Source organism: Chenopodium quinoa, unplaced genomic scaffold, assembly GCF_001683475.1.
Source record: "Chenopodium quinoa cultivar QQ74 unplaced genomic scaffold, ASM168347v1, whole genome shotgun sequence".
Lineage (NCBI taxonomy): Eukaryota > Viridiplantae > Streptophyta > Magnoliopsida > Caryophyllales > Amaranthaceae > Chenopodium > Chenopodium quinoa.
Window position 1 is genome coordinate 4,032,716 of NW_018742914.1, and position 57,333 is coordinate 4,090,048.

The 57,333-nt window shown below is 37.4% G+C and overlaps 4 protein-coding genes across 4 annotated transcripts in view; 3 read left to right on the top strand and 1 right to left on the bottom strand.

Moving 5' to 3' along the window:
- Positions 1-54, top strand: part of LOC110727640 (F-box protein CPR30-like) — a 1,270-nt gene extending 1,216 nt beyond the window's left edge. Inside the window, exon 2 of the mRNA XM_021907218.1 lies at positions 1-54. This exon is cut by the window's left edge and continues 145 nt beyond it. Within this exon, the coding sequence (XP_021762910.1) occupies positions 1-54 (54 nt within the window).
- Positions 55-5,107: 5,053 nt separating this feature from the next.
- On the top strand, positions 5,108-5,855 carry LOC110727759 (pectinesterase 1-like). Its single transcript, XM_021907336.1, has one exon. The coding sequence runs from the start codon at positions 5,198-5,200 to the stop codon at positions 5,720-5,722; it is 525 nt and encodes a 174-aa protein (XP_021763028.1). The 5' UTR covers positions 5,108-5,197; the 3' UTR covers positions 5,723-5,855.
- An 8,941-nt stretch (positions 5,856-14,796) lies between these two features.
- LOC110727924 (probable pectinesterase/pectinesterase inhibitor 41) lies at positions 14,797-18,703 on the bottom strand. Its single transcript, XM_021907518.1, has 2 exons — positions 17,420-18,703; positions 14,797-15,530 (listed from the first exon to the last, which is right to left on the bottom strand). Exons 1-2 carry the CDS (start codon positions 18,510-18,512, stop codon positions 14,839-14,841), a joined length of 1,785 nt encoding a protein of 594 aa, XP_021763210.1. The 5' UTR covers positions 18,513-18,703; the 3' UTR covers positions 14,797-14,838.
- Positions 18,704-41,505: 22,802 nt separating this feature from the next.
- Positions 41,506-53,297, top strand: LOC110727925 (pectinesterase-like). Its single transcript, XM_021907519.1, has 2 exons — positions 41,506-42,750; positions 52,340-53,297. Exons 1-2 carry the CDS (start codon positions 41,727-41,729, stop codon positions 53,038-53,040), a joined length of 1,725 nt encoding a protein of 574 aa, XP_021763211.1. The 5' UTR covers positions 41,506-41,726; the 3' UTR covers positions 53,041-53,297.
- Positions 53,298-57,333: the final 4,036 nt, after the last annotated feature.

A 57,333-nucleotide genomic window follows, 5' to 3' on the forward strand; every position in this document is an offset into this window, starting at 1 on the left:
AGTATCAGCATTGTCTTGTATCGCCAGTTTCACCACCACAGCCAGAGTTACTAGAGTAGTAAAAAGAGCTAGTTGAGTATGATCATGAGGAAAGTCTTGTGTCACCATCACAGCCAGAGATGCAAGATATAGAACAAAAGAGCTAGTTTGGTATGATTGCGAGCCTAGACTTTTATAACCACCACAGCTAGATAGAGAATCAAGATGTAAAGACAGAGGAGCTAGTTTGGTATGATCACGAGCCTAGTCTTGGTATGATCGTGAGCTTAGTCTTGGATAACCACCATGGCGAGAGATGCAAGATATACTGACAAAAGAGCTAGTTGAGTATGATCGCGAGCCTAATCACCACCACGGCAAGAGGTTCAGAATGTAAAGACAGAGGAGCTAGTTGAATACGGGTTTAGTGATGTTGCTTCACCACCACAACTAGAAAAAGAAGAGAGCAAGGTGAAGACAATGGAGCTAGTTGATTGTCCCAAACCAACCTATCGTATGACATTTTAATGGGTACCTTAACAAAGTAAAGTCATTGTTTCATATGGATTTAAATGTATCTCAAATAAGTTGGAAAAAGAAGAGAGCAAGGTGAAGACAGTGGAGCTAGTACTAAGCTTTTGTGAAATACATGCATGTTTGGCTTTTGATTTATGTTGAATGTTGGATCATGATAGTTGTGTCATTAATGATAATTTCATGATTTTGTAACTTAAAAATTTTCCTATTACTACTTGTAAAGCAACTCTGTTTACTTTTACTAGTTTTCATTTAATTGGTACAGAAATCCAGTTTATGAATACAATATATTTCAAAATTTTCATTAATGACCCAGGAGTGTTGTTTGGTTATGTTAATCTAAGGGCCCAAATGGGTTTCCTTCAAAAAAATAAAAATAAAAAAGGGCCCAAATGGGTTTGTTCTATTTTCTCATTTAAAATTTTGTTTTAATTGAAACTTGATTATACATAGAATTAGAAAGTTGTTTTTAGTTTGATTAAACTTACTAATAATTGGTTTATACATATCCCTAATAATAAGGTGAAATTATAAGCTTCAAACCAATGTTAGATTCAATAATTTTCTGACAAAATAGACTATTTTTCTCACCAATTGCATTAACATCCATTTTAAAAACTAACATCCTAATTATGGAAAATCATTGATGGCAAGCCTTGGACTTCTCTCTAAATTTCTCAAGTTAGCATACTTCATATATTACATATCCAATAATAATTAGATAGGCAACCTTCAAATTTGAAAAACTCATTCAATAAATTCTCAACAAAAAGAACCAAATTATTCCTTAGGAAAACATATCCATATAACATAACATGAAGCTTCAAGCTCTTTCATTCTTTCTTCTAACCCTCTTCACCATTTGCATAGCTAAGCATGTAAAACTTAATTATAACGTCGACGAAACCCAAACGAACGTCCCAAAGCTCACCCCACCTAGCGCCGCAGATGGCAAGGACGAGGTATTTAACATTGATGAAGCTTGCAAGGCTAGTACCGTGAGTGATAAGTGCACTTCCGTCCTTAAGTCCCTAGGAGGTGACAAAAAAGATGTGAAGCCTAGCAAATTCTCGGACAAAGTAGTAAAGCATGCCCAAAGCGAGTTTGGACACGCCTCTATAAAGGCACGCAAAGAAATGCGTGAAGATGATGCTAAAATCGAAGTTAAAAAGGCGTTGTCACATTGCGTGAAATTGTACCTAGACATGAACGATGAGTTAAGAGGGTTGTACGCCGTAGGGCTTAAATCTAGCAACTATGGCACGACCGCTGAGAAGTTTACTCACATGGCTCAATTTTACCCTAAGCATTGTGAAGATGAATTGACTAAGGCAGGGACTAGTGGCGAAAAGCTTGGTTTATACGAAAATTACAAGGATATTGAAGAACTTGGCAACATTGTTGATGTTGTTACTCGTTACGTTTCAGCCAATTCTAAGCAGAAGGCAGTTGGTGGTGGTAAAAAAAATTGAAGTAATGGTTAATGATATATTGGTTATTGATATAACAAATTGGATGAATAGTTATTTGTTTAGCTTAACTATCTTGTGAAATTAAATACCAAAGTCTTGTTTTCTTCGTATTCTCTTTCATTTGAGAGGGGGAAGGAGGGGATTGTAGTTTGCAATGTTTAAGAAATTAAGACTTGAACCGTTTATATACATATTTTTAAGAGAATTAGGTAGGTTTTGTACACATTGAAGGTATAATAATTATTTGTGAGCATTTACACTTTATAATTCGAAATCACGTACATTCATCATTTTTTTTTTGTGTCTAGATATTAAGATATAATCAACTAAATAATAGCTAGTTTGTATTTTACAACTAAATATCTTTTTTCCACATTGGTGTGATAAATATGTTTTCCTTTTTCTAAATATGTAGGTTTTATAAAATGACGTTTGAAAGATTTTGCTAGCGTGGTTAATCGGGCTAGAAGTAGGTATCCTACAATTAAGTTTCTCCAGAGTTAACTTCCTTAACACATCTATTTATTTTAAAACCATGCAAATAAATTGATTTGTTTCCAATAAAATCAAATGAAAAACCCCACATTATTGGCAACATTTTAATCCGCACAAACCCTTCTCGTTTAATTACGTCGGTCATTATCACAATCAAATTAATTCATCACAACATTAACAACGTACAAATTCTACCAAAGGTTTTAATTCAATTCTCTTCACGCCTTCACCCAAATCAACTATTTCAATAAGATCTAATTTGGTTTGGTTTTCATTTTCTAATCTACTTTATTCTGATTTGATGTATTGGTGTTAGAGAACTTTAATTCTAAAAAATATTATAAATCAATCAAATAACAATCAATAAATCACTATCAATAAATTGTTTATGTATTAGGGTTCAAATAACAATATGAAAACAACCATCATTAAAATAATTTGCAAAATTATTATTTCAAATTCTAATAAATAATATAACTAATATATAGGATCACTTTATCTCCTGGTTACTTATTGCCTCAAAATTTGAGTTGAGATATTACTTTTTATATTTTTAAAGTGAGTATTTGGATTAGTCATTTAGTGGCTTTGACTCATATAATTATTATCATGCAATAATTTGTTAGGTTAGTTACAAGTTTCACAATGTTATCCTTAAAATTTAGAAGAAAGATTAAGGCAAGATAAGTAGGAGAGTACAAGAACTATTAAAAGGGTTAATATTAAAGTAGGAAGACTTGTGTATGGTATGGCTAATTATGTGTGTATATTGAATGATTGAATGCCCATGACCTATATTTATAGGTGTGGATGGAGCTTGGATGAAATGACCGGAATTTCTATGGCCGGAATATTCCAGAAATTCCTCCATCATACTTGTATCCACGATGTTCTAGAAAATTCACGAACCTTGTATTATATTCTAATAGCATCCAATGTATAATGCTCTACAACATTCAAGTATGTAATATTGTTCTAGAGAAATCATGAACAACTGATCAAGTAAAGACTTTGCTTGATAATTCCGTAAGCTTCTAGAATATGCACAATACTCCGATCCACAAAAATAATGGGCCCATAAAATTTGGGCCATACCCAACAAAAGTTATTGACAAACATGTCTGATCAAACAAAGAGAGTAGTATCACAAGGAAGCGATGCAAATAGTAGCATGCAGTTCCTTGCAACATTACAAAGTGTAGTTCATCACAAAGTCATCTCTATCTAACATCAACCAACAACATGTAGGCTAACTTGGTAATTTAAAATTCCTACCTTAAATCCTTGAAGATCAGGTTCAAATCCTGCCAAGTTTAGGTACTTGGGGGAGGGAACTCGCTTACCTTCCACACAACTCCCAAGTGCCTAGCTAGCCCAAAAACTATAATGGTTAAGGTCTGATTGGTCAATAACTCAAGATCCTCTATATAATAATAATAATAATAATAATAATAATAATAATAATAATAATAATAATAATAATAATAATTAAATAAAAATTAAATAAAGTTACATAACAAATATTAGTATTGCACAAAATTTCATGAATTAATTAAGTAGTTGATCTTTAATACTTATCGTTTCAATTTAGTACTCCATATAATAATTTAATTAGTGAAAAAGAAGGGGCATGAGAAAGGCATTGTAAGTTAAAAAAAAAAATTACATTAATAAGGGTTATGTTTAGTTAAACTTTTCTTAAATACTTCGTATCTTATTATATTATTACTTGTTTCACTTCATATAAAAAATTGTTCAGATTAGAAATGAATAAGTTCAAACATACCATATTGTTTTTTGTGCGATTTTTCATTGCCAAATATCTATAATTTCATAGTAAAAAATTATGAAAATTACATATTTGAAAAACACACATTAATACAAATCTAATAATACACCATTTGATGTACTTCGTACGTTTTTCTTATGAACTGAAATAGCGTACATATAAGGTTAAAGTTCAATCAAATTAGGCATTCAGATTAGATCAAAAGAAATCAAAATAAATTATGATTAGAAAAAAATAAGTATGATTAGATCAAATAAGTCAAACTAAGGTGAACTGCTCTATAAAACAAGCGATGGCCAAGTCAAATAGAAATCGGTCTCCACTTGTATCGCACGAATATATAGGTCATTATATTAAAAAAAAATTAAAAAAAAAAACATCATTTACCAAAAAAAAAAAAAAAAATAAAATAAAAAATTGAAGTGTCTACTACGCCATGCTCAATTTAGGAAAATGATGCTACTAATTAGAAATGGATGAAATTATTGACCGATTGTATAAGCTTTATGCATTTTTAGTTTAAAGGACACAAACATACAAGTTTACAATCATAGTCCAAAGACTTAAAACACAAATTGTGTCCCTAAGGTGGTATTGGTGCAAGACAAGCAAACAACCTAAAATAAACCCATTCTTATAATAGCAAATTTCATAGCGATGACCCTTATATTTCTCCTCACCATTCCTTTTAAATACAATTTTACAAGATACACCAAATTTCTTCTCTTCAATCAAAATAACCAGCTAATAAACAACTTGCCTAAACTAAATTATTACCCTTAAATTATACCTAAGGCATAAACATACAACATCTTTGAAAACATTTAAACCAAATCATAACACCAAACAAAAAGAACTCGTACTAACACATAATGAAGCGCGTTTTCTTAATACAATTGGTTTGATCCTACAACAAAATGTAGCCATGGCCTTAAAAGTAAGAGGCGGTGTTCCTACCGCTAGCCCAACCAACAAAGGCAGCACACCGAATCCCCTCATCGAAAAGGCGTGTGCTAACGCACAATACAAAGATTCATGCACCCAAACCCTAAAGTCACAACCAGAGAGTGAAACGGCTGACATGAAGAAATTGGCATTTTTGTCCCTAAACAAGACTAAGTCTCTAGGGTCAGAAATTGCTACATGGGTTGGTGACAAGCTTGAGGACCAAGAGTCGATGGGGCCTGGGATCGAGCAAGCCTTGACCGATTGCAACGATCAGTACACCGATGCAATGGCTCAACTCGAGGACTCGTTGGTGGCCTTCTTCTCTAATGCTTATAAAGATGTTAACACTTGGATGACAACCGTGATGAATAACGCAAATAGTTGTGAAGATAGCCTTCAAAAGGGAAATGCAGTTGATATTATGGGTGACAAGAATAAGGTGTTTGCGCAACATTGTTCTAATGCTTTGGCTGTTGTTAATGCTTTGGCTCAGAAACAGTAAAAACGTACATGAATATTTTATGGTTAGAACTTTTTTTATTTTATTTTCATCTTTGTTGTGTTGTACTGTTGTGTCGTGTCGTGTTGAGTGTGTATGTTTTGGCAATGTGGTAAATATGTTACCGAATAACATTAGTTTGTAATAGATTTATGAATTTCTTAGTGAAACGCTAAACATCGCCCACAAATTACCACATAAAGCCCACAAATATGTTATGATTTGACCATTATGCCCTTTTGCTAAAATTGAGATAATCTCGGTGTAAAAAATGTGGAGCCGTATTGGCTCGTCGGGGGAGACCGGATGGCAGGCCGGAGATGCGGGGGACGCCGGAGGTACGTCGTCGTCGACGGAAAAACGAGGTAAGTGACCGCTAAAATTCACGGTTTACCGTCGTAGTGGCTACGGCGCCTAGGGTGGACGCCCAAACCGTAGCCTGGACGTCCAAGCCGGACGCCAGAACCACCAGAGTGGCGTCCAGGCTAGACGCCCAGACCACCAGAGTGGCGTCCAGCCCAGACGCCCGGACCACCAGACTGGCGTCCTGGGTAGGCGCCACTCCACTAGGTGAGGCGGCCCTGCCAGGCGCCAGTCCAGTGGGTGTGGCAGCCCTGGCAGACGCCACCTTTAATAATTAAATTTTATTTTTTCCTTTTTGATTTTGTTGTTGTTTTTTATTTAATTTTTTTGTGAAAATAAAAAATCGAAAATGATTTTTTAAAAAAATTCGAAATGGGTTTTTTGTAAATTAAATTTGAAAATTCGAAATAGGTTTTTTTAAAATTAAATTTGAAAATTCGAAATGGTATATTTTTAAATTTAGTTTGAAAATTCGAATTGGGTTTTTATAAAAATTAAGTTTGATTATATATAATTATGTTTTTTTTTTGTGTTAATTATGTGGAAATATAGAAATTAAATGTATTATCCGTTAAATGTATTTATTGTAATATATAATTGATGCAGGAATATGGTGGAGACGGAAATGATTACAGTGAGATATTTGGACATGATGGTCCATTCGAAGAAGCTCAACAGGCGATTGATTGGGCAAAACAGGTTGCAATTGCAGCTGGATTTTGCTTGGTAGTAGCAACTCATAAATCTCAACGGGATGGTAGAATGGATCGCATTTTGAGATGTGACCGTTATCGCAAACGAGAAGAAAGAGATTTTCGTACAACCACTCGGTTTGACACAAAGCGGAAAGGTTGTGGGTGTGAGTTCAGAGTAAAGGTTCGACAACTACGGAGTCGTGACGGTTGGGAAGTGATAGGTTACTCTAAATGGGGGTATCACAACCATGAGATGATAGTATATGAAGAGGGTCATCGACAACTGAGCGGCTTAAGTCCTGCTGCGAAACTAGTTGTGAAAGAAATGAGTGATGCTCAAGTGAAGCCTGCTAAAATATTAGCATCTGTGTTAGAGAAATTTCCAGAAGACCATCCAAACCGAAGACACATCTACAACGTCAGACAGCAACTCAGGTTTGAACGGTCAGAGGGAAGGAACCCTATACAGCAGCTGCTACACCAGGCACAATCACGTGGTTACCTGTTCTGGTTTGATTCTGATGAAGATACAGCGGAGGTGACTCATCTTTTCCTTGTGCATCCTGATTGTGCTGATATGATCAAGTCTTGGCCATTTGTGATTTTGATCGACTCAACGTACAAGACAAACAAGTACAAGTTCCCTCTGGTTGAGATGGTTGGGATGGCTCCAACGAACCAGAACTTTCTGATTGGTCATGCAATCATCAGGGATGAGACGGCTCCAAGTTATTATTGGGTTTTGGAGAAGCTGAGAAACTACATCGGGCCTAATGTTCATCCAGCAGCCATCGTCAGCGACTGTGAGGGAGGTCTCTTTGCCCCCATAGCAGAGCTGTTTCCCGAATCGAACCACTTATTGTGCACATGGCACATCAACAACTGCGTGAAAGTGAAAGCCTACAACCTTTTCAAGAAGAATTTGGAAATGGCAGAGAGATTGGTGAATGGTAAGTGGCGGAAGATCCTACAGGCTACCACAGAGGAAGCGTATGAGCGAGCATTGGCTAACTTCAGGGATTCGTACCAGTGGTGTCCGGCACTGGTGGACTATGTGATGCAGCAATGGGTCCCTCACAGGGAAAAGTTTGTCAAATATTGGACAAACCAGGTACTTCATTTTGGGAACACTACAACATGTAGAGTTGAGAGCGCTCATAGAGCTACCAAGGACTGGATTGATTCATCGACCGCTGCTTTGGATACACTGTTCGCTAGACTGAACAAGTCAATTGAAACTCAGAAGAACGACATCAGGAACTCTCTAGAGGACTCCAGACGACGACATGGTACGATGTATAGCCATTTTATATTTAAGATTCTCCATGGTCGTGTGTCGCACTACTGCTTGGGGTTGATTCTCACTGAGCTGAACAGGGTGAGGGACTTGGCTGACGAAGTGTATACTCGGTGTGGGTGTACTATTTCAGTAACTCATGGATTACCTTGCGCATGCACCATTCATCGCGTTATTACAGAAGAAAGGGCGTCGTTACATGTTGATCAGGTCCATTCATTCTGGAGGACGCTTGTTATTGGTGAGCATGCAGACAATCAAACGGCCGACCGTGAACAGGAAGAGTTGGAGCAGTTCCGTTCGATGTACGACCGAGTGTCCTCCAGCCATCCTTCTATTATTCGTGACGCTACTCATGTGCTTCATGACATGTTCCACCCGTCTAACTTAGATTATGAGGAACCCGAAGGAGTTGACCGTCCTCGAGGTCGACAGCGGCGGAACAGGAGTGCGTTTGAGTATATCCGTGGTCATGGTCGTGGTCGTTCTCGTGGTCGGACATCGTCATCTAGTCGTAGTCAATCTTCATCGTCTGTGAATATGCCCCTGAGAACTGGTACGTTTTGGTTGTTTTTATTGCACATAGTTTTAAAGTGTTACTCCTGTCTTCTTAACTGTCTATAATTAATTATTTGGTGAATAGGAAGAAACGATGTTGATCAGTTTCCGTACAAGGAAAGGATACCTGCGATCATCATGTCGTACGTGGAAGGGTGGAATGATGTAATCGGAGATGGTAACTGCGGATTCCGGGTCGTGGCTGATGTTTTTCAAATGGGCGAAGACAACTACGGTTTGGTGCGTGAGTTGATGTACAACGAAATTGCCTCTAACCGAAATGTTTATCGTCATGTGTACGAGGATGACTTGGATGGCGCTCTCCGACGTATCCGGTGGGGAGGTGGACCTTGCGGCGAAAATCATTATTTTGACGCGCCCCTAGATCTGTTTGCCGTTGCAAACATTTACAAATGCGCAGTCATGCATTTCGGCCTGGGAGTGCATAGTCAAGCTTATTATCCTTGTACCACGGTTCTCCCTTGGCGGTCGCGTGAGACTGTCACCACACCGGTCAGAGAGCTAGCTATTGCGTTTCTTGGGTCGTCATACAGACATTTCATCCGACTAGACATGTCAACCGATTTTCCGGTGCCACCGATTATACCTCGGTGGTACAACATTCGCACAGCGAGCGTAGAGGGTTGGGATGCGCTATATAATGACCGGATCCACGAATGGAACACCCTAGCTGCATTTTAGTTTTTCTTGTTTACATTCTTTATTTGTAATCTTATTTGTACGTTGCTCTTTTAATGAGAACATTAATATTTTATATTGTATTGCTTACTGCATTCTATATGTTGCATGGGTAAGTTGCGCGGATCCACGAACGGTTATATCAAAATTTAAAAACAGCACTGATAATATGTTTAAGTTGGAAGCTAAAAGAACAATCTAAAATGTTACAATTTTACAACATAATGTCCAACATAATGTTCTATAAATAAAATACAATAACCATCAGTAATCCCTCCTCGACGACGACTCCCACTGCGCAAGGGTCTGTTCCAGACTATCAACAACAGCTCTCCCTGTTGCACTCATGCTGTCCTTCTCAAGAGAGAGTTTCTGAACGTCTTGCATTATCTTTCCCATCCACTGCATACAACAAAAAACAGAAGATGAAATACAATAACAACAAATAAAACTTAATTAAAAGACAACGATAAATATAATAAAAGACATACCGCTTCCGTGGCAGTAGGCGGTGGCACATAATCATCATCGCTGTGGTCGAGATCAGCGATCAACCTCGGGTGCGAATACCGGTTGAACCATTCCATGTAGTAATGGTCACACATGGGAGTAACCCCAGAGGGCGGCCGCTGCAACTCCGCTGTCCATAATCGAGCCACCATCGGAAACTGGTCCCACGTCCCGGTCATGATATCCGGCCATTCCACGACGTACTCCCTCGACGATGCAGGTCGGACCGCCTTCATCGGGCACGCCGGGGGAGGAGGGACAACTTGGACAAATCCAAGTTGGCGAAGACAACGCTGGGGCATGTACGCTTCGACGATGTCACGATACTGAATGAGTCCCGTGTACAGGGTCCTGGGTACCCTAACACTAGGGTTCGGGCCGAAAGGCATCCAGTTCACCTGTACAATTACAACATATAAAATATAATAACATGAATATAATATGTGCAAATAATAAAATGTAGACTCTATAAATAAACGTTACCTCTAAGGGGGACAGCCTGTCCAGCAATAACCGTATCGATCGGAGGCGGTCAACGGACTTCTTCTCCGAGCGGGGACTCCACGCACAAGCACGCGGCATCCCTTCATCAATAGGAACTGGGTCACGATGTGGTCGCAATGCAGGAAAATACTCGTATATCCAAGTCTGCAATAGAGTCAGACACCCAGTGATACCTGCCGCATCAGCCCGACTCGCAAATCCTAGTTGGCGATACAAATACGCCAACGTAGCCGATCCCCAGGAAAACTGGCCTACACTGTCGGGGTCACACGCCTCTACGATGTCGCGTGGCCTGAGCTTGTTTCCGCCGCTCTTATCCGGAAACAAGGTACATCCGAGGAGTAGAAAAACATAAGCACTCAGCTGTGCGTCGGGCGTCCTACGTGCACTCGGGTACAAACACCGCTGCAACACAGATGCGATCTTCACACCTCCGTGTTCCCAAACACCTAGCGCCTCGGTGTACAGTGCAGCCCTGTCCACCGCCAACAACTCCGCCAGCGAATCTGCCTGATCCGCATCAGCCACAGCACAAAGTCGTTTACCCTCAACACGAATCCCCAGAATGGCCTCGACGTCATGTAACATGATCGTCATCTCACCGAACGGAAGGTGAAAAGAGTTTGTATCCGGCTGCCATCGCTCAATGAAAGCCGTGATCAGCGTACTGTCAATCTTATCGTGCATGGTGGCAGGAACGTGCTTCACCCCAGTGCCCTCCAGTCGCTCGAACATCTCGCTCTCCGCCGGCCAGGCCTCAGCCCATGTACGCAAAAAACTACAAGTCTTTTCCCGGGTATGACATTTCAACAACCCCGTAACTGAAGGCCTCTCCTGGTCCTCCCAAATACGGGCAGCTATGTGTCCTAGAAAGCTAGGAATCACACTCCCGTCAACAGGCCCACCGGGCACCTCACTCCTAACAACCCAAGAATCATTACCCGCCCTCGACCGTTTCCTGCTTGCCCCAGAGACAGTGGACGCAGATGATGTGCCAGATCTACTAACAAACCTACCACCCCTACCCTTACGCACCTCCACCATATGCGTCTCGTACATGTCATCAACCCTCTGACTGAATGGACCGTAATCATCATACGGTCCACTGCCATCGTCCACATCCTCATCCTCATCTGCGCCCTCCTCCTGCTCCTCCTCCTGGTCACCCTCTTCAGCATCATCATCGTCATCGTCATCCTCATCCTGACGGTGGATCCGTTCTCTACGAACTGAGGCCGAAATACCACGGGATCTGACATGTCTATGCCCCGACCTCTCCACTGAATAACTTCTACTAAGAAGCTCTATATTCTTCCCCCCACCATGACGACCCTACACAAAATTTTAAAATATATAAACATACAAAAATTTATACGATAAATAATCATCATCGCAAATCAAATACACTAAAAACAAACAAATAATAGTAAACAAAATATAAACGTAGAAAAAATACAACGAAATTGAAAAAATTTATAAAAATAAACAACAAAATATAAAAACAATTCAAAATTATATTACAAAAAAAAAAAAAAAAAAAAAAAAATTTAAAAACAATTTTTTAAAAAAATTAAAAAAAAAAAAAAAAAAGGGGGGGGGGGGGGCGCCCTGGCTGGACGCCCAGCCGGCGGTGGTGGCGCCAGATGCAGACGCCGCCACCAGTTGGCTGGCGTTTGGGCTGGACGCCACAGCCACGGCTGCGGCGCTTAGACTAAACGCCACAACCGTGGCGGTGGCGTCCAGCCCAGGCGCCAGCCAACTGGTGGCGGCGTCTGCATCTGGCGCCACCACCGCCGGCTGGGCGTCCAGCCAGGGCGCCCCACCGCGTTCACGGCGGTTTTCCCCTTTTTTTTTTTTTTTTTTTAACAAAATATACCTTTCCACCTTGGGACATCCTTCCCTCCGCCGCCACTTCCTTGCCTTGCCGCCTCGACATTGCCGTTATTTTGAATTTTTTTTTTTAGAGAGGTTGAAAGAAGATGAGCAATGAGAGTGTGAGTGATGAGAGTGTGAGTGATGAGAGTGTGAGTGTTTTTTTTTTAAGGTCAAGGGCAATTTTGGGAAACCAAGTGAATTTTGTGGGCTTTATGTAGTAATTTGTGGGCGATGTTTAACAAATCCCATTTCTTAAATATCAAAATTCGATCTCTTCATTTATTTGTTGTTACGTATTTGAATTCACATTATTGATAAAAGTTATGCTTGATAGATTAAAATAAAATACTCGTTCATTTGCTAAATGAGAGGATTGAATGAATACATTATGTGTGCATGAAGCTAAATTAGACAATCACTCGTCGAATTGTAATACTCGACCTCTATGTATGACTATGTCAAACGCGGGTCTGGGCCGCACCCGCAAACTAAGAGAGAGAGTCCACTTCACAAGTCCAAGGAGGTTCCATCCCAAAACCATATGGCAATAGGAGGAGTAGCCCCTTAGCCTTATAAAGTGTTTAACTCTCTCTTCTTCAACCAATGTGGGACACTTACATGTGGTGATACTTGAGAGGTTTATTCTTCTACAGACTAAGACAAAGAAAAAGGATTTTGTTAGGAAAAAAGGGTGTAATTGTATTTGATTAATGCGGAACAAATCAATGAAAAATAAGAATTGAGAAAAACAATAAAGAAGATAAACAAACGACACAAGGATTTACGTGGTTCGATCAAAATAGACCTACATCCACGGGTGGGGGATTCGAGAGCTTCTTCATTATAATGGAGAAAGAGCAAGAGAATAATACAAGTTAAGGAGTCTTAAATCTAATGGCTCAAAAGGTATGATCTAATTGATCAACTAAAAGGTCCTTTTAAAACACAAGGAAACCCTAAAAAAACCCTAAAATTGTTCCCCAAGTATACTCAAATAGCCGTCATAGAAAAGATATAATTTTAGGAAATATTCCATAAGTTATCCTAAAATAACCTAACTATCGAGCTATAGCTCGGAAGCTAGCTCATACCTGCCGCAAGTCCTCATAGGGCCGAGCTATAGCCCACTCGCATAGAGCTATAGCTCGCAGTCTCGTTGCAAATTTCATTCCAGGTTCGTCAGGTTTTTCTAAAACGGTCATAATTTTCTCGTTTCTTATCAGAATTGGGCATATGACCTATAGTTGGAAAGCTCTTGAACCAAGCTATCACCTCCAATTTGAATCACCTCAAAATCAGTTGTAGTTTGAGAGATATAAGCATGCAAAGTCAGCCCTACTAGATTTCGAGTCACAATTTAACAGATTTCATTGTAGTAAGATAGCCAAATGATACTTACAAATCATTCTTAAAAAATCTAATAAAAACAAACACAAGTATATAACATGTTAGAGCTAATTACATCATAGATTTAATCAACAATCACCTTGATTAAAATATTTATATGAAACATTGAGTACAATATGTGAGTTAGCCTTAATTTAGCTTGAAATTCACCAGTACTGCAATGCATAGGAGGATGTTCTATTTTCTCATGGTGAGAAACAAACATGACATTTACGTAAATAAACCAATAACTTTATTCAACAGTGGAGCCTATAATAATAAAAAAGTTGTTAATTTATTTACGAAAATGCCTCATGAGAAACAAATTTTGGTTTCTTTAAGCGAAAATACTCCAGGATCCTCCAGGTAGTTACGGTTATCACATTTAGGGACATCGAACATTCGGACTAAATAAATTGCTTAGGTCCATTATATACTTCCACTAGCTTGGGAACAACTCAGAGATTTCACGAGTCCTTGTTTGACGGGCGATTTATTTGGCTGCTTCTTAGATTTTCTTTCCGAGCTTCGTAAAATCTACCTAATTTTTCTTTAATCTTTCAGTTATTCTTAACTAGTAGGCAGATTATACCTTTTATTAGATCTAATTGCACTTTGAAATTTGTCTTTAGTTGATCAATTAGTGAGATAAAAACCTAATTAATTCGACATCTAACTAACAAATAACAAATGTGTTTTCAATACTCCCACAAAAAATTGGGCAGAAAAGTTATTTTAGCCCTTCAACAACACTAAAAAATTACTAATAATTCTTAATTCATCTTTCATCAATTCATCCCAAAGTAGTATTCTTGATTTTGACTTTTTATGGTTAACATTAAGCTGAGGCACTTTGTATAAAATACGAACTATATAGCCACTTGAGGTTTTGTTAGATTTTTAATAATGATTTTAATAATCAAATATACGTTTTTACGGTAGAGCAAACTCAAAACATTTACATCATTTTGAGATGAATACAATTACAAAATAAAATTTATTAGCATGCATTGGTACAATTGTAAAAATTATTTATGTTTTTGTATGACGGAGTATCAACAAAACAATATGTATATAGTATACTGTCGAATTCCTATTCGATTTTACAAAGTACAACTTATTTCTTCGTCAATAAAGATAACCAATAGATAAAGAAAATTAAATGTAATTATTGAATAAAAATCTACCTAAATTAGAATTTTGAATGACACTTAAATATATATATATCATGTTTACAACAAGCCACTCATGTAAGGTACCCCTGTTTGAGGTAACCATTCATCTCCAAAAACAAATGTAGAAACCGTAAAATTAACAGCATCTGTAACATTCATAACATGGTACCCTGCCCAATTTACTCTGTTTGTAACATTAGAACTTGGACCCGAATTGTTGAATTCGCCATAATATAACGTATCCAAGGCGAAATTACCATCCCATTCTCTCCAACCAGCCGGATCAACCACATTATCAATATACGACTCTAAATAAACTGTCCTAGAGTATTCCTTCCACGGCCTCCCTAGATACGTCTTAGTCGTACCATTATTACTAGCAAGATCATCAGCTGCACGTATCACACAATTATTAATAGCAATGCCCGTGTTTTGGTTTGGGTCTGTTCTGCCTTGTGCAGTGATGGCGTTGAATTGTTTATCCAAGGGTAATCGAGGGTATATGTTACAATTTTGAAACACAACATTTGCGTTACCAAATATAAAATCGACTGTACCATATATGTCACATTCCCTATAGAATTGTCTTAGGGAATGTACGTATAACGTGTCTTGGTATCCTTCAAAGCTGCAACTATAAAAGGCGGATAAATCCGCGCCGCTTCTTAGAGCTACGGCTTGGTGTTTGATTGCACCAGCTGTGTTTCTTATGGTCATATTCATGCCCACAAATCCTGTTCCAGTTACAGCTGCATAACAAATGAAAATGTACCTTAATTAGCTTACATACATTGATATATATCCAATCAACTGGTTTAACTATTACTGATTAAAATTAAGGGAGTATAAGACATTTTTCATATTGTTTTTAACAACTTATTTAAAAATTACAAAATAGATCCAATAATACTAGTATGGTGCATTATCATCCTACAGTAATTGATGTAGTAAAAATGAGAGAAAAAAAAATTGACCATAAATTTTGAATTTTTAATATTCGATTCAGATTTCAACTTGCATAAACACAATAGTTTAGCAATTATCAAGTTTAAAAATTAGTTTGACCCTGTCCGACTTTACCGAACCTGACCCGAACACCAGAATTAACACCTCTACTTCTTGGTATGTTTGACCATGATTTTAATTTTTGCCATTTAAAAGATTTCAAATGAGCTCTCGAATTGGTAGAAAATAGTGAACCACAATGAGTATTGAGTAATTTTTCCTAAAACAAAAACCATTTCCTCCTCTCTATGATATGGTTCTTTCCCTTGTGGTTGAAATCTTAGACTCGCATTGAGTACAATTATTATATATTCTCCAATTGCACTATTTTTCTCCAAAGTTTTTACTACGGAGTACTCTATAATATATTGATTGCACAATTTTTTTATTTGATACTCTGTATGTTTTACTACTATTTACTCCGTATCTTTTATTTTTGTACACACAAAATGACTTTACTACCCTTATTCACCTAACAATACAATAATTATAACCCCACATTTCTCTCTCTCTTTTGTTTACTTTATACGGATAAACTTGATATTCTTTACCTTTTAGTCATATTCTTAAAACTTGGGTTCATATCAATTAAAGCGATTAAAAAACGGAAGAAGTATATACTCTGTGTCAAAATATTTTACAAAATTAAGATATTGGTAGATTTGCTTTAAGATTCTATGAATCTTATTCAGTTATTCCTCCAAAAAATATCTTTGTTTGTCAAAAGTCAAAACCAAAGCACAAGTTACTTAATGAGACAGGATTGTTTTCTCCCTTTGCTATTGCAAGTTGGTGTCGGTGAAGGAGTACGAGAATTCAACATACTCCTCACAGTTAACGCTACTCTTTATGAATTTAACTCCATCCCTTCTTATTAAATGTGGCCTGCATATCATTTAATTTATGTTTATCTGTTATTTTTAATCATATTTTTTATAGGGATCATTTATACCACATTATGTCATTATCTACTACTTTCTCTATTCTTTTTTACTTGACCTGTTTATTTTATTACGTTTATCAATGTAAAACTTTAACGATCAATAAGTTCAATTCTCTATAACTAAAAATTATAAAAGTTAATATGATGATAGTACTTATTGAGACAAATCCAAAAAGATCCTACATGAATATATTTTTCCTTACATATTATTCATAAAAAACGGTCAAAGAAGGGGTGGTGAATAATGTAAAAGTCAAAGCGGGTCAAGTAGTAAAAAACGGAGGAAGTATCTACTAAGTTGAACAATATGAACATACTTTATTATAGTTTTTCATATTATACACAAAATCAAATTAATAAATTAAATTAGTAATTAGTTTATCATATTGAATTATTAGTTTATTGCATGTGGTGCATTTCCTATAATTCATCATTCATGCATAAGATGTCTTTAATTATTTCGTGTACACCCGTGATAAAATTTCGTATTTAAGGATAATGTCATAATATCCCCATATAGACAATAAAAAATGCATGCATTATTACAGCAAACAATGAAATTAAATAAATAATAACTACCCTAACATACATACTAGCTTAGCTAGTTTTCGTTATAAATGCCATTAATTAAACAAGATCATTATTACGAAATGGATGGAGTACAAGTAAAAATAATGAAAGTGTACTTACCAAAAGTAGCGGATTGGAAAGTAGTAAAATTATCCGCAACACTACGATTTCCAGTAATAATCGTCTGATTAATACCATCACCAATCATCATAATATACCTCTTCTTCTTATCAATGGAAACAATCTCGTCATAAACTCCGGCAGTAACGTAAATCAAATAATATCCATCACTTTCTTCGGTTTTATTTGGTGCAGCAGTAATTGCATCATTTATTGTACTAAAATTTCCGCTACCATCTTGGCTTACGGTAACAACATCGTATATATTCACTTGATCATCATCGTCATTGTTGTTACTAGCGAGTAACCGCTCGTGATGACGGCTAAGGCTTTTTTTGAATACGGCACGAGCATTCTCGGACATATTTAGTCCGGGAATGCGGCCACCACCACCACGACCACTACCGAAAAAACCCTTATGGGTTTTACCACGAGGGGTTAGGTTTGATCCTTTTTTCTTTTTCGGGATCCACGCTTTGGTGAATAAAGCAAGAGAGATGGAGTATAGTTTAGTGTCACTTGACAAAGGAGAGGTAATGCCACGGTCGAATGACCAAGCTGACTCGACGGATTTGACTCCGTCGAGACAAGTTTGTAAGTTTGTGAGGATGCCACTCAGGAAGGTTTGTACGTCGTCGGCTGTTGTGTAAGAGAGTGTTTTGTTTAGCTTAGTGTTGACGGCGTTGTACGATGTGTTTAAGAAATCGACGTTGAGTTCCGCTAGGAATTGACAGTCTTGTAAGGCGCCGATGGCGGAGGGTGTGAGTTTGAGTTTACGGCTGTTGTGGAGGTATTTGTTGATTAGCTTGAGGAACTTTGAGGCTTGTGAAACGGACCGCTTGAAGGAAAAGCGGCCGTATTCATAGACATTGCTAGATGTATTATTGTTACCGGATTGTAAGATGTTTTTGCAATAAGATGGGTATTGAGTAGATTGGCAAACGGTCGAGGCAGATACTGGCACAGTTGCGTTGTTTGGATTTGACTGTGGTGATGGTGGTAATGGTAATGAATTTGTATGAGTTACGACGAGGTGAACGGCGAGTAGGATGGATGAGAGTGTTGCAAGGAATGAGGGGTGGTAGAGTGTCATGGTGTTAGAAAGGGAGTGTAGAAGTGAGTAGTTTGATGGGGGTGGCAAAGGGTGGATTTTATAGTCAAGTGAATAGAAATGAAAAGTCAAAGTGGGGTAAGATTTGATAGTTGTAGCAAAAGCGCGTAGTCGTGGCTAATGGTATTGAGGTGCCAAATTAATGGAAGAGTGGTTGCATTGCATTGCATTGCATTGCATTGGTCTATCTAGAAGACTTGGGCTTTGTTTGATAATTGGCTTTTCGTTGTTTACCTTAATTAAATTAATTATTAATCATTAATTACTTTTTTTAAAAAAAAAAATTTATTTATTTGACATAGTTTGAATTTTTACACTACTTATATAATCTTATTTCATCATATTTGTGATTTATACTCCGTATAGAAGAAAAAAATATAGTAATGTGACATCTAGTAGAGTCGTTATAGATACCATAACAATATCTAATTTTTATACAAAATATTTTTTTTTTCTTTTTGAGAATTGAGATATTGATGTATGTATAGACAATGTGATAAATAAAGTAAATCAAGTGAACAAGAACCTAGAAAATATTAATTATTGATGATCAATTATTGATTATTAGTGAAAAACAAGGATAAAAATAATTGTAAAGGTGAAAAGTCAAAAGTCAAAAGTCAATTCAAAAAAGCTAATAAAACTAGTTTTGCATTTATGGCAAAAAAAAAAAAAAAAAAAAAAAAAAAAAAAACTCATTTACGGAGTCCTATATATTTTTTTAACTATTTAAGTAAGATATAAAGTTAAAAGTCAAAAGCTAATGAAAAAACCATCACTAGAGGCCCATAAATATACGTCAAATACAGTTTAATATGGCGGATTAACAAAATTTGTTAATTTGGCGGCATATTATGTAAATATGTGCAAAAGCTTGGCCAACAGTTTTGTACTTTTTACAGTTGTCCAATGATTTTATGCAACTTGCCTTTGATACTGTTAGGGTCTGTTCACATTTACTGAATTGAGCTGAACTGAATTGAACTGATTGGAGTTAAACTGCACTGAATAGAACTAAAATGAATATATAATGAGAGAAGAAAATTAGGAGCTGGACTGAACTGAACTGATTGGAGTTAAAATGAACTGAATTGAAATTAAGCTGAAGTGAACAAACCCTTATTTAGGGTCTGTTTTCATACGTTGAAATTCAGTTCAATTCAGTTCAGTTAGCTCCTAATTTCCTTCTCTTATAAAATATTCATTTCAGTTCAGTTCAGTTTAGTTCAGTTTAGCTGAGTTCAGTCAATGAGAACAGACCCTTAGTCATCCAAAAGTCTATTTAGCAAATTACGCATTTGCCCACACTTGGTAATTGAAAACATGATTATACTCCAAATAAACAAATTTCTTTATTCTAGCAGATTAACTTGGCACGGCTCTATGGTTTATGATGTCCAATTATTAGTGCTGTCAAATTTCAAACCGAAACCGTTTAACTGCCCGAAACCAACCGACCCAAATGAGAACCGAACCGATTAAAAACCGATTTTTTTGAAACCGAAAACCGACCCGAACCGTATTTTAGTAAACCCGAAACCGAATCGACCCGAATAATGTTAAACCGTATAAGAACCGAACCCGTTAACAAACCGAACCGAATATAAACCGAACTGAAAGAAAACCGAACCGAAAAAGAACCAAACCGTATCTAACCCGAAACCGGTTCCAACCCGAAACCGTTTAAACTGGCAAAAAAACCGCTTACACCGAACTGTTAGCAAACTGCTACCCGTTTGCACCGAACCATTTAAAAACCGAACTGATTGTAAACCGAACTGGTTATAAACCGAACCGTTTATGAACCAAACCGCTTCTAAATTGAACCGTTTACAAACTTTTTTATATAATTAAATGGATTTTTTTTTTTGACGGGGATATAATTAAATGGATTAAATATTAGAAATCTTAGAATATTTTTTTTAAAATAGCAAGGCAAATCATTCATTAAGGTCTTAAGGTTAATTAGTGTTCACAAACAAGAGCAAAACAAGCAGGCTCAGGCCCTGCCTCAAACTATTAGCAACACTACTGCCTCTAGTCATGTATACATTTGAGGTGATGAAACCAAATGAACAAAAAGCTTGTAATATTAAGTACCAAGGCTTGGCTGAAGGCGTAATAAATAAAATTAATTCACAGAGACTATTAAGCATATGATTACATTGATTCTGTGAGTAATAATGAAATAAAGATGGGAGTGTGCTAGTGACATGAATATACTATTAGGCTATGTTTTAATTCTGATTCAACTATAATTTAGTAAACTTGAAATGGAACCGATATGAATAACGTTAAAGTGGTTAAACAATTGAAGAACCGAACCAGTTATAAACTGAACCGAAAAAGAACCGAACCAGTTAAAACTGAACCGAAAAAGAACCGAACCAGTTATAAACTGAACCAAAAAAGAACCGAACTGTTTCTAACCCGAAACCGTTTCCAACCCGAAACTGTTTGAACCGGGATAAAAACCGTTTACACCGCACCGTTAACAAACCGCAACCCGTCTGTATCGAACCGTTTACTACCCGAACTGTTTACAACCCGAACCGAATTAAAACTGCTTAAGAATAAACCGAAACCGAATCAAACCGATAACTATTTAAACCGAACCAAAACCGACCCGTGAGACAATTAAACTGATTCCAAACCGACCCGATTAAATACCGAACCGATTTCAAACCGAACCGAAACCGAACTGTCAAAACACTTTTGACAGTGCTACCAATTATAAATAAAAAAATGCATGAAATTTGATTTAATAAGTTAACTAGCTTCCTTTTTTTGTTCTTTCCTAGGAGTGGAGGTGGGGGTATTGTAGGGTAAAAGATAGTTCCTACATAACGTTAGTGGATTACAGTCTAGTCATGAAAATTAAATGCAAGAGAAAAATGAATAGCGATTGATATGACATTATTTCTATAACAAATTTGTGTATAGAAAAATAAGCTCAAGGTAGATTTGTACAATATGCCACCGACACATGTCCATTACGTTGTGTTCCGGCAAGCCAAGGGAAATGAGGTAGGTATCTTAACCCCGCTAATTGTGCTTTTCTATAATATTATTGTTCTATCACTTGTATAGTTGTATGCAATATAATGCTTAATAATGCTTAATTCAGATCAATGTAGGGGAAAAGTGAGTATGATTAAGAAATGGAGTGCTCCGTATTTGATAAGTATCGATCTCTTTATTTGAAGATCGAAACCTAGCAGTTTGTGCTTGAGTAATTGGTATATATATATTTATATAGAGCAAATGTGGACATTGGAAATAAAACATATAGTCTATAACACTAGATTTAGGTGCTTAACCTTGATCGGTCCAAGCTTCATATACAAAACAATATTGGGATTGACACTGTATAGAGTGTAAAGTTGACATAAGTTTATATTCCATCTTAATTACAACAATTTAATTGTGCAATATAAGACTTCGAAGTGTTGTATACACAGAAGAAAAAAAAAAAAAATAGATTGTAGCTTATCAAGGAGTTGGGGTCGGCAATTATAGAATCGCAATTTGCAATACATCATGCATGTCTCCTACACTTAAGTTGGGAAGAATTCTAGGACCCCATATGTACCAAAATGTATGTCATATTGATCATATAATTGTTGACGTTAGGGGTGTCAATTCGGTTAAACAGTTCGGGTTGGGTTGGGTTTATCAGTTTCGGGTTATAACGGGTCGGTTTATAATGAATTGAAATAATAAGCGGGTCGGTTTGGGTCGGTTTTGAAAATTATCGGGTCAATTCGGTTTGGTTTTTTTAATTGCAGTTTCTATTCGGATCGGGTCCTTATCGGGTCGGGTTCTAGTCGGTTCGGGTCATAATCAATTTGGGTTGAACTGGGTCGGTTTGAAAACAGGTTTAGCCCATTTAAAGTGGGTTTCGGTTAAAAACAGTTCGGGTCTTAATCAGGACGGGTCGTAATTGGTTCGGGTCATAATCAATTTGGGTTTAACTGGGTCGGTTCGAAAATGGGTTTCGGTTCAAAATAGATCGGGTGAAATCGGGTCCAACCATTATTGTTTCGGTTATAATCGGTTTAGATTGAACTTGGTTGGTTTGAAAACGAGTTTACCCAATTTGAAACGGGTTTCTAATCAAAATCATATCGGGTTAAAATTGAGTCGGATGATTATCGAGTTGAATTAGTCAGATAATGGGTAGGAACGAGTCATGTTATAATCAAGTCAAGTCATAAATAAGTTGGGTTTATCGAGTAGTGGGTTGAAACAGATTAGATCATAAACATATTGGGTAACAGGTTGTAAATGACTCAGTCATAACGGGTTACGGGTTTTAAACGGTTTGGTCATAACGGGCTACGGGTCGTAAACGGTTCGGTCACAACGGGTTACGGATTATAACCGGTTCGGTCACAACGGGTTACGGGTTGGAACGATTTAGGTTTATCGGATTTTTATCGGGTTTTAACGGTTTTCGGTTTAAAACGGGTTGGGTTACTATCGAGTTTAAACGTAATCGGTTTGGGTTGCTTTCAGTTTCGGGTTGTAACGGTTTGGCTTGATAATGGGTCGGGTTAGTAACGGTTTGCACAAATTCGGTTTAGTTCAGTTTCGGTTTGGAAAAAATTGGGTCGGGTCAGTTTTCGGTTTCCAAAAAAACGGGTTTTAAACAGTTCAGTTCCTTTTCGGATCGGTTCGAAACAGTCGGGTTTAACGGTTCGGGTCAGAAACTGACAGCTCTAGTTGACGTACATCCGAATCTCTTCTCTTCTATAATTGGCATATTTGATCATCTACTAGGAAATAATCAATAATCGGTTGATTGAATCGCATGTTGGATGCTTAGTTTCTTGTAGTCTAGACAATATACTTGAACAACTCTATTTTATTTCCTATTTTCATTACTAGGGCTTCTAATTAAAGTTTTCCTATTATAACGATTTATTATTTTTATTTTTCTTACCTCTTTAAAAAAATATTTCAAAAATATAATAAATTAATGACATATCTAAAATTCTAAATACTAATAAAAAAATAAGTACCCTTATTATTGAAATTATTAAATCTTTGACTTATGTAGTACATTGTGGTCAAAGTTTACGGAATTTCTTCAGATATAAGATAACAAAAGAATAATGCCCCACACGTAGAAAACTGTCATGCAAAGAATAGAAAATAATGCACAAGGTTTCTTGAGCCTCATAAATATACAATTTCAACCTAAAAAGTTCTTTTAATTTTAGTCCAAGGTTGTAAAAAAAAAAAGGTTCTTTTTAAACTAACAGATTAGAAATATAGTAGTATGGTACTTCGAAAGTAAGTAACGTTAATTAATAAGCAAATCTTGTTACGCTAATATGCTTCTTAATAATGAATTTGGCTGACATTAATCAAAGTTATACTATTATATTATATAATCAATCAATCAAGTCAAACTTTATTGAAATATATATGATGGTAGATTGGCAAATGGGATAATACCAAATACATGCGTACAAAATGAGAGCGTTAGGCTACTGTCCTTAAAACTTATGGTCTTTGGACTTCGGCAGCCCTCCTAAATAGGCTACCAAATAGCTATAATACCAATTTGTAAACATTTTAGCTTTTCAAAATTAGGGAGGCCTTGACTTTTTAGAGGCTTGGAAAAATTCAAAAATGTAACATTGAATCCTTGAAAAATTATGGAAAGATACCAGATACAAGTCTATTAACCATAAAATTTTAACGGGCTTATTGTGTGGAATGTGATAGAGGCATGATGGAGGTAGGGACTCTCATGCCAAATACTTGGGGGTATATTTGTCATTCAACATATATTGGATAGTAACTTCATTAATAGTTACCACATGATGAGTTGACAGTAATAAAAAGTAGTTTCATTCTCACACTTTTGGAAAAGATACCACCATTGTTGTCAATCTGTGATTGCCGCTTTCCTCCATTAACACCACCACCAAAACCAAAGATAATCACCATTCATCATCTTCTTCTTCATCAATTACATGATGGTTTAGATTATTGCACCGCCTTACCACCACCACTATCGGATGTCCAATCACAGTATACAAATCAATAGTAGTAGTATACAATCATGATAACAGTTTATTAATTAACAATAACAGTACAAACTTAACCTAAACCAAGTTATAAAACGATAACATATTTAAATAAAAAAAACAAAAAGCATATAAACCCAGATTCACAGATAAATAAAATAACTTTTTAATTATACTAATCAGCCATTAACAGTATACTAATAAAAATTACAGTATACTAATAAAAAATAACAGTATAACAATTAACAATAACTGTATAAAATCAATAATAGTTATAACTGCCAAATAATTTTCGTCGTCGATTTCAACCCCAAACATCCAAACCTTAGATGAATAATCATCCTACCTGATTTGTATATTATCTACAAAAGCTTGCAAATTCCATGGAAATAGATCAGAGCTTTGCGCTTAATTTCGTTCCACAAGGGAGCTCGACTTTCCCTCGAGATTTTCAATCAATAGCCAACATATTTGGAATCTCCTCCATATCTCCGGTGAATAGCCACTGGCTATGATGCCATTTTTGAGAACTCCGTCTAATCCTTTAGTGTTTTTTTCATGGAGAAATGGTTTACCAACTATTTACCCCGATTAAGGTGGATTATTTACATATTTAGGTGGAAGTTCTAGCCAAATTCCCCTCTCTGAGCTACCTTCAGCTACACCACCGACGCCGATCGATTGTATTTTCACGGGAAGAGTAGCAACTAAAGGGGGGAAAGTAACTTCTCTCTCCTCCTTTTTTTTTACCCAACCCTTTTTCATTTTACCCCCCAATTTTATTTTATCTTTATTTTTAATTTGCAAATATTATTTTTTTATTAGGGTATTGGACAGGGGGCCTATACTTGGTAAGGGGCAATAGTTTCTCGAATGTGATACGAGTAAAGTTGTACATGCATGACATTCGTAGCAGTAAAAATTAGGCCGGTTCACGGATCAGATATCCGATAAATGTGATTTCGGATCAGATATCCGAATACTTGGATATCAAAAATTGATATCCAAATCTGATTTGAAAATTTCGGATATCCAATATTCGGATGTCCAAAATTTTCGGATTGGATGTTTAGGATATCCATTATCCTATATTAAGTAAAATTGATTATGATTACTTTCTAAATTTCACTAATCTTACCCTTTTTTATCGCTATGTTGTACAACATATCTTAACAAAATAGTACTTGTTTCTGGTGTTTTTGGATTTCCTCGGATACTGGTCACGCTCTCCTGGCAATGATACAGTCCCACCTGCAAAATAACGAATATTCCGGTAAACGGAATATTCGCCTCCGACGATCAAGTTAGTGATCAGAACGGAAAAGGCTAGAGAGAGAAAATGTAGAAAGAAGTTGGAGCTATTTAATGCTCTGTTGTGTACATCAATGTCTTGAAAGAATCCCCCTCCCATCATAAATGATTGGGGTATTTATAGGGTGGGGCTCGTGCCCCTTTTTAGGGTTTGTACCCTAGATTGGCGTGGCGTGATTGGTTGCGCAATCAGTGAATGCCACGTGTTGCCCAGGGGGCGCCGTTTTACGGCTTTCATTGGTATCTCTCGGGATTTGGGCCCTGACGTTGTTAGGGCTTTTTGGTGTGCTGATTAAAGGGGGAACTCATGCCCTAAACACATGGCATCTTCTCATGACGACACGTGTCACCCTCTGAATGGGCCACGTGTCGCTACAAGATTGGCCTGAGACATTAAGGGCTCTGAATTGCGTGGCATCTTCCCATGGTGACACGTGTCACCCTATAACTGGGCCACGTGTCACTATGGGATTGGTCCATGTATACGAGGTATTTTTAGCCTCAACATTTGCCCCTCAGAGGGGGTGGCTCGTACGCTTACAGGTCGACTCCTCTGATCTTAAATAACCTTGGGGTGTACAGGCGTATTGGGGTTGTGTCAGCTTTCTGTCCGCCTAACGACTTTAGACGGAACGTCTATCTATACAGAGGACGCGGACGAAAGTAGGCCATCTCACTTTTAGGAGATGCGGCCGTCTTGCCATTGCGGAGGGAGCTTTAGCTCTGCTAACTTCCCTTTGGACACGCCGTTTATTAGGTCATCGTCTTTTCCGCCTAATTTAACGAAGTTGCTCCTTGTCCCTCCAAATTCTAGGTCACATTTTAAAATTATAACCGTTCAGCTTTGTTTATGCGGGAAAGATGAATTTACTGTCTTACCCCCATAGATTTTGCCTATATATACAAGAGGTTTGACCTCATTTTGGCACTTTGGAACTTTATATTCTCTAGAGAGAAGTCAGAGCTTCTAGAGAAAGTGAGTTTTTCTTTAAATCTTCGAGAGCTCCGCCGTGCGTTTGAGTTTCCCGGCCACTTTTGTTGAGTTTTCCGATCAATTTTCAAGGCTTCCAAGTTTTAAACACGTACAGAGGTAGGCCGCCTGGTTTCTTTTCTTTGTATTTTTATTTCTTTGTTTATTTAAAATCTGGCTTAACACTCGGCTTCGTCCGTTTCTCCTCATGAGGCCGGCTGTTCGCCTGGGACTGAGGAGTCTAGAGTGGACGGAGACGAGTTGTCTCCTTCATGGAGTGGGTCCATTTCTAGTGCGTACCAACTCACATCCACCCATTCTTCTTTGTCCCTGCAGTCGAACATGGCACGGACAAGGCAGACGCATGATCTTTATGCGGCCAGAAATCCAGACGGAAGTCCGGTGAATCCTAGGCCTCCATATGACCCAAATAATGACAACTTAGAGACCCCTTCTTCCACACCTACGACCGCTTCCACGGGCACTCATTGCTCGGCCGTGGAAGTAACTTCCTCGTTCGAGGAGCGCCAAAGAACTCAAGGCGCTTCTGCTACGGGGGGAACGTCCGGGCGAACTCCGGAGTTGAGGTTCCCCCAATATGCCAACTCGGTCATGGATGGGGCCGAGTTTCTACTCTGTGAAGGGCCTCCTTCCTCTTCTCGGGCGGACGCTGATACGTCCGTCCCAACTCCCTCGGAACTCTTTCTCCAATATGGCAGGTCGGACAGACCAAGAACAGGGGTCTTGATTAATGAACCGTCTGACTTGCCCCCTCGCAGAGCCCCTCCTACGGGAATTCAGGCGGTCGGTGCCAATGATAAAGGCAAAAGGCCCCTTGAGGATATTGTTTCTCCTCGAGGCGACCATAGTTCTAGAAGCCGCAGCTCAGCGGAGGCAGCCGATCTGGATAGAGTGCTGTCTTCCGATTTTGGGAGCATTCCTCGGCGAGAAGAGGATGAGGTTGAGAATGCGGCCGAGGGCGAAGCGGCGCCGCTGGAGGCGAAGAGGCGATCGAGGAGGATGTTGCCAATATTGACAACTTCAAGGATCCGTTCGCCTGTACGGTGGGTAGCACAGCCTTGGGCTACCTGAACTACAAATTCGAGGATTACAAGGCATTTCTCCACCTTGGGGAGGGATTCGAGATCCAGCCTCCAAGGAAATCCCGCGCTCTGGCCGCTTCGGAGGAAGAGAGGCCGCGCCAAAGATCATTTAGCGTCTACAGGGCGGCCTTAGACGTAGGACTCCGTTTCCCCCTCCATCCTTTCGTCCGCACGATTTTGGACGAGTATGACATAGCCCTCTTCCAGCTGATGCCAAACAGCTGGTTGAACATTTTTGGGTATTTGGTGACGTGCATCTGCAAAGGCTTCAAGCCATACTTTGCAGTTTTCTGTGAGATGCACTCATTCACTAAGATGGACGCGGATACGGACGGCAGGTTCATCTTGAGCACCACTAGAGACTACATGATGGTGATGGACCGCGTCTCTAAGTGGCATGACAAGAAGCACCGATTCTACCGCATCAAGACCAAAGATCTTGAACTTAACTTGCGGATGAATCGGTTCAATGCTGAGCCCATTCAACTTGGACGCGGGGACCTCAAGCCTGATAAGCCACCCGTCCACCCCAGCCAAGAGTACCAGCTTGAATATTTCAAAGTCAAGCGGGTGAGAAGGAATGGCAAAACTGAGCGCGTTCCAAGCAACTGGGTCCTTTTATCCAGCTGGCTGCGGGATCCCACGTTTATGTCCACCTATGGCATGTACAAGAACCTGCCCCAAGGTGGACGCACGGACATATATACATATACAGATTATTTGAGTTTGAAGAATTTTCTAACACTTTCCTTTTCTCTTTCAGCTGAAGCGTACAGTATGCTTGACCCAGAGCAGAAAGGGGAGGTTAACATGACGGAGATTGACTTGGCTCGGTACAAGGCTCGTCAGAGGCTGTACGACCAATCTAAAGAAGTAAGTATATCCATCTTGATTTCTTTCTTTCGGCCGTGGATGTATTACGGAAGAGATCTTCTTCCTAACTTGGCACGGACTATCAATTATTTTATCTTGCTCCCTTTTTGCTAACCTCTGTCTCTGCAGCTAGCCACTCCAACCCCGAGGTCCAAACGGAAGCAGTCGTCCCCTGCATCCAAGACGGACAAGGACGGCAAGGCGTCCAAACAAAGGAAGACGGTCGCGTCCAAGACCACTTCCACTTCTGCGGCCAAGACGACGTCGAGGACTGCCTCTAAGCAGTCCAAAGGAGAACAACCCTGGCTGAGTGATAGCGGGGCCTCCAAGTCCATAGATTCGGCCGCCACGTCGGGTCATGTTAGGTCCGAGAAATCGGATGATGGGGGTAATTCGACCCCGGCAAAACCGACCGGGCCTGAATTGACTCCGTCCGTTCAAAGAGTCAAGGAAGCTGATTGGCTGGAGGCCACTCCGTCGGCCGGCGACCAGCCTGGCCGGACGGGGGAAGAGGGTGACGAGCCTACGCCGCCTCCGCCCTTCACTTTCAACCTTCCTACCCCTCCAAGCTTCTCTGACGGTCAGTCCAAGTAACTTTGGATTTTTTATTTTGTTTCTTCTCTCTTTTTACTGAGCTGACATTAAACTCTTTGCTTCCACATACAGACATTGCAGAGGAGCTACAAATGAGGCTGCCCAACCTGTCCCTTACTGGGGCGGACAGGAAGGCTATGCGGGAAGCCATGGCCCGGGCCGTCCCTGCTGAGCAGCGAGATAAGCTGCGGGGGATACATGAGGGCTTCCTCGGCCCCATGATCAATTGCAGCGCTGAGGTGACTTTTACCCTCAAATGCACTTGGTCAATTTTTCACTCTTACTTTGCTAACACATTTACCCTGTACGCAGCTCTTCCTGCGGCTGAATGCCTTCCTGGAGTGGAAGGACAAGGAGAATGAGCAGCTGAAGCATGCCTGGGCCCAGATTCAGAAGACCCAGGATGCCATTACTGGGGAAGTGGCCGTCCAGCGCCGGTATTTCGAAACCCAAATCAACGCCCTGTCCGACAAGGTGACGCGGCGGCCGGAAGATTTGGTGAAGCTGGGCGAGGCCCTTCAACAAGAGTCCGTGGCTAGAGATGCCATGAGACAAGAGAGGGATCAGGCCCTGGACGGCCAACGCTGGAGGGAAGGGTTCGAGGCCTCCGAGAAGCTTCAAAGTGATGTGGCCTTGGCCCAAAAACACTTGAAGGAGGCCTTGGACAAGGCGGACACTCTGAGAGCCGAGGTGGAAAGTCTAAAGAAGTCCGTTGAGGACTTAACTCTCCAATTGCAAACACCTCGAGCTCCTAGTGCGGACGAGGTGGTCCGCATTGAGCAGAGTGCTGAGGACAGGATGAAGAGCCACTTCTTTGAGGCTTTTGAGCTTATGGTGGACGAGGGAGAGGCGACCTTTTATCAGGAATGCTTCACCAAGCGTCTTAACTTTGTCTGCCTCAGAGAAGAGGCTAAGAAGGACGGGCAACCTTCACCTGAGCTAGACGTCACGCCAACTACCTCAGAAGAGGAGGAAATCGAAGAAGTGGCGGCCATCAAAGATGGTGAGGCTGAGAGCAAGGGGACGCTTGCTGATGACGCGTCTCCTGCCGCCGTTCAAGAGCTCGGCCCGGGCCAGAGTCCAGCTTCTACTCCAGTCGCCCCGTGATTTTAGCCTTCTGCCTTTGTCAATTATTTTATTTTTGTTTTGTGTCTGCCGCCTTTTTGTGTGGTTTTATGTAAAGAACTTTGCCGCCTTTTGAGCGGTCTTTTATAAATTCAACTTTTCAGATTTTGCTCCATACTTTGCAAATTTTACACTTAAGTTTTTTCATTTTCATACGCATACTTTTTCACGTTTGAGCGATTTTATGTACGTGTATTTTTGTATCTTCGTACAATTGTGGGGTATGCCCCTTTATTCGGCGTTCGCCTAGTCCATATTTTGGGTGGTTTGATTGATTTGGTAGAATTTATACCTTATTTGGTATGTCTTCTAACAAGTTAATCAAATCATAATAATGATTGTCCTTGGACTAGGTGGTACGCCGAATCAACACATTAATTGGCCGTTCAATTGGCTTTATGTGAGTTTGTCCGTTGAAACTATTGCTCGGACGCACTCAGAAAATTTCAAGTATGATCTCAACTTAAAATTTTCATGTTCGGCTGGGCTGGAATGCCTAGGTATGCCCTTGCCCCACTATATGGGTTTCACAGGGTACCTTACCTTTTCCGTCCGCCTTAATTAAGGGCGGACGTATTCATATGACTCGGGATCAAGTTGGCCGTTCTTATTTTATTTAATTTATTTTTGTTCTGCGACCGAGTTGCTATGTTGCAAGCAACCTACTCGCAAAATCACGCGGCCTATCCATATAAGTTATGACTGTGCAAATAAGCATAAATTAAATGGAAAAATAATTATAACAATGTTTGACTTTTCATTAATTTGTCAAAATTATATTGTTGTGGCCGTACGGCTTACATTGCTCGGTCAACAGACCTAGCTGTATACATAGCTTTTGGCTAAGTACTTAAACATAATATCTCTTCAGATTGTCAGTGTTCCATGTACGCAGAATGGGTCGGCCGCCCATGGCTTCATGACGGTAAGTCCCATCTCGGACCTCTTCCCTGACTCGATACGGCCCTTCCCAATTTGGGGTCAGCTTCCCATCCTCATTTGCTCGTCCCACAGCCTCCATCTTCCTTAGGACCAGATCTCCCAACTTTATCGGCCGCTTAGACACTCGGCGATTGTACGCCCTTGTCATCCGTAGACGACAGATTTCGTGTCTAAGTGCGCGTTGCCCCTAGATTCAGGAAGGAAATCTAGGGCGGTCTTCATGGCTTCCCAATTGGCCGCTTCATCATATAGCATCACCCTAAGGGTGGGCTCATACATTTCAATTGGAAGGACCGCCTCGGCACAATAGACTAAGAAGAAGGGAGTTTCTCCTATGGAACTCTTGGCCGTGGTTCGTATGGACCACAGCACATTGACTAACTCATTAGCCCATAAGCCGCCTGCTCTTTCAAGCTTGCGCTTAATTCCATTGGAGATCAATTTGTTGTATGCCTCTACCTGACCATTTGCTTGTGGTCGGCCGACTGAAGCAAAGCAGTGGGCTATGCCTTGGTCTTCCAACTATTCTTTTAGTTGAGGCATTTCGAACTGGGGTCCGTTGTCAAACACCATAGACTGAGGGACGCCAAAGCGGGTAATGATACTCTTCCATATGAAGGCAGAAACATCCGTCCATTTGATGCCCCGGACGGCCTCGGCCTCTACCCATTTTGTGAAGTAGTCTAATGGTATAAACACATACCGCCTTTGGCCGGACGCTGGTGTGTACGGTCCTAAAATGTCCATCCCCCATTTGGCAAAGGGGAGCGGACTACTGATGGCCGAAAGACTGTTGGCGGGTCGGTGAATTAATGTTGCGAACCTCTGGCACTTGTCACACTTCTTTATCATTTCCATTGCCTCCGACTTTAAGCTCGGCCAGTAGTAACCCAGGCGGGCAGCCTTTTCAGCCAAAGCTCGTCCTCCAATGTGAGAACCACACTGCCCCTGGTGAAGATCATCCAAGACATCATGCCCTCTCTCAGGAGTGATGCATTTCAGGTACGGCTTTACAAATGCCTTTTTGAACAACTCTCCTTGCTTAATTTCAAACCAGGCCGCTCTCTTTTTCATCAGCCAGCTCTCTTTAGGATCGGCCGGGAGTAATCCGTCCTTTAGGTAAGATATGATCCCGTCCATCCAAGTGGAGCTTCTATCAATGACGTGTACTGTTTCAGCGTCAATACTCCTCTTTTCTTTCACTTCCCAAAATACTGACCTGGGAGTATCACATGATGCTGAGGATGCTAACTTAAAGAAGGCGTCCGCCTGATGATTGGACGAACGAGGGACCTGCTGTAGAGTAAAATGATCTAGGCTCTTAGCCTCCTCTTTTATAATCTTCAAGTACTTTATCATGGCCGGCTCCCTTGCCTCGAAGTCTCCATTCACCTGGCCGACTACAAGTAGGGAGTCCGAGCATACATCAATTTTTGTCGCTCCTGCCGCCTTACACATTCTTAGGCCGGCCAAGAGGGCTTCGTACTCGGCCTCATTATTAGAGGCTTGAAACTGAAATCTCAGAGCATATTCAAACTTATCTCCCTCAGGAGACAGACATATAACACCTGCACCCCAGCCAGTAGCTGTCGCACTACCATCCACGAACACTTTCAAGATCTGGTCTCCGGCCGTCTGAAAATTCGGCCGAGTCATTTCAGCTAAAAAAATCAACAAAGGCTTGCCCCTTAATTGCTTTTCTTGGCTCAAATGAAATGTCAAAGCCTCTCATTTCCAAGGCCCATTTAAGCATACGACCACTTGCCTCTAAAGTTGTAAATGGCTTCTTCAGAGGTTGGTCTGTGTAGACCACAATTGAATGTGCCAAGAAGTATGGCCGCAACTTTTTCGATGCCATGTATAATGCCAAGCCAAATTTTTCAATAGGGGGATACCTTAGCTCGGCGTTATGAAGTACGTGGCTAATAAAGTAGACAGGGATCTGGCGGCCGTCCCGTTCAGCAAGTAGGACGACACTTAAGGAGTGTTCTGAGATGGCAAGATAGATAAATAGCTTCTCACTCTTAAGTGGACTGACAAGCCGAGGCAATGTATGTAGATGGCTTTTAGCTGTACGAAAGCTTCCTCGCCCTCCTCTGTCCACTCAAACATGGCTTTATTCTTTATGGTTTGAAAGAAATAGCGGCATTTATCCCCTGATCTTGACAGAAATCTACCAAGTGCGGCCAAACAGGCGGTCAATCTTTGGACTTCTTTAATTGTCCTTGGTGACTTCATGTCCATTACGGCTTGGATTTTTTCAGGGTTGGCCTCAATTCTACGTTGATCAATTAAAAATCCGAGAAATTTACCGAACTCAACACCAAAGACACATTTCTTTGGATTTAACATCATCTTATGCCGCCTGAGTTCGGTGAAAGTTTCTCGTAGATCCTTCAAATGGTCGGCCGGCTCTTTTGACTTGACAATCATGTCATTAATGTACGCCTCCATATCCGGCCGAGCTGATCTCTGAAGACTGTATTAACTAGTCGTTGAAAGGTAGCTGGGGCATTGTTAAGGCCGAATGGCATAACTTTGTAACAATACAACCCCTGCTCAGTCACGAACGCTGTTTTCTCCTGGTCTTCTTCCCATAATGGAATTTGATGGAATCCGGAGTATGCGTCCATAAAACTCATCAGGGCATGCCCGGCCGTCGAATCAACCAGGCGGTCGATTTTGGGCAGGGGAAAGCTATCCTTAGGGCATGCCTTGTTTAGATCGGTGTAATCCACACACATTCTCCAAGTTCCATTCGGCTTCTGGACCACATTGGCCACCCATTCTGGGTAATAACATTGCCGAATGAAACCGGCGTCCAGAAGCTTCTTGACTTCTGTTGCGGCCGCCTGATTCCTCCTTTCTCCATGATTCCTTTTCTTCTGGCGGACAGGTTTAACGGCCGGGTTTACAGCCAATTTATGCACGGCCAGATCAGGGCTTATACCTGGCATCTTGCCGACATCAAATGCAAATACATCCTTGAACTCTCTCAATAATTGAATTAACTCATCCCCAAGCACACCCAAAGCTATAGTGCCTACACTAACCATCCGACCTGGTTGATCGGGGTCAAGCACTATATCTTGGTGGCTGCCGGCCGGCCGAGGTCGTAAATCCTCTGGCCGACCGACAGTCATTAGTTGCTATGCTTGCTCTATCTTGGCCGCCTTACGCTTCTGGCCGACCTGCTATGTTGGGAGTGAGGTTCCTTCTTCTTTTGGCTCGGACGATTTTGGTCCGCGCGTTGTAGGCTTAACTGCCAAGTGATTACATTCTTTTGCCATCTTCTGACTTCCTTGGATTGTGCCTATTTTCCCGTCCGTCCTCTTAAACTTTAGCAGCATTAGGTGTGGCACAATGACTGCTTTTGCTGCATTCAGCGTAGGAAGGCCGAGTATGACATTATATCCAGTCAGTTCTTTCACAACCAAGAAGCGGACAACCATATCTCTTCCTACCCCTTTTTGCCCGAATCGGACAGGTAAGTCTATCCGCCCCACTGGGTGGATGACATTCCACCCAAATCCAACCAACGGGTGAGTGATGTCCTGGAGAGCATCCTCTGGGAAGCTTAGATTTTTAAGGCGGCCAGGCTGATGATATCAGCCGCGCTACCCGTGTCAATCAATATTCGTCCGACCTTCAAGTTGGCTATCTTCATAATGAACCCCATGGGATCATTGTGCAAGGCTTTGACCTCCCCCCGACCGGCTTCACTGATGACTACTTCAGGGAAAGGTTCGGCCTTTACTAAGTCCATTTGCATTACCTTACCCAACTTACGGGCGTCCTGCTTGATCCCTCTCATAGTGGGACCGCCTGAAGCAAATCTTCCTGATATCACAGCTACAAAACCTGAATCAGTGTTGTTGCCGTCATCTTCCTTATCTTTGTTCTTATCATTCTTCTGTCTTTGCTCGGACGTGTTGTTTGTCCGTGTGTAAGTGAATTTGGACTTCATCACATACGAATTTAGCATGCCCTTCTCGGCTAGCTTGTCCAGCAGTCTCTTCAAATTGATGCAATCGTTCGTGTCATGTCCCACATCCTTGTGGTAATGACAATACTTGTTCTTGTTCCTATACTGAGTCGGGCCTCTCAGCGGCTGTGGCTTCTCAAATTCAAACTTATCCTTGATTTCCATCAGGATAGAATAGCAATCCTTGTTGAATTCAAACTGAGGCTCGTACGCCTTAACCTTCTTGGACTTCTGCGGCTGGGCATCAGCCACCCAGACTTCCTTTCTCTTTTTCCCTTCTTTCTTTTGGCCGGCCGAGTCTTGCTGAGAAGGTTTTTTCTCAGCCTCCTTGGCCGGCGCTTCTGTTTTTGTGAGCTAACAAAAGTCCGCCGCCTCAATATAAGCTTCGGCTTCTCGCAGAACACCTGCGTATGTCCGAATCTTTTTCCTTACCAAGTCAAATTTAAAACCATTGTGCCTTAATCCCCGGAGAAATTCAGAGTAAGCCATTTCGTCCGGCAGATTATGAATTTGGGCTTTTTCTTGGTTAAATCGCTGGACGTACGAGCGTAAGCCCTCATTTTTCCCTTGGACGATTGTCGCCAAGTTAAGGCTAGTCTTTCGAGGCGGTATGTTGTATGAAAAATTTCCCACGAACAGCAAACTAAGAGTAGTAAAACAATTGATACATCCGGCCGGCAAACTGTTGAACCAATCCTGCGCCACACCTTTCAGAGTGGCCGGGAAACATTTGCACCAAGTAGCGTCATCTACGCTTTGCAAGTACATCGGGTTCCTGTACGAGGTGATGTGCTCTTCTGGGTTGCCCGTGCCATCATAGGCTCCCACAAGTACACTCTTCACCTTTGGTGGTTGAGAGGCATTTAAGATATCTTGCAAAAACGGGGGCGGCTTATCTCCCAGAGTAAGTAGGCGCATCTGCCAATCGATGGGTTGCGGTTGCACGGACGGTCCAGCCAGATAGGGAGCTTGTCCGTACACCTGCCCGTATGGCCCATATGGTCCGTATGCCTGGGGGTTCGGCTGCATCAAGCCATTGAACCCCTGAGGAGGCTGATATTGCAGTGATTGGCCTATAATAGGAGTTGGAGCATGAAAGACTGGAATAGGAGTTGGGGTGCGGACCGCCTGACTTCCGCTGGTGATGGCCGTGTTGGTTTGTTGGGAAAGAGAATGATGTGAGAATCATCCGGCATAGTTGGGGTTGAGGCCGTGTCTGAGTGGGCGGCGCGCTCCCGCTGCTTATGCCGAAGGTAAACTCTCCTGGCAACGAGACGGTCCCACCTGCAAAATAACGAATATTCCGGTAAACGGAATATTCGCCTCCGACGATCAAGTTAGTGATCAGAACAGAAAAGGCTAGAGATAGAAAATGTAGAGAGAAGTTAGAGCTATTTAATGCTCTGTTGTGTATATCAATGTCTTGAAAGAATCCCCCTCCCATCATAAATGATTGGGGTATTTATAGGGGTGGGGCTCGTGCCCCTTTTTAGGGTTTGTACCCTAGATTGGCGTGGCGTGATTGGCTGCGCAATCAGTGAATGCCACGCGTTGCCCTGGGGGCGCCGTTTTACGGCTTTCATTGGTATCTCTCGGGATTTGGGCCCTGACGTTGTTAGGGCTTTTTGGTGTGCTGATTAAAGGGGGAACTCATGCCCTAAACACATAGCATCTTCTCATGACGACACGTGTCACCCTATGACTGGGCCACGTGTCGCTACAAGATTGGCCTGAGACATTAAGGGCTCTAAATTGCGTGGCATCTTCCCATGGTGACACGTGTCACCCTATAACTGGGCCACGTGTCACTGTGGGATTGGTCCACGTGTACGAGGTATTTTTAGCCTCAACAGTACTCCTTTTTCAATAAATATTATTATCAAATCTATTAAAAATACTACACTTAGTAGGGAGTACTCGTGTTCGATCCCCCGCAACAACAATTGGGAGGAGACTGGAACCTAACCACCCAAAACTGATCCTCGAATTCGGATTAGCCCAAAGGGTGAACCGGGTAAAACACTATATATATATATATATATATATATATATATATATATATATATATATAATATAGGGTTAGTTTTATATGAACAATTTTTAATTTTTATATATGTTTCACTATTTTAGGCTTTATATTTCGGATATCGGATATCCGAAAATTTGAAAATCAATATCCAAATCCGCATCCGATCGATAACTGCTTTTTCGGATCGGATATCCGATCCAAAATGAAAACACAGATCGGATATCCAAAAATTCGGTTCAATTGTGGATCGGATTATCGGATTCTCAGATAGTTTTGTACAGGCCTAGCAGAAATGGATTTGTTCTCTTCTTTTTTCAGTTATTCTAGGATGACATTAGGAAAGATTATTATAGAGTATAATTGGATGAAGCCCGTGCGATGCATGGTTTGTTTGAATTTTTTAAAACATTTTTTCATTTATTTATGGGCAAAAAATTGTTACATATTTAAATAAATTCCTAATATCAAAATATAATATTTTATATTTAATTAGTTTAAATAAAAAAGTCTCATTCGCCAATTTTTCTTACATGGCATCTGAATTATTTAATTTTAAAATAAAATAATAATCTCTTATTTTATTGGTTACAACTAAAATTTATAATCTTACGTGGTACGCTAAGAAAATTAAATCCTACGTGGCTCTCTAAAAACTCGGGAAAAAACTCCCCTTTATATATATATATATATATATATATATATATATATATATATATATATATATATATATATATATATATATATATATAGGGGAAGGCTCTCGTGAGAAATTTTCTTATGTGAGAACACTCTTTATGTTCTAAATTTTTACTCGTATGTTCTAAATTTTAAATCTGATGTTCTAAATTTTTCCTTAGGTGTTCTAAATTAAATCAAATGTTCTAATTTAGTACTCACATGTTCTAAACCATAAATTAGTTAAGTTCGATGTCATAAATTTTAAATAACTTGTTCCAAAATTTTAACTTGTATGTTCTAAATTTTAAAACGTGTGTTTTAAGATTTTTAATTATATGTTCCTGATTTTAAATTGTATGTTCTATTTTATTACTCGTATGTTCTAAATTCTTTACTCACACTTTCTATATTCTATATCAGTTTGTTCTAAATTTTAATTCAGATGTTCATAATCTTAAATCATATGTCTAAATTTTACTCATATGTTTAAAATTTCATAAAGCAAATTTATAAATTTTTAATCACTTGTTCTAATTCTTAAATCAGATATTCTAAACATATTACTCACACAAATGTTCTAAATTATTACTCATATGTTCAAATTTTTAATTTGAATCACATGTTCTAAATTTTAACTCGCATGTTCCAAACTTTAATTCACATGTTCTAAATTTTAAATCAGTTCTCATATAAGTATGAATTCTCACATATGAACCTATTCTCACCGGATCCCTCCCCTATATATATATAGTTAAAATTACTAATTAAAAATAATTAAAAAGATCAAACAATCTTAGCCATACATTTTAAAAAAAAAAATCGGTATTCAAAAGTCATAAGACTACATTAGAATTTTCAATTAAATGGGCATGTAATATTGTCGCTCATTTAATGGCATGGGTGGCCTGGGATTCCAATAGGGTTTTAGAATTTGCTTGTATTGCATTGTTTCCTAAAGTGTTTTTACTTAGACAGAAGTTAATCTAATTTAAGAAAATATACTCCGTACTGTTTTCTGTAGTTAATTTAGATTTTTGAGTAGAGTAAATACCAACAAGAACACATGTGCAAAACTAACTTTTAACGATCAATGTATGTGTATGTGTGTGTTGGTTATATGGCCCTCTCCATTTGCATTACAACTTTACAAGACAGTCATCTATATGAGTACAAACGTAAAGAATCTCAAGTACATTTAGTTTTCACGGGCCAGTAAAATAAAGTGACAAATATTTTTTTTTTTTTTTGACAGGAAAGTGACAAGAATTAGAAATGAAGCAACTAACCCACTTCCATGCATAGTTCTATGTATCTTATCACCCTTTAATATTGGTCCATATAAATGCATCATGCATTGCCGTGAATTAAGCTTCATCAATTTCATTCAAAAGAGAAAATTAAATATAGAGTTTAACAATTGTAATGTAATTTGAAATGCTAAATAAAGGAAAACAATAACACTAATACGGATATATATGTATCATAACATATAATTTTGCAGCACTATTAAGTATTAAGATCAACAATTAAACAATCACTATATATATATATATATATATATATATATATATATATATAATAATAATAATAATAATAATAATAATAATAATAATAATAATAATAATAGTAATAGTTTAAATTAGAATCAAAGTTAAAGAAAAAAAAAATTTGAAAAAAAAAACCCACTTGAAATAATACCTTTTTCTTACATATCATTGATATGAGAGTTTGTTCTGTACACCCGGGTTATTTACTCAATAAATTTTGCTCATTTTATGAGAGTATGTTCGGTACATCCGAGTGTATTTAACAAATTCTAAGTGCACATAAAAAAAGGGGTGGCTAACTTGGTAAGGCGGCTCTTACCTTATTGGGCGGTAGGGATTCCCTTGCCCTCCCGTTTGTTATCAATTTTTTAATAGGCAATTAATCCTTATATGGGTTACTCGTGGGCGTCGTGGCTATGTCTGTACTTGTGGAGTGGTAGTCTTGGGCTTATTTGACAATAGAATGGATCACGGGACACGTATAGACAATTTACAAGCGTTGGAGTTTAGCCCACCATTTTGGAAATTTCTTCACTAGGACCATTTTGGTGGGCCCTAATGCTATAAAAATGAATAAAACATTATTCGTCGAATTTAAGGAGACTTTAGCAGTGTAGCCAGAGTTCAACGTTAGGAGCTTGGTTCCCTCAACTTTATTCCAGTAACATTTCTATTCATGTTATCATGTACATGTAATTAATTCTATTCTTCTTCAGATCTAGACAAAAATCTCATAAAAAAATCCAAACTATTCAGTACAAATTGTTGTACAACACCACAAACATTGAGAAAACTACTTAAAACCACTTTAATAATATATTTTCCAAACCACATTTACGATTAGTTAAGTTAGGTGTTGTTTGGCAAAATGTAGTTTTTAGTCGTGAGAATGTGGGATTATCTTTCGATTGTTAACTCGTGCGAAAATAGATAGCGAAATATTTTTCTAAATAATGTGAAAATAAAATATGTCAATAAGTTTTTTTATTTTTAAAAAGCTACTTGTAATATTTGTAACTTTTTGACAAAAGTTACCTGCACTTAGCCACTATTAAATCACTACATCGTTTGATTGTCAACATAGTTTCTCTATTTCGATATGTACAAAAATTGAAATTTGATGTTTTCTTATGAACTTATTTGAAAACAAATATGATCAACAATTATCATTAAAAATTTAAAAATATAATATGTAAAGAGTATTAATAATAGAGCTAATTTAACAATAACCCTCATAATTATATTTTTACATTGTATAATTGCTAGTCAAATCACGTACTATGAAGTAAAAATTACTTAAATGCTAAAGCTGGCCAAACAAGACCTTTGTAGATTAGAAATACTTTGTTCTACTAAAAGTGAATAGTATTATCAGATTAATGTGATTTGAAAACTATTTAATTCTCATTACATTCCTTTGGATACTAAAATATAGTGTCGTGACTATTGATATTATACTAGTTCACAATTTTTTGTCTCAACATGCAAATAAAATTTGAAAAATTCTCTTCAATAATAATTACTTCCTCCGTTCTGTTAATATTGCAACAAGGAGGTAATTACGCATCTCAAAACACATTTTATATGCTAAATATCTATAATTGTGTAAGAGTAAAAATTATAAAAAGTTGATATTGTGAAAGTAATATATGAGACGAATTTAACAAGATCCCACTTGACTATATTTTGCTTAACGTATAACTCATATTATATGGTCAAACAAGACTGATAAATTAAATAGTGCAAAAAGTCCATTGTTGCAATATTAATAGAACGGAGGAAGTATATAACTTGTAAGAAGAAAGATTCTCCTTGATTAACAAAACTAAAATGAAAATTCATTCCATCTTAACCTTATTATGGCTGCCCAATATAAATTAAAGCTAGCTAACCACCTTATCATTGTGTGTATATATACAAGCGGCTTATTTCCACAACTACAAGTCACTCTCCAACTCTACTCCACACAACTCCTCCCACTCATACACCTAAAAAAAAATGAACATACCAAGAAAAACTAAGTTTATACTAATAGTACCAATCTCAATTCTCACCATTTTTATGCTTGTACTTAAACCCTCCTTTAAAACCTCTCATAAACCTCACATTCATCATCTTCACGTCCAAAACCACCTCCAACTCGCGCAATCTCATTGCGATGGCACCCTTTACCCCGACCTTTGTATCTCTACTGTATCCACCATCCCCCATCTTCATAAGAAGTCGTTAACGGAGATCCTCCGTTACACTATAAGTGTCACTGAGGTGATAGTCCGCACCTCCACCGCCAATGTCTCAGGCCTTGAGTCTGGCAACCGACACAGTTTAAGTCGGTTGCAGCACATTGCGGTGAAGGACTGTCTCGAGCTCCTGAGTGAAACCTCAGACCAGCTCGAGACAGTCCTTAGTGAAACGGCAGACCAGTGTGGCCCCACTCAAAATTTGAGTAGTATTCTCTCATTTTTGAGCGCGGCCATGACCAACCAGTTCACCTGCTTGGACGGGTTTGCCGTAGGGTCCAACAGGACCGTACGACAGTTCATCCAAGCAGGCCTTTATAACATCTCCCACCATGTCAGTAACTCCCTTGTCATGATGAAGAAGATCCATGGACCCCGCCATTGCAAGCATAAGACAATGCCATTGCCCTACGATGACCTCGACGATGTGAACTGGCTTGACAAGGCCGGGTTCCCGGGCTGGATGAAAAGGAAGGATCGCCGGCTATTGCAAACAGCAGCTCCACCCGGGAGCGGCAACACAACCACCCGGGTGGATTTGGTGGTGGCAAAAGATGGTTCTGGTAATTTCACAACCATCAAAGACGCGGTGGCGGCCGCCCCGAAAAAGAGTACAACAAGGTTCGTGATATACATAAAGGCTGGAGCTTATTATGAGAATGTGGAGGTTGATAAGAAGAAGACAAATATAATGTTCCTTGGAGATGGAATTGGAAAGACTCTTATTAAGGCAAAAAGGAACGTTGTTGATGGTTACACAACTTTTAGGTCTGCTACTCTCGGTAAGTCTTTAGTAATAACTCAAACTTTTTTTTCATTTCATAATACATGCAACATTTTGTTTGATTGGTTACAATATTCAGGTCCATGTATAGACCGCGACTTTTTTTACTAACAATCTAACATATAAGTATTTATATCAACGTGAAAATTGTTATGGGATAAGTTTTATTCTGTATTTTTAGAATATAAAATTTTAATAATTTTTAATTAATTTTATGTATAAAATAATTAATGGTTAAAGTTGTGTGTTAATAAATTAAAGTCAAAATGATGTTAGTATAAAATTTTGACTTTATGCATTATTGTAAACATAGACAAATAGTATTTACATATAATTCTGTCTAACAATTGTTTACAAATTAACTTTGATTAAATTTTTACATGTATAATACATAAAATATGTAAAATAATAATGTTGGATTGATCTCAATTCTGAATGTAATATATATCAAGATATATATTAATTTTCTATTTTATAATCCATGTATACCAAAATAATAGTCAACGTGTTATGTCGAAAATAAAACAAAAATAAAAACATTGTATTTATTGCGAAACAAAGGTATTACTAAAAATAACAAAATTCTTATAATTTGTAAATGCCTTCATAACAACCAAACAAACAAGTCGTTTAACCATTTCCTAGCTAAGATTTGATGTGGGATCTTCATTCATTCCAAATTTCCAATGAATTAAATATACCAATGAGTATTGATTTAATTCCTATATCAAACAAACAATACTTTAAATCAAGAAAGTAAAACAGGTAGGAGGTTAACCATATACATTTAAGACTTAAGTAAATTTTAGTAAGGGCATAATGTTCAGTGGCAGTTCTAAGCCTCTAAGGAGACATACCCGGGGGGCCGGGTCATGTACCGCTCTATCAATAATCCACACTACTCCTACTGTATGTATGGCTTGTACTAACAATACAGAAGTTGTAGGTTTAGCTTGATAGAAATCGATTTTGGGCTTCAATTATTATAGCTTTATTTTTTATTAGTTGAGTTGGTGTTTTAACCTGGTATTAAGAGACCTCATGACAAAAGATCACAAATTCAAATCTCATGCTTCAAAACCTGTTTATAAGCGAGATTTATTTCGTGTTAGGTGTTGCTAGTGGTTAAACGAAACCCATAATAATCAGTTTATATACTCTATCATAGCTAAGCTAGTTTTCTTAGGTCATATGGCTCAAAGGGCGTAACTTGTAAGTTTTAATAATGCTTGCAGACCACTTATGGTTTCTAAGTTATGTTAAGGTATTAAGGGATTAGAGAGGTAAGGTTTAAAACAAGTTTTGATAAAAAATGAAATTAATGTACAAGTAAATCAATTTTTAAAACACCCTAAAATAAATACAAGGAGTGAAAAAAAAATTATATGCTAAAGAAATTTATTTTTTCGAGTTATAAATTGTGTTTTTTTTTTATTTTATTTTTTTTATTTTTAAAGTATGAAAATAAGCAGTTAGATTTTTATCATATTATTAATTTTAGGGGAAGCAATGCAATAATTTTAAACTTTCTTTTAAAAAATAAAGTATGTGTGAGTATACTCTTTTTGGTCACTTTTGCACGAGTAATTTCTTTTGTCATTATCATTTTTCGCACAAGTATTCAAATAACGTTAGTACGTCGGCACCCTTTTGAAAATATCCCTTTAAAAAAAAAAGTATTGAAGATGATTGTATTGGAAAAACCGTATACTATTTAGATAAGATTATTGAATAAAATTTATAAAAATTTGCATATTTGTATGGAGGACAAAATTTGAGTTAGAATGTCCAAAAAGCGAGAGTGACCTATGTCTTAAAAGTTTATCGTGCTATATTTCATCTTTTATACATGGATCTACCTACCAACAACGCAACAACTTAGACAATTTATAAGGTCATGTGAGTGGGGGCTAGAAAATATATAATGCTAATTTAAATCTTATGTAGCAGAATTAATTATACATCTACAAATTTGCACCAAAAAAAATTATACATCTACAAATTAATGATATTACAAACAAAAACTTGATAAGCTGTAATTCTTAAGGTAAAACAATCAATAATCGATAAGTTGAATATAAAGTAGTAATACTTGAACACAAAATTGAAAATTACGAAAAATGGGTACAAAATCTTTTATAACATTGAATAATTGAAAGAAACAACTCGATAGTTAGTTGATCAAAATGCATGACTATGTAGTTACATGAGAGGTCTTACACTCTTACATCATGTAAATTACATATTCATAGAATTATCTGATACAAAAGCTGATCAAAATACCTACGTAGTTGTGCATTTAGTATATGCTAAATACCTAGAAAGTCGATTTTACTATTTAGGAGAGTGCACAATATTATAAGTAGGACTTGTTAAGAAATTATGCTCGAATTTGTACTTGAGATTTCTCGATTCCAGTTTATAGTCTAACCTAAAAAATCTGGTGTAACCCGGTGACTCAAAAGAAAAAAAAAATTTATGTTAACTTTTTTAAAATCGTCTTATAACAATTAATACATTTTTTAGGAATAAATATCAAACATGGATGCTCCTTTTTTTTTTCCTTTCTCGTTGTTTACTTAAATGTAACCATATCTATATTTAAAAGTTCCTTATATTTATACTTCTAATGGCCAACAATAACAATGACTGATAGTTAATACGAATAACTAATTAACTATCATTTTTCAATAATCAAAATTAATGAACCAGCTAACAACCAACATGTTTAAAAAACCCAAACTTGCAAGCAAGGTCTACATACAATTATATTCTTTAAATTTTGTAGATTGTGCAATAAAATCATGCAAAGAGTCATTTATCTAAAAAAGTGTGTGATATTATTTATTATTTATTTATTTATTTATTTATTTATTTATCTTTTAAGAAAGGGTGTGTGATTTTATTAAAGGCAGGGTACTTCAAGAGTTGCATAATCCAATATTCCAAATTTCCAATCAATGAATAAATCTAAAGTAGATACCATGATACATTTTTCATGCATGCTTGACAAAACCTTTTTTTTTTTTTTTTTTTTTTTCTGAGAAACCGCATGCTTGACAAACCTACAGAATGACAGTGTAGTGTGATGAATTTTAGTAGTAAAATTCTGAAACAGAATTGAAATCACCGACTAAAAATCAAGGCGCACAACAAGTTGAAAATGTTTGTACACAATTTTTCATGTGGGATTTACTATGTTTTGAATCCATTTTACTTGCAAAATAAACTTTCCTACTATAATATATACTGTAATGCTATAATACAGAAATATTCAACTGTGTTACGGCCCCATTAAAGATTGCATGAAAAAGGTTTTAAAGTATCACATGTACTATTTCCGTTAATTGTTATTATTTGTAATTTTTGAGCATTATTTATGAGATTAAAATTTTTTTAATGTTGCACATAGTAATTAACGGAGGTATTATTTGTTCCACATTAAATAAAATAAATATATAGAAACTCAAACAAACATTTTCATAAAAATCTTCAAAAAAAAAACATTGTCAATGCTAAAAGTTGACTATAAATAGTTGAAATTGGAAAAAAAAAAAAAAGAATATGAAATTCATACATTTCTCAAAAATTGACAATATTATGATTCAATAGCTTGCCTTTATCATTCATAGATCAATCATATTTATACAAGAGGACCTTGAGCCCCAAGGAACAATCTATATCAAACTAAGAAACTAAATAATATCCTTTCCTAAGATAAGATTATATAATATCTAGCAAATATATCAAATATATCTTGCCTAATGATAACATATTGAAGATTCTATCATATCTTCCTAACACCCCCCTCAAGTTGGAGCACTTGGATCAAAGATGCCCAACTTGCTAAGAAGATAATCAAATTGAGGCTTTCCTAAGGCCTTTGTAAAAATATCCGCTAACTGCTCATTTGTGCGCACATGATGAGGAATAATGAGGCCATCTTGTATTGCATCACGGACAAAGTGACAATCGACTTCGATATGTTTTGTACGCTCGTGGAAAACCGGGTTTTGAGCAATATGTATGGCCGCTTGACTATCACAAACAATTGGTATGGCTCGAGGATGTTGCACGCCCAAGCTTAAGAGTAGCCCTTTTAGCCACTTCATTTCCATAGTGACGACACACATGGACCTATATTCGGACTCTCCAGAAGAAGTGGCGACCGTTGGTTGTTTCTTGCATTTCCACGCTATAGGAGAGTGACCCAAGAAGACCAGCCATCCCGAGACAGATTGGCGTGTGATGGGGCACGCTTCCCAATCCGCATCACACCACCCCTCAAGGGTGAGATCACCATCAGCCCGTAGCAAGATTCCTTGCCCTGGAGTACTTTTCAAGTACCTTACAACACGAATTGCAGCGTCCCAGTGGACTTGTTGCAGTGCCTGCATAAACTGAGAGAGCACATGAACCGCATATGTCAAGTCGGGCCGTGTAACAGCCAAGTAAACTAACCGACCAACCAACCTTCGATATGGCTCTGGGTCAGCAAGAGTAGGTCCGGAAGCACGCCCCAAATTGTGATTTTGTTCGATGGGTGTCATGACCGGTTTTGACCCCAATAGGCCGGTTTCTGAGATGATATCAAGAGCATATTTGCGTTGACATAAAAATAAACCGGTTCTACTCCTTGCCACCTCAATCCCAAGGAAGTACTTGAGAACACCTAAGTCCTTCATATGAAAACAATTGCTCAAATAATTTTTAAACAATTGCAACGCCATAGAATTGTTCCCTGCAACAATTAGATCATCCACATAAACAAGAACATTAAGTTGCACAGACCCCTTTGTATAAGTGAATAGGGAGTAATCTGAGTATGATTGTGTAAAACCATACTTTTTCAAGGCCGAAGTTAATTTAGCAAACCAACATCTAGGAGCTTGCTTAAGACCATATAAAGATTTCCGAAGACGACAAACAAGACTCGGCTCATCAGTTGTGAAACCCGGGGGAAGTTTCATGTAGACTCCCTCATTTAAATCACCATGAAGGAATGCATTGTGAACATCCATTTGATGCAATTCCCAATTCTTAGAGGCGGCAATAGCAAGGAATGCACGAACCGTGGTCATCTTGACCACCGGAGCAAAAGTTTCATCATAATCTGCCTTCGGTTTGATGATTTCCAAAGACAACTAATCTTGCTTTTAATCTTTCAATACTACCATCAGAGTTGTACTTAATTTTGTACAACCATTGACTCTCGAGTGCCTTCTTCCCGGGAGGTAATTTTTCCAAGGTCCACATGCCATTGGACTCTAATGCACGCATTTCTTCTTTCATGGCCATCTTCCAACCATGGTCTTGCATTGCTTCTTTAAAGAATCGTGGCTCCTTCCCACCTGTTAAAGCTGCAACAAAATTTCGGTGTTTTGCAGAAAACTTATCACAACTAACATAATGTGCTATAGGATACGGCATACCTGAGGGAGGAGTAGTAATTGGGTTGAGTGATGCTTTGGAAGGACTATTTCGAGCTACATGAGTATGAGTGACAAAATCTTTATATTTGGAGTTTGCATACTTCGGACGGTGACCACGCCCCATTGGCTCGGGTGTCGTGGAGTCCTCACCACCTGCTGTCCGTACAGCTGACGTGTCAGGGGTAGCCGTGGCTGGGCTATGTGGCTGGGTGGTGGGCGGCGGCAGTGAGTGAGGGGTGTGGGCAGTCGGTGGCTGCTGCATAGAGTCCCCCTCATCACTGTCGAAAATAGGGGTAAAAAAATCCAAATTCTCCTCCATATTTATTGGAGCATTCATACCATCCGTAGCTATATCAATATTGGTGCTTTCAGCATCCAAATAAGGGTACACATCCTCAAAAAAACGCACATCACGAGAAACAAAAAATTCCTTTTTATCCAAGTCAAATAAATACCATCCTTTCTTCCCAAAAGGGTACCCCACAAATATACATTTACGACTACGACTTGCAAATTTATCCCCTTTTTCCCTTTGGTTATGAGCAAAACACAAAGAGCCAAATACTCGTAATTCATTAAATAAAGGTGGGGTGCCAAACAACATTTCATACGGTGTTTTATTGCCTAATAGGACTGAAGGAGTGCGATTTATAGGAGCGGCCGCAAGAGCACACTCCCCCCAAAAATATATTGGTAACCCCCCCTGAAATCGAAGGGCACGAGCAAAATTGAGAATGTGTTGGTGTTTTCTCTCTACCCTCCCATTTTGTTGAGGTGTGCCAACACACGAGGTTTGAAACAGGATACCTTGTGCTAGGAAATAATTTTTCAAGCAAAAGAATTCGGTTCCATTATCACTACGCACAATTTTTATTTTCTGTGAAAATTGGCTATCAATCATGGCAATAAAGGACATAAATATTTTAAAGACCTCAGTTTTATCAACCAATAAATATATCCATACAGCACGGGAACAATCATCTACCAAAGTTAGAAAATAATGTGCACCACAAGAAGAAGGTTCGGTATAAGGGCCCCATAAATCACAATGCACTATTTCAAAATTACGGGAAGCTTTATTATCACTCATAGGAAATTTGTCTCTAGTGTGTTTAGAACGATGACACACTTCACAATCTTTATTTAAATGAGCACTAGAATTACTAAGAAAAGGAAGTAATTTTACAACTTTTTCAGAAGGGTGACCCAACCGTTTGTGCCACAGTTTCAAGGTGTCTTCAACCGAAATAGCCGCAATAGAAGCTTCTTCCCGAAGATAATATAGTCCATCCTTGAGATCACCCGTTCCAATCACCTCCCTCGTGCGTTGGTCCTGTATAGTACATGTATTAGAGTTAGTTATGACTTCACAATTATTAGTAGAGCACAATTGTGAAACCGAAATAAAGTTACAATTTAATTTAGGAACAAAAAGCACATTGTGAAGAAATATTTTGTCTGTTATTTTCACAACTCCTTCTTTCATAACAATCACACTAGTACCATCCTGAAGGCCCACATTGCATGAAGGAACATCACGAACATCCACTAAACAAGAGAAATCACCGGTGACGTGGTGAGAACAACCGGTGTCAATAATCCACTTACCATTCAAGCGGTGAGAAGGAGGTGGCGCGTTACCCATAACAGCCATGACGGCGTGCCACTGCTCGGGCGTGAGTTGCGGAAGCGGAGAAAAGGCCGAGGCAGTGGTGGATGATGGCGCGGCAGCTGGTGGAGTTATGAAGTCACCAGGACGATCTTGGGGTCCTAGATAATACGGGGAGTTCGGTTCAATTTTAGGTGGTGATGGCGGTGGATTGTTATCGCCGGGCGGCATTGTAAACGGTGGTTAAAAAAAATTTTATGAAGAACCTCCTGGCTCCGATACCATGACAATATTATGATTCAATAGCTTGCCTTTATCATTCATAGATCAATCATATTTATACAAGAGGACCTTGAGCCCCAAGGAACAATCTATATCAAACTAGGAAACTAAATAATATCCTTTCCTAAGATAAGATTATATAATATCTAGCAAATATATCAAATATATCTTGCCTAATGATAACATATTGAAGATTCTATCATATCTTCCTAACAAAAATCCTTAATACAAACATTGAATCATGCAATAGATTACTCAAATCCCATCAAACAAACACCTTATCCCTTTGGAAATTATTCTGATTTAAGAAAAATGAAGATGTTTTGACGTTATAACTAAAATTGAGCAAAATAATAATAATGAGCAAGTGACTAATAGCAGAAAACGCATTAGCAAGTTATTAAATAATTATGCATGTGGAGCCATAATTACTTACGAGAGTGGGAAGGGGTTGGATGCCACAAATACATGATTGATTTTGTTAGGTCCTTATTTCTCTTCTTTGGCTGTCGGTGTCAACTTTTTACTCTCATAAATTATGACTACTTTTTCTGCTGCTTAGATCGATCTTCTTAATTCTGTAATGCACCAATTATTTATAAGTGTACAATATAATTTTTAATTTCATAATATATGTTTTTTGAAAAATGAATAGTTTATAAAGGAGAAGAAGGGGTGGAGCCATAATTATTTAATACACCCATAAAAAATATCAAATACAATTATGTTTTTGGATCTTTTATCAAAACAACTAATTTGACAAAAGTATTTACCAAAACGGATAATTATGAATTTTAATTCCAAAACTAGCTAAATTATTGACTTGAAAGTAAATTAGCTATTTCTTTTTCCTTAATTTGCACCAGTTTTTGTTTAGGGTTCCCTTTATTGATTTTTTTTTTTAATTTAGTTTTTTTGGTTTTATTTTAATTTAGTTTTTAGGATTTTTTTAAGTTGAAAAATTTAACGATATATGGAGTACAAATATTAAATTTGGAATTTCAAGTAGTATTGTTCTATCAACACTACCGCAAATTTATACAACGAAAAGAGTTTATAAGGTTTTGTTCATGTTTTTCATGCCTATTTATTGTATACTCTCTGTTAATGTTAGCTAATTTGAATATTTTTTAGTTTAATGTGTATAATAAATCAAATCTACACATAGTTTTGTGATATTTAATGGTAGACAATGAATATGTTCTCAATTGTATTTTATTTTATTTTTTGTTAATTGGAAATTTGAAACAATTTTTTGAGGGATTTTTTTTGCCTTATTATTTTTTTAAAATGATGATGCTTGCACCTCTGAACAATTGATGCAAATATATTATGTTGAATGTTATTTTTCAAATTAATGGGATATCTTTTTTTTGGTGCAAAACAAGGGAGAGCCCTTAACAAAAGAAAAACATACTAACAAGAAATTAAAATAAAGAAAGTAAAACAAATAAACACAGAAAATAAAAGCACACCCTATGAAAAACAAGCTAGCTACCCTCTTATCAATGGATATCTTAAATTATGGCATTAGATTTCCCTAGTCCCCCCCCCCCCATAAAAAAAAAAAAAAAAAAAAAAAAATTAAAAAACCCCATAAAATGAACCAAACTAGTTCAAAGGAAAATAAGATATTTTCCTAAAAAAAAAAAAAAAAAAAAGATATACTTGTAAATAATTTCCTTCCAAATTAATAAGTTAGCTAGTTTTGGAATTAATATTGATAAATAGCCGATTTGGTAAATAATTTTATAAAAGTAGCCATTTTGATAAAAGATCCTGTGTTTTTTATATCAGGCATTAGGACAAGTCAACAACTCTTGATAATTAATTAAGTAGTACAGTGTCATTAACATTGAAAGTATTATTGAAGCATGATAATACTAGCCCTTTAAATAAAACGAGGGTTATATGGGCCTTTAGCCCAATGTGTTAAGTAGTTTTAAATTTGTATTGAATTGGAGCATTGGACCTTAATATTACAATCTGAATCACTTTTCTAAGAGGGATGTGGACTTTATGAAGTTTCACTTAATGGTATTTGCCGTGTTTCTAACTATATAAGTACTTTGTAGTAAACTTGTGTGTGACTCGGACAATATCCAAATTGTACTCGTATTATTTGCTGGAACATGAGAAAACATATTTAGCAACAAAATTATTTTTGCATCAAAATCCATTTGCAATTTTACCATTAGAAGATATTCCATGACCAAATTGATTTTCATACATTACTTAACATAATGTATCTTTCTTATATGCAGCTGTAGTTGGAGAAGGCTTCATAGCCAAAGGTATAACGGTAGAAAACTACGCAGGGCCAGAGAAACACCAAGCAGTAGCTCTACGAAGCGGATCAGATCTCTCAGCATTTTACCAATGCAGCTTTGTAGGTTACCAAGACACGCTATACGTCCACTCGCTAAGACAATTTTACAGGGAGTGTGACATATATGGCACGGTAGACTTTATATTTGGTAACGCGGCTGTTGTACTCCAAAGTTGCAACTTATATGCTCGAGAGCCACTTCCAAAACAAAAGAACATCTACACGGCACAAGGCCGAGAAGACCCTAACCAAAACACCGGCATTTCCATCTTAAACTGCAAAGTTGCGGCAGCAGCTGATTTGGCAGCTAACAAGTCAGCCTACAGAACATTCCTAGGACGACCGTGGAAGGAATACTCTAGGACGGTCTTTATGCTCTCGAATATTGAGGATGTCGTCGATCCTGCTGGTTGGTTGGAATGGTCGGGTGATTTTGCGTTAAGCACACTCTATTACGGCGAGTACAAAAATAGAGGATCAGGGGCGGATATAAGTTCAAGGGTTACTTGGCCGGGTTACAGAGGAGAGATCAGCACCAATGATGCAAGCAACTTTACCGTTGGAAATTTTATTGAAGGTGGTGATTGGCTTCCATCTTATGGAATTCCATACTATTCCGGTTTGACTAGTAATTGATAGCCAAAGTTGGTACATTGCCAAACTAAGGTATTATTGTTTGAGCCATTTGAGCTTAATTACAATTGCTATAGGTGGTATTAAAGTATAATTAGCTAGATGATCAATTGTTTAATTCGAGTTCTAAGCTTAGTTCCTTGTAGCAAACCATTGACACGTACTACCAAATTATAGCTACACAAGGGAATAATGTTGTACTATATACATCGATTAAGCTACTCAAATAATATATGTTGTGCATACTTGATCCGTTGTTCTCTATTATCTCAAACAAGAATTGGTTTATTCGTACAGGGAAGTAATAATATTGAATCATAACACATATTTAGAAGATTAAGAAGTTATTCCATTAATTGTGATGTGGTTTTGAGACGAAAACTTCTTGGACATATATGGTAAAGTGGAGTTTTTTTCTCAAAGACGGGTGTGGCCCAAAAACATGTTTAGTATGGTATAAGAGTCAGGCCCATAATCGAAACCTTTAATTTAATCCAGGCCAAATTTGATTGGATTATGTGAGGAGGTGCGTAAAAATGTACGCTAGCCTCATGAAACATCACATGTAGTCATTTTACATGTTAGGGGTAATATTGAAGCATAGCTATATATGTTTAACAATCATCATAAACATAAAATAATTTAGGCAACAATATATGTTTAACAATCATCATTAAATTGAAAGTAAACATCAATGCTATTACGAAGTATATTATTTGTTACATGCATCGATCATCATATTTGTTACATGATTAATACGGTCGTTCGCCTGGGATATTTCCTGCAGGATCATAAACACAAACATATAAAGGCCATTCAGCGCTACACATAACACTAGCACAACCAAGGCGGACCGACTTACGCCAAACAACTTGTGTATAAGCCGAGCAATCTTGACCTTGTGCACAAGAATTTGAAGTATAGTTATAATTTTTCTTTTGTGGTTAACCCATGTATTCATCGCTTGCGAACTACTCAAGGAATCGTAGCCAATCCCACGGTTCAACCCATACGAACCCTTTGAACCCTTGCAAAGGCTTCAAGCGTTTGGTCCCATGTAAATGGACCAACACCGACTTGGCTTCGAGCCAAGTTATGGCCATCTAGGAAGACCTTCATGTCACCAGCTTGGTCGTCTGCTTGGCATGGATGACATTTGAATAAGAATGTTATGGTGAAGAGTAAGGCAATTGAAAGTAGGGGTGATTTCAATTTTTTTTTTTAATTTTTTTTTTTGTTGGGATTTTGATTTTAACAAATTCAAATGCCAATAAAAATATAATGACATAAGCTAAGCTAAGTAGCTAACATCTATTAATATAGGCCACAATTTAGAGCTTGTAATATTTGATTGATATTTTGAAGTAATAGTTTGAATATTACTCTATCTCACATGATTTTAATTTTTTTCTAATATCTCAATTGATATTCATATATTTTTTATTCTAGTATCTCACATGATTTTTTTTTTATTATAATATCTCAGTTGATATTCATATTTTTTATTTACATGATTTATTTTATATTTTAATTGATATTCATATTTTTTATACTAGTGTCTCACATGATTATTTTTATTATTTTTTTTTAAAATCTCAATTGATATTCAATATTTTTATACTAGTATCTCACATGATTTTTTTTTTATTATTATTTTTTTGATATCTCAATTGATATTCATATTTTTTTTTATTTTATTCTAGTATCTCACATAATTTTTTTTTCTTAATTGATATTCATATTTTTTATTCTAGTATCTCACAGTACATGATTTATTTTATATTTTAATTGATTTCATATTTTTTTATACTAGTGTCTCACATGATTTTTTTAAATCTCAATTGATATTCAATATTTTTATACTAGTATCTCACGTGATTTTTTTTTATTATTTTTTTGATATATCAATTGATATTCATTTTTTTTTTCATTCTAGTATCTCACATGATTTTTTTTTTAAAAATATCTCAACTGATATTCATATTTTTTTATTCTAGTATCTCACAGTACATGATTTATTTTATATTTTAATTGATATTTATATTTTTTATACTAGTGTCTCACATGGTTTTTTTTTTGTTTTTTTTATTTAATATCTCAATTGATATTCAGTATTTTTATACTAGTATCTCACATGTTTATTTTTTTTTGATATCTCAATTGATATTCATATATTTTTTTATACTAGTATCTCACATGGGGGGTTTTATTTAAAAAAAAAAAAAAATTCTCACATGATATTCTATTTATGAAATAAAATCATAATCAATATTTTCTATAATAATTATCTATACTCCATTCGTCTCAGATTATTTGATACATAGCTAACACACACCAAAACACTAACCGAGTATAATTTGACCGACAAAGTAACCCCTAACTGACCGACTAACTCTTAACTGATCGCGTAATTCGTAACTGACCGAGTAACCCCTAACTAATTAAGTAACATCGGTCACACGGTGTAGTCAACTACATATAAAACTCTGTGTAAGGTTAAAATAGTGCATCGACATGCGTATCAAGTTTGACTATGTCAATTATACAGTGACAAAGCTAGTACTTCCTCCGTTTTTCAATACTTGCTCCATTTCCTTATTTGGAAAGATTTTACAATATGTAATTTATTTCTCTCACGCAGTGGACCCACTATAACTCATATTTTATTAATTTTATATTCCTTCTCCTCTAATTCTCTTAACTACTTTTTCTTTTTATAATTTTTCATTCTTCCCCCTACCCCACCACCTCCATATTTAATTATTTTCTCCAATTTCTCCTACAACTCCGTACATGGAGAAATGGAGCAAGTATTTAAAAATGGAGGGAGTAATAATTAGGTTTATTAGGTCAGGTACCACACACAATAACTTTTAGTGTTATTATCAATTTAACACTGTTTTTAATTGGTGTAAAATAATTGTCTTAAAATAATGGGAAGTAAACTACCAAAATATTTACTAAAATTAAACATAATCACGAAAAAGCCGATTAGTTACATACTTACATATGTACTTACAAATTATGCATTTGATCATATGATTTTTGTGTAGTACTGTATGTTATAGTGTTATTTTTCTAGTTAATTAAATAAAAATTTTAAAGCTACGTATCTAATCCCGTGAATAAATTCTTATTCACACACTATTAAAATCACTCTATTATTTAATCCAAAATCAGATCATGCAACCCAAATTTCCATATCTTTTCAACAACGTTTAATTTTCTTATTCAACTTTTCTCCTATTATATATGCACTCTAATTAAATCTCAATATGTTTTAAATTATATTTTTATATAATAATTTATTGTTACCAATCAATAAATTATATAATTATTGATTGATGATTGTTGATTGATTAATATTTTTCACGTGGTTATTGATTATTAAAGTAATTTGCTTGGAAAAAATAATAAATATATTATTTTATTATTATTATGGATTGTAGACTTGTAGTGTATTCTACTCCTCTGTCCCATAATACGTGGGACGTTGGAGGGAGCACGTAGTTTAAAAAAATGTAAGTGGGTCCTTTTAATATATTTGTTTATCGTAGAAAAGATTTTATTTTATAATACTTAATTGCTAAAAAAACTAAGCGGGGCTAGCTGTTAAGAAGGGGGGAGGGGGATTAAATTTTTTTTATTATTTCCTAAAAAGCAGTGGGCCCATAGAGCATGTAAAGAAATATAATTTTATAATAGTGACCTCTTTTCAAAATTGGTAATGTATTAAGTATTGTGGAATGACCAAAGATGGAAAGTATGTCAAGTATTATGGAACGGAGAGAGTATATAATATTTTTCCTAATGATTTGATTTTTTTTATTCTTTCTAAAAAAAAATTTAATTAGGTAAAAAATAATTTTCTATAATTAAGGTTATTTACAGTTAAGTCAACTGCTTTTACCACATTAAAACTTTAAATTACTTTTAAAAAAAAGATTTTCTAAAAAAAACAAAAAGAAAATAATATATATATATATATACACACACACAGTAAGATATAACACGTGTCATTGTTGGTGTGTCTTTTAGCATAAAGTTATTGATGATTTATAATTGGTGTTCTTTATATATGGGCTTAGCCACTTAGGCCACCCATGTCATCAAGATAGAGAGTTCATTTCGCAAGTACAAAAAAAGTTCTACTCGGTAATCCATTTCATTTCATATGGAAACTTTGTTTTTCCCATAAGAGTAACTCTAATATAAATACTTCCCCCGTTGCTATTTAGTTGACGCATTCAATTTAAGAATACATATTAAGGAAAGGAGAGAAAATGATAAAGCAAG

What these genes read in the sequence shown, in the direction of transcription:
- LOC110727925 (XM_021907519.1), top strand. Translation starts at nt 41,727, where the DNA reads ATGAACATACCAAGAAAAACTAAGTTTATACTAATAGTACCAATCTCA. An exon ending in TTTTAGGTCTGCTACTCTCG is followed by an intron (nt 42,751 to 52,339) that starts GTAAGTCTTTAG and finishes TCTTATATGCAG; the next exon opens with CTGTAGTTGGAGAAGGCTTC.
- LOC110727759 (XM_021907336.1), top strand. Translation starts at nt 5,198, where the DNA reads ATGGCCTTAAAAGTAAGAGGCGGTGTTCCTACCGCTAGCCCAACCAAC.
- LOC110727924 (XM_021907518.1), bottom strand. Translation starts at nt 18,512, where the DNA reads ATGACACTCTACCACCCCTCATTCCTTGCAACACTCTCATCCATCCTA. An exon ending in TTTCCAATCCGCTACTTTTG is followed by an intron (nt 15,531 to 17,419) that starts GTAAGTACACTT and finishes TTTGTTATGCAG; the next exon opens with CTGTAACTGGAACAGGATTT.